Source organism: Neodiprion lecontei, chromosome 2 (genome assembly GCF_021901455.1).
Source record: "Neodiprion lecontei isolate iyNeoLeco1 chromosome 2, iyNeoLeco1.1, whole genome shotgun sequence".
In the NCBI taxonomy this organism is placed as follows: domain Eukaryota; kingdom Metazoa; phylum Arthropoda; class Insecta; order Hymenoptera; family Diprionidae; genus Neodiprion; species Neodiprion lecontei.
The window spans coordinates 37,529,615-37,581,467 of record NC_060261.1 but is presented as its reverse complement, the minus strand read 5'-3'; the positions used below and the strand labels follow the sequence as shown (position 1 = coordinate 37,581,467).

The 51,853-nt window shown below is 42.1% G+C and overlaps 3 protein-coding genes across 6 annotated transcripts in view; all 3 read left to right on the top strand.

Moving 5' to 3' along the window:
• Window positions 1-6,449: 6,449 nt before the first annotated feature.
• Window positions 6,450-27,321, top strand: LOC107216464 (beta-1,3-galactosyltransferase 5). Of its 2 annotated transcripts, XM_046730034.1 has the most exons (4): window positions 6,450-6,974; window positions 9,002-9,125; window positions 23,709-24,293; window positions 24,654-27,321. In XM_046730034.1, exons 3-4 carry the CDS (start codon window positions 23,738-23,740, stop codon window positions 25,145-25,147), a joined length of 1,050 nt encoding a protein of 349 aa, XP_046585990.1. In that variant the 5' UTR covers window positions 6,450-6,974; window positions 9,002-9,125; window positions 23,709-23,737; the 3' UTR covers window positions 25,148-27,321. The 2 variants fall into 2 exon arrangements, with proteins under 2 accessions (XP_046585990.1, XP_015509143.2); XM_015653657.2 differs by lacking the exon at window positions 9,002-9,125 and having other exon boundaries at window positions 6,451-6,974.
• A 7,983-nt stretch (window positions 27,322-35,304) lies between these two features.
• LOC107216473 (beta-1,3-galactosyltransferase 5) lies at window positions 35,305-40,534 on the top strand. 2 transcript variants are annotated; one of them, XM_046730033.1, is made up of 3 exons: window positions 35,305-35,993; window positions 38,811-39,385; window positions 39,672-40,534. In XM_046730033.1, the coding sequence occupies exons 1-3, from the start codon at window positions 35,800-35,802 to the stop codon at window positions 40,163-40,165; spliced, it is 1,263 nt and encodes a 420-aa protein (XP_046585989.1). In that variant the 5' UTR covers window positions 35,305-35,799; the 3' UTR covers window positions 40,166-40,534. The 2 variants fall into 2 exon arrangements, with proteins under 2 accessions (XP_046585989.1, XP_015509155.2); XM_015653669.2 differs by having other exon boundaries at window positions 35,309-35,998.
• A 7,351-nt stretch (window positions 40,535-47,885) lies between these two features.
• LOC107216468 (band 7 protein AGAP004871) overlaps window positions 47,886-51,853 on the top strand; it is a 17,478-nt gene continuing 13,510 nt past the window's right edge. The window contains exon 1 of one of the 2 annotated variants that reach the window (XM_015653664.2): window positions 47,886-48,029. Coding sequence is in view for 1 of the 2 variants with exons in the window: in XM_046731032.1 (XP_046586988.1) it covers window positions 48,095-48,109 (15 nt within the window). In the remaining variant the exon portion in view is untranslated. Of the gene's footprint in view, window positions 48,030-48,079; window positions 48,110-51,853 lie in introns of those variants that run through there. The other variant, XM_046731032.1, reaches the window with a different exon arrangement.

Here is a 51,853-nt window from a genome sequence, read left to right as displayed (position 1 = left end):
CTAAATTACCCGCAGCCGTCTGAGGGTGGAACGGCGTAAAGTGTGGCTGGACTTTGATTACTTGCATGCGACGCGACGGTTGTGCAAAAATCGTTTCGGTGTGTAAGCGTTTCAGTTCTGCCGAACACCTACTGAATCACGATTTCCAATTATTCGGCTAATTCGTCCTTTTTTTTTGTCTTCTTCTGACCAATTTTCGAAGGCAAAAAAGAGGTTTCAACTTTCGACAAATTTCACCGACTATTACAATTGTGGATAATATATGCTTACTTTTATCTCACACTAATTAATCTCTGAAATGATACGCGCGAATCGTAGACGGGATTGAGAACTAATTAGCAATCCAGCGAGGTGAGAGCAGAATTTGGCTTCATTCCACTGTCACTACGTAACGACTACCCGGTACCCAACACATACATGCTCAGCACAGATACACACACACACAATTATAGGCGTGGCTTTATCTACATTGGAACGGCAATTACGTCAAGTTCAAGGTCATAGTAATAAGAGCTCGTGAGAATCAGAATCGCAATGATGAGAGGAGAAGTGATATCTATATGTATACCTTCATATGTTATCTCAATTGCGAGTTCGGCATTTCTTGCATGCCATAAGTATCCATACCACTCCAATGGCCTTTCACCTCTAACCGCTGGCCTCTCTTGCGGCTAGTCTAGACTTTGGCTTTAAGATCACAAGATTATAAGTAGTCTCATATCTTTTATTGGCAAGGTTTCTTGGATTAGAACCAATGTGAAATTTCTTCTTGTGTTCTCATGAGAGTGTGTCCGTTGAGATGGTAAAATTCATGCGAAGCGCAATAAATTTTGTTCGAGTTTCAATATGTTATTATACGACGTACACTGTTCAACGGTTAAAATGCTGCTTGATCATTTTCGAGATATCTTTCGCTACGATCTGAAAGTATTTTAATTATTGTAAGTAAAGGAAATTACGCTCTTTGGTTCCGTGTCACTTGATGCTGCAGTGGATATTAATTGTCGATTTGACGATTCTTTTTAGCACGCTTCAGGAACATATCGAATTGCTTCTCAATACAATTTCCTTACGGTACGGCATTTCCAATTTGTTCTCTGACTTGTTTGCACGGTTGGAATTGTTGTACCTTTCTCTCGATAGATCGATGAAATTCTAAACTTTTGAGTATCCCCTCTGAACGTGATGAAACGCTTGATTCGACCTCGCTTGCTAGCGTTTAACTCCACGTGAAACATGAGTCACGTGAACCGTGTCAATTGACTTTATTCTCTTCAGCTGTAATTGATAGTGCCCAATTGTTTGCGAACCAATAGAAATTCCCAGGCTCGAAACTCACTGCGCGATGCATCACAGATTTCGCCCCATTAATCCCGACTCCATAACACAACGAGGAGTTCAACTGCATATTGAAACCCTTCAATTACCACGAGGCTAATTCTCTGCATTGATAAATGTTGATTTACCTAATATACTTACTTGTAAATTGAACATCTGTTAACTTCTCGAAGAATTGAGATTAAAGATGAGGAATTCTGTTCGGTACTTTTGGAAGTATATTTTAAGTTTATCCATTTTCGTAACACACGATTCGTAAATTTGATCAGGTAAGTAAGAACTAATTGTCGCCTCTTCTAACATGTCATGTAATGTCCGTAACTTGATGAATACGTTTATGAAGAATTTAAGTAATTACACTAATTTGTGAGGCTACAGTTTCAGATTGCGCTCGGAATTGTGTTGCGTTTACACATCCGTGTTGCCATATGTCGCCATTGGTTTGGTGGACGTTGGTAAACTCGAAACGAGATTACCAACCGCAATGCGTCAGCTGGCCCGTGGGCCGTACGTAAATTTCCTGCTTCACATTTGTTTGCTGGTGTAGCTTTATCTGCGGTCTGATTAGTTTCCACGAGCTCCGTGTGTCTTCGTAGATATGTCATAACGGAACGACGGAAATACTATTCTGAAGAAGAAAGGAGATATCAAAAGACGATTGGATTGAGGCAGGCAGCTTTTATTGACCAATGGCTCGTTGATTAAACGCGTACAACATGCAAACCTAAAAAAACGGACCCAATTTCCTCGTTTTGGAACCCATTCAAGTTGCGACGTTAAAAAGTTGTGGTATTCTGATTCCTGAAATAATATTCTGCAATTGGTCCAGCCTTTTTTCTGGTGCAAATACAATATTCCTGTATCACTCTAGGCAATCAGGATTCAGTGTCGCGGCTGTCGGAACGGAGATGAAAGCAGCGGAGAAAATCAGCTCCGTAACAAGCCTGAGAACATTAGTCACCCCCTGGAATCTTGCCCTTCTTTCCGGGGGCTGCGGCACTTGAGTCATACCACGTGGTCTGCAGGGGCGGCGCCGAGTCTGAGTTATTCGACAAAGTCGAGCTTGCAGGCTGTAAAAAACGACAGTGCACTGGCGTTGCCAACCTATCGGACGAATATTTCTTCAAATGGCGCCAAAACAATTCTTTAGATCTCTTATTTATATGGCACCAGAATAATTCTATAGACGTCTTAATGCCGCCACAACAACTGTTCGTATTTCTCATTTTCAAGAGTAATGTTCGACGGTACAGAAACTCAAGAAATACAGGGATACATAGTATACTTCATTTTTTCGCGTCATAACATGGACAATTTTCCTAGAAATATATAATGATAATTAATGAACGAGGTAACACGGACAGATTTATATCCTGCAATCTCAATTATAACCATAAAGATATAAGGAAATTTTACTTACATAATATGTTTTTATTTTTAACATTTAGGACCACCAACTTGTCAAACAAGTGTGTTTCAAAATTGCAGATGCTATCTAATTGGTGGATATTTTCTCAGGAACCTCACAACTGGTTGACTGTTAGTCTGTTGTTTCTATTTCACATACTACATATATTTAGATATTTCATTATCAGTCTTGAGATTCCGGCCTAAATGGCAGTATCTCTTAACAAGAAAACAAGTTTTCATTTTTCTTTGAACGGGCTCTAATTTCTTTGGATTTAAAGAAATTCCTTCGACGCTGGCAAGCCTGCTGTGCCCAGAAGTACCGCAAGCATAGACGCGAAGCGCGAAAATGGAATGGGATGAAGAGATTACCCGCAATCTCGAGACTCGAAGAGACAATGACGCGCGAGGAAGGATCAAGTTCATTGGCACGACGCCAGTCGAAAGCACCTTTGTTAAAACCTATAATACCCATGCACACACCGTTTTCCGTCTAACAACTTCCTTCCCATTCCTAAAGCCTCGCCCCTCCTTTTGGCAAGCACCGCACTGATCTCCCGTCGACGGGTTCGAAGTGGCGGGCTCTTGAAGACGAACCAAGGGCAATACGGTTGCAAATTGGGAATTATCAGTCATTAAAGAAGTCGAAGACGACCTCGTTCTTTTCTTTTTTCCAGACTTTGCAAATTACCAAATGTTCTCTTGTTTTTCGTACATTTCTTATCAATAACCGCAGTCAATTTCTTGTTGCATTTCGGTGCTGACCCGTCTTATCGCAGTTCAAACACTCGGACCGAAGGAATGACGGATCTGTACCCGGCGGATTAAAAAATGTATTTTTACATTTGTGAGACTCGATTCCGAGTGAAGTACTCGGGTGGTTCATTCATAAGAAACGCGTTTTCCAATTTCCAATTCAAAACGAATTAGTTTATACCGGCTTTGTAATGTGAAACGGAGATGTGGGGGGGATAGTTTTTCCACGTGAGATTCCCGGTGAGTGTAGATTCCGTGAGTTTCCGTAGGTCTGAGGCACCGTCACCGGCTTCCACTCACCTGCAGACACGATATTATAATACCATTAATATCGAGACCGACGGGCCTCACAAATTCCATAAATTGTTCTCGGCACTATACGAAGAGTAGAGGATCGTTACACGGGTTTAACTATGCAGGAAGACGGCGTGATCGTGAGCCTCGCCGTTAGGGTATAGGTACGAGAGTACGTAGGTAACGTAGGTATACGGGATAAGTAACGACGCGTATGGGTCGACTTTAAAACGTGATTAGGGCGCTGTTACGACCAGGCTAATGTGCGCGCTCGCGTCTTACACTCGAGTGGTCGTGCTAATAATTTTTCCTCCCCATCTCCCGGAGCTCCTGCAGGACGCTTTACGTCAGTCTCACGTAACCCTGCAGAACAGACCATATCTCAAGGAACCGCTCGTCGCGAGTAGGAGCCAACAGCTTCGAGTTCATAATTCAAATTGTGAAATGAGAGCGCGCGCGTCTCTGAACTTGAAACTTGAAACTTGAAAGTTGCACGTTTCGCAGAGACACGTAATTAATCCTGCACGTCTATGAGGACGCAGGGCGTGAAAAGGGAAAAGCTCGAGTTCGGCCCGCAAGTACCATCATTTTTCATCTCGTTCGCTTCTTTGTTTAACGGTGAATAGAAAAAATTCTGAAATAATCGTTAGCAACCGGATCGCGTCCCGCAGATCTTCCATCTCTCTTTTCCGCTCTATTTCCCAGCGTAGATTAGCGAGTAGGAATTTAAAGGTGCGTAGTTTAAAATCCGCGTATTGTACATGCGATTTATTCGATGCGAAATTTCATCGGTATCCAATTTGCACTGATTTCGTCAGCGAAAATTTCTCCGAATAATTTTTCTTTCCTCTGAATTTTAAGCAACTCCTGCAAAATGTTTATACAGTGTGCGGTAATAAATAGGTATATATACCAACGGGTATATGTACACGTCGGAGTAGATAAGAAGATTATTAAAAGCACCGAGCGTCCGAAATACCCCGGGGAATTGTGGAAAGAGGAGGAGGAGGAGGAGGAAAAGGACGAGGCGGGGCACCAGTACGGGAAAGGATCTCATTGCGAAGCGAGGATTATAATACGTACCTGCGTACTTTCACGGTAACGGGATTTGCGTGGGCATTTCTCTTCAGGGCGAAAAACTAGACGGAGTTTAGTCCTTACCCTTAATTTTCAGTGCTGTTTAGCCGAAGCTCGAGTGTATATCGCCTCGAGTGCAACGAGATTCTCAGTATCGGTACCTATAATTGGTAATAAAATCTTATCCAGATCAGTAGCGTTTTTAGCGAACGATTTTCTCTCGACGAATGCCGGAAGCGCGGCATCGATTCTATGGGTATAGCATCGTTGCTTCACGTGAATCGTAAAAACTGTAAACACCACCTTCTCTATATGTGCAATAGCGGTGTACCTATCGTATATGCGCCTAGGTATGCATAAGGTTGTGCATGCTACGCGAGCACGGTAAATTGTGTTTGTTTTAGCGACGCCTTCCACGTTCCGTGTCTTGGGACGCCGGAGGAGGAAGAATTTTTGTTTGCCTTCCCTCGCCCATCGCTTGACGAGGCATTTTTAACTCTGCCCCACTTGGGCCTCTGACGAGAGAGATGCTTTTCGGTTCACACTCACTTATCTCACCCACGTGGCAGCATATTTTAACTCAGGTCAGTTAAACTTTGAAGCATGCACTCGACGTACAATTTAAGTAAAGTTACGTCGAACCTGATAAACGGTAATATGTTCATTTTTAACCATAGGAAAGTGTTACTTGTAAAAAGTTGTATATGATTGTACGCAAACATCTCGTTGACAGTGGGAGAAAATACAAATCTATGGATATTGGTTTCGAAGGCTGAATTATTAATATTGCTGGAGTAATTATCACCACCGTGAAAAAATTAGTGCACTATTCATAATAGAATGCGTGTATAATATTTTAGTAACAATTTTCAAACAATTTTTGTACAAATGTTTGGCACTTGAAATCAAGCGAAAAGCATTTGGCTGCACGTGTGGTGTGCATTCTTATTTTTGGTAATCTTGCATAATAAGTTTTACAGTAGTTAAAAATCTTGAAATCAATACCATTGACATCATTTCTGGAAAATTGAAAGAAAATCACTCGGACTAATTGCGCGTAAGACACATACGAAATAATTGTAGAAGCAGCCACCGAAGTCAAAAACTGCGAATGGGAGTTAAAACATACATAAAGATAAGAGAAATACAAGCGTCAAAAACATTAAATTTGCTAAAACACGACAATCTATGTTACGCATTATCGGTCAGCACGCATAAAGGCACCGTACGATACAAAAGGCAAACCTAGAACCGCCCGAATACCGACGATTCTACCGTAATATGTTGTGCTGTTATTCTCATTCATTCCTACGGTATTTCAAATTTCAAATTTCAAATTCCTACAGTCCGCCCTTTTTAGATTTTGAAACTCCGCACGAGAAGCAGATCCGATCAACCCCCGGCGAAAAAGTCCATCGACAATCGGCACTCAGGAACCTCCGTCGAATTCTACTCGTACAAAGAGCGATCGCGCTCGATTGCGCGTCGATGCGTAGGTGCAGGAATAGAAGAAGGCAGGCGGCGATCGTGTCTGGGCGGTAGTCGAAAGGCTCGCGGCTTTGCCGCTAGTGTCGCGCGTCGTCCGCGAGGCGTCGGGGGCGTCGGGGGCGTCGGGACGCCGGGGCGTCAGTCAGTCGTTGCCCGCGTAAGGCTGGATCCGCGCGTCCCTCCCGTTGCGGTCGGTTGTCGGTGCCCCGTGTCGAGTCGCGTTCGCGTGTTTCTGACAGCTAAATATCAGGCGGTCGAGGAGGAGAGAGCGTCGCGACGCCGAGACCCGGGAGCCTTGAGCTGACGATAGGCTGAGCTCATAGCTGGCGAAGTAAACGGTGCCAGTGTAAGGAAAAGTGCGGAGAGAGCCTCGTGGTCGCGAGTGCAATCAATAAGTGAGAGAAGACCGACCGACCGGCGAGAGCGAAGAGAAGAGAAGAGAAGAGAAGAGAAGAGAAGAGACGAGACGAGACGAGACGAGAGGAGAGGAGAGGAGAGGAGAGGAGAGCAAAGCAGAGCAGAGGAGAGGAGAAGAGAAGAGAGCTGCTCCTCCTCGGCGCTACAGCATCCGCACGTTGAATACGCCCGTCCTCGAGTTCACCGAGCACGGCCAGGTAACCGCCGCCCTACCTGCCTGCCTGGCCTTCCTTCCTTCCCAGTTTCCACCTTTCCTCTCCTCTCCTCTCCACGGCCGACACGCTCATCGTACTGTATCTCTCTGTCTTTCTTTTTTCCCTCCGTCTCTCTCCCGCTCGATTTCAACGAGCACGCCGCGACTTTCGAGCAGATGCTAAGGTTCCGGCAAACCTTCTTTCCCTACGCCGGTTTACAACCGGCTTTCCACCGTCGTTCCTCGTCTCGTAAATCCGAGGAAAAGAGACCGTGTCCTCAGCCGTGACCTTATCTCATCCGTAATCCTGAATACCGTGCCTTTTTCCCGAGTATAACTTTGTACGGTGCGTCCGTGGATATACCTACCTGTGAGCAGGTAACAGCAATTGCGGAATTCCCGTTACTCGGAATTCGGTGATTGTAACTGCGATTCAGCGGAGCATAGGTTGTATTCCTGATGTGAAACTCGGAGGCTGGAATTCAGGGCCTTGGCAATACCTTCCTGGAAGAACGACGCTTCGAACGACGAAATTTTTGCTAACTGGGCACGTTAAAGGATAAATTGATAACAAAAGATCCGGAAATTTACGAAACTCGAGTCGAGGCACTGCACGATGACGATCTTAGTCGTCGATGTTCGTTGTGCGTGAAATTGTGAAACCATTTTCACCGTAAATTTACGCTCGATTAAATTCGTTTATTGGGTTCGAAATGTTCTGCTTTCTGAGTGATTAAACGCCGTTTAGATAACGACACTATGCACCGTGTTCTGGTCCTGATAATTGGTTATCTACGCGTCGGATGTCGTCCAAGAATATAAGGATATTGTCTGTGCCATCGCTGACAATGGTACAAAAAGTTACGACCAAAAAGTAATCCCAGTTATTCGGTTCAAAATGCAAGATCTGATAGCTGCGTTCATAGTCGCAATATTGAATATTCTTTCCATCGACGAAGAAGATCGATTTGTAATAGTTTAGCTTACAAGAAATATTGGTGGACTAATATTCACTGATATAATTTACTTCGTCGTGTAGGTGGATACAGAAAAAGATTGAGGGAATAAACCGGACAAGAATTACTTTCAAAAGAGTTGAAAAGCGTTGTTACGGTTATTAAAGTGTTCGTTGAAGCGGAAATTAAATCGGATTAACTGCACATTTAAAAAGTCGTTGCGATTGTGTACCCAGAAAAGCTCTAGTGCACATAATTATTATAATATTTAGTAGGACGATCGACGATTCAAAAGTTGTTCGTATGTAAAACAATTTTCAAAAATTGCACCGTTGGCACACCAGGCATGTTGCATGTGCAACAGCTCAAGTGTAGCTATCAAACGATTTTGATTATGTGCAGAAATTTGAGCTTGCAAACAATAGAGCTGGAATAAATATTTACGTTAATTATTAGATGCATATAGCGGTTCACGTGTTAATGAGACGCCCGAGAGATTTTATTTTTGATCGTTTTTAATTGGCTCTCGTTTGAATTTTATAGAGTTGATCGTTACGCTGATTACAGTAAATATTACACGCATACGCGACACACTTACTTAGTTTGATGAAACGGTCTTCCCCAATTCGATTATGTATGAACTTGATACGTGAGAAAAAGCGGATTACGCGCTTCTCACTATTTAATGCTTACTGTATTCAATTTAATTTAATTAAATGCGCAATTTAATGACGCCAGTTTTCTTATCTGTTCAAATTATAAGGAGGAATTTATTTCGCTAGACCTTTTGTCAGGAAAAATAAAAATAAACGAATAAAAATTCGCCCACAAAAGATATACCGTGGTCAGCCGGGTGATGTGAAAGAAATTATTCTCAAGGCAACAAAATCACCAACGATTCGGCAAAAACTAGTTATTCTGACCTTTAGAACACGGGTCTGGCGATGTATGACTCGTCTATATCACGACGATTCACAAAGCATATTCTAAAATTTTGTTACCTACGTGGTCCCACACGGTAGAAAATAATACCTAATCATCAATTTTCAAATAATTAATCACTTGACTGATTTAGATTAAATGGGCGGCTGAAAAATCTTCACATTCCCCCGGACGAGAGTTGAACGTGCGCTGTATGAAACTTTTCAAACTTCCAACATTTCCCGGTGTCAAAATGGCATTTGGCCAAAAAGTTTGAGGTAATTAATAACTTTTATACGACCGTTATGGCAACTCCAGAGAAAATTTAATGCACGACTTTTCGTTCTGTCTATCTGTTATAAACACGCTTTTCAATAATTCCGGAGATGTTTCTTGCCTGGAATTAAAGTTTTTGAAGGTGGAAATGATAAAAAATATTGTACACATTTACGAGGACCTTTCAACAGTCGAATTTAAATAATTATTCTGCACTTTGGCTTAGGTATAGTTTATAAATTAGAAGAAGATTTGACCATAAAATACGTGAACGTGAATCTTGACTTTGGTCGTTGATCTTGTCGACTTGTATAGCTCTTGAATTTACACAGCGACACTCACAATTGCTGATAATGAATAATGCACAGTTCATGGTTGAGTAGATAGCGAGCCAGTGCTAACACGTTCAATTTGTGCAAAACTAACGAAGAGACGATAAAAATTGTTATGCGCGAAGCGTTTCGCCTCACAGATCCGAATTGCGTTTTCTACTCGGCATATCTTGGTTGCTTCGAATAGCACACCTGTACACCTTCCTTGTGCATATCGTCTACATCCGTAGATTTGCGAATCCGCAATGCGCTGCCGCTCTGCAATTGCGTACCAAAAATTACGAGAGTAGAATTGGAATTCTATTCCGATTCCCGTCCGAACAGCCACATCCGCACGAATCACTCGATGCAGTTTCGCTGATCTGTTTATCGAAGCGCGGATCATTGATCCGCGGACAAACACAGCTACTTCACTTTAAAACCACGCAACCGTGAATCCGTGGTTTTATCAGTTAATTAATTCGTCACGACAGGCTGAACTAAGGAACGGATCTACTTTCTTGGAGATTTCTCACGAGACTGAAATCAGTAACGTCGACGTAACGAAACATAAGGGTTTAAAAACGTATTATTGTGCAGCTTTAGTAGGATGACTCTCAAGGAGTTGGCTTTGCAAAACGTGAGCAACTTTTTTTTTTATGGTTAACTACATTTCAGACAACCCTAAAGTAGCGAAGTAACGATTTTTCGGAACATGCGTCGTTGCAGTAACGTTACTAACTTCGACCTCGTGATTCTGCAGCAGTTCTTCCACGATGAATTTACAACAGTAATGATGTTTTCACCACACGATTTCTACGCAATGTAAAATCCAGGGGCGGGGGGGAGGGGGGGAACTCGCCACGTTATACGCCAGATGTTATACGGACTAAAATTCTTTGTGTAGCAAATTCCACAGTAGCATTTTTAAATCTGAGGGGTGACTCCATCCATATATATATATTACTGTAATTATCACTCGTCGGACAGACATCCGTTTCTGCAAACTCTTCCCCAGCCTCGGATATCTTGTTGAAACGCGTGTCCCTCGCCATGCAAATTGGCGGACAAAAATTTATCACCAAATCAATACGTTGTACACTTGCACTGCCCGCATCGCACGATATCTATCAGATTATATTCGCGATCACTGTTCCTTTTTCTGTCAGCCGATCGGCAAGAATCGGATGTGTTGGAGCTTCGCCATACGAGATTTAGATTTAGAAAAGAAATTAGTCGTCGAACCAGTACGTCCTCCGTCGGTTGAAATGCGGCCTGCAGGGTACGTTTCCCTGTTCCCTGTTCCGCGCATTCATCCCCTGCAGTGAATTGTGCCTTGAATTCGAGCAGATCTGCACTGCAGGGGCTGGAATTTCGGGTGGGTGCAGAGAACCGATATAAACGAATATTCGGATTCGTCGTCGTCTGGGGGTTGGATCCGTTATAAATTGTAACGGCGGAACCGAACCGCACGTATAATAATTCCGTCTGGGAAACACGTGTGCGACCCTTAGTGTTATATGCGCCGGCCGGCACCCTTCGTCAGATTCGAACCTCGCCCAGCCACCCTTGCAGACAGTCTGCAGTCGCCCCGGACTCCAGAGCCCTTGAAACTTCCACAGCGGAACCGAACATCAGCAGCCCTGTTCGACCCTGCGATACTACGTCAGGTCCGTACATATAATTATTACGCAGCAACTTGCGGGATTTTTGAAATATTCGTTCACGGCTTCGTTTCGCCATTTTCCACACTTTGTTCGCGATATTTTATCGCACCGATCTTGCCAGTTAATTTTTGATAACTATCGCATTTACGGTCTTCGAAATCCTCTTATCGTTAGAATTGATCCTACAGTTATCGCAGAATATCGTTGGGAAACTGCGGTGTAGAAGAAGAAAAATAAAAATAAAATTGGCTTAGGAGTAATTCATCACATATTGATGATACGTGTACGTTAAATTTGATCTTCCGAAACGTCATAAATCATTTTGGTCGATTTTATATCAGTATTGATTCTTTCGAGAGTCGAAACCCGACAACGGTGCTGGGTTTCTTCGAATTCGTTATTCAACCAAATTCCATATGATATCAACTGGAAACAATTTACGTAACAATTTTTAAAGTGTTTGAAACCGATGAAAATCTCTCGACGAAACGTGCTCTGAATACAAATTGAAAAGGGCCATTTTTCATCCTATCCGCAATTTTCTTTTTTCACATCTTTCGGCAATGGTAAATCGTAAACTCGTATTACTTCCTGCGTGAGTGAATTGTACTCTGTCGAGCCAAAAATGACCCTTGGAATTTTGATGAGTTGTCAAATTTCGAGTCAGAAGTATACCTGGGTATAATGTAGGTACACGTATATGGGTGTGTACCGCTGTATAGCAACATTTGGTGACCACATGGCGCTCTTTGCCAAGCTATAGCTGTTGGTTCTCCCAAACGGAAGGGTATTATACCTATGAACGAGTGCAAAAATTACGTATGCACAGGCACGCATATCGCGTTCATACGCTCCCAAGGCGCAGAAACTGTATGCAATACGGAAAATTTCGGTCAGGAGCGTTCAGCTGCCACGGGGATACTTGAAATGATTGATTAATTGATTTAAGGAAGAAAATCGCGGGACGCAAGACGTCGGCCGTAAAAGTGGCTTCCCTAAGTAAGATAAACTTAATTCAATTCTCGTCTATAGTTCGTAGCTACTTGTGTATAATATACGTGTATAATAAGCCTTGACAGCGCGGCATAGCTTGAATTCGTGAATATCGGTGAAAGTTCTTGATCGTTTGCTTGGCCTATAGGCTCGGTAATAGTCTAAATGTAATTCAGTCCCGAATAAATTTTCGTTCCAGAATAATTATCCTGAAATTTTATACGATTCGAACGAAATTGAACTCTGCTGTTCTTGTACGACAAGGTACAATATTATTGCAGTCATTTGTATAAAATTGTAAATTTGGTATCGAATTATCTTGCAGATACATGTGTATCATGTGATTTAAAATCAATTCGACACGCAACGAACCGCCCCGTCAGGAGTCTGAATAATCAGAAACTGCAACGAAGCAAATTCAGGCTTTGCATGGGTGAAAAATACTTTTGGAAAATTATTCTTATCGCTCGCGACTCGGACTCGGTTCAAATGTCGCGAAATATTCGGCGTGAATAAATACGCAGGTTGGAAAGTGTGTACAATACCTACATACGAAGATTATTCCACGTGCAGTGACGTATAATGTAATCAAGAGAAGTTGGCGAATTGCAGTTTAATCCCTCGCTGACGAGCATTGAACTCTCGAACACGCGACCAACACCCTCATCTCAATTAGTATTCACGCTCGCTGTGGCACAAGCTAGTTTATTTTAATACCAGTTGAACGAGTGTTTAATCCCTCTGCCAGATATCAGCGACTACTTCGAGCCGCAATACTCTCCGCGTATTCGTATACCTGGTGCAGCGGCGCAACTAGGTACCTTCGGTCAAATTTATAACTTTGTTTTCGGTGCTCGGGGGCCATTTTCTTGTGAAACTGTAATTGCTCGGCGTAATTAATTTCATTCTTTCCAATTTATACGGCAAACCATAAAGTGTATACCAGTTGCCTGACTCAATGTATTCCGATGTCCAATTTTATTCCCGATTGATTGAATTGCGATTTCGAAAGGTTAAATACCTCGATTACCCCGCGCGGACTTTCCCTCGTGGCAGTCACGTAAAACAATTTTTTTCCAATAACGGTAAATCTCCTTTTCATTCGTCCGCGATCCGTTCGTTTCAAAAGCGAGATTCCCAAACTTTCCCACGTTTCATATCCAATTGCAGTTGAAATGACAAATTCCAAAAGTTGGACTTTCTACCTCATTCCGTTATCGGCCCTACGCGTCACCCTCACTCGTCGCGCAGTTTACGTTATACATGTATCCCCATGGCTCTTACGCATAGCACTCCGCACTTCTCATACCGTATAACTTTGCGACAATTCATAATAATCTCACAATCAGCGGTTCCTATAGCTAAAGCAACGGTTACGCGTCCGCGAAGTTTAACAAGCCTCGAAGCACGCAGGAAAACACAAACGCACACATTCAGGCACGTGGGTCAGACCGTGTAGAGCCAGACAGATGTTACAGTTTTTGTTAAGAGTCTACCGATATATCTCCCCCGTTGTAGAGGCAGCTGCGATAAATTTTGACGCAAGAAAACGAACGAGGAGGACTCCGCTAGATTTTCCTGCAAATCTCAATACTTTATTGGAAAACTCGGCTGGCGCACCTGGAGTTTGGCTATCGCTCACACCCACGCGCTTATTCTTCGAATTAGAGGTGTTTATTTTCCTCGCCTTTCCCCTTCCACTTCGCTGCAGCCTTAGGGTGTCCCATTCCTTTCTATTACCCGTGACTCTCTCCATTTCCCAGCCTCTATTTCGCAGGAGCGCGTCGCCGTGGTTTTTCCAACTTTACGGTGGTCCAGTCCCGGTGACGAATGGATCAACCCTTCGGACACCCTTGCCGCGGACTTCGTCCCTGTCGGAAGTAGGATTGAAAACCTTTCCTCCTCGACTTTGGTAGAAAAACCTCGGATCCGGCCACTTTCCAGACATTCGATTGTTGAACTCGCGGTGGATTCATCCTGAACGCGATAACGGAACGGAAGACTGTCTGCAGAAATTCAACTCTCGCGAATCCTCGTTATCATTCGTGCAGACTCGATTATCCGACCGACTCATCGGAGATAATTATTACACACTTGTACTTACAGCTGCGTAAAAAGTCATCGACAAATGCGTCTTAGACTTAAGACCTTGCGTTGATGTGTTATTATAGATACCAAGTACCTACACTCGAATGTCCTACTCATTGTCAGAGCTGCAATGTTACGTTTATCGCAGGTATGGGTATATGCGTTGGCATCGTTATACATTTTTAAAGGTACGTTATACGCGGGTCTATAAAATTTTTTTTGCGAGCCAACGCCCAATCGGCGTTTTCATTTTCCCTACTAAAGGACCCGTGCATGAATTTAATTCGCCAATTTTATAGACGGGTAGCTATTGTTGACGTAAAATGGAGAACGATAAAACTAAGTGGCAAGAAGCGCGATGAAAATCATACAAATTTTTGCCAATTTGAAGACGCAGGCCATTTATAGGCATTGTGACGCGAATTTTTACCCTGGGATGATAACTTTGCGAAAAATTAGGCGATCGGAAATTTCTACGGGTTATGAAATTAATAAATGTTTTTCCAGCGAAGTTTGTTGCGCTTGACGATATAATAGGAAAATATTTTAGGGTATAAGTTATTTCATTTAATGTTTAGCAGGAATAATTATGTTATCTCCAGCAATTGTAGGAGTTGAATCAACGTTATACTTCGCAAAGTTATATAGCACAACAAATGCAGCTTTTTTTATTTCTTTTTATGCAATATCTATCTATACGCCTACTTCTACGTCTAACCAGTTCTCGATTTACGCGCCTTTTACATTTATGCCCGTTCTACAGCGGCTTCTGAACGCGTTTCTCAATTTCCTCCGGTTGTTATATCGAGATCAGGTTAACGCGATTCAACGTGTTAACACTCGGGATCCATAATTCATGAATCCTTTTGTCTCCTTCGTGCACGCAGAGCTAACGCGGATTTTACCACGCGCGTTCATCGTTAACTATATTACAGTGGTTCGTTTTAGCAACGAGAGAATAAATCGCAGACATTGTACCCAAAGTTGTGTAAAAATTTCTGGTATTCTTCAACCACCGCTTGTTAATTGCGCAATTATTGAAAATTCATTCTGCGTGGAGAAAATGGCAAACTCCACGTAATCACCGCTCGGGGCTTACAATAAGAGCAATAACAATCTGGCAGGTACGGAATGGCTCGCTCTTCGCGTTGACGAAGGCTGACCGAAATTAATTTAAAATTCAATTCAATTTTCCACCTGCTATACATATACGGCGAACGATAATTGCGACAAGAATTTCCAGGCACCGAACACCGCGTCATTTCGCATTCGCCGTTTCATGTAACGCACGTTTCACAGATTAAAATTGTGCAATGACAATGCTAAAATTAGACCATCTCTTTCATTCCTGGATAAAAATGAATCACCGTACTTGCACCTCCTCGTGTCGAACAGCAAATGATCAGCCCGAAATATGCCTACCTTTCCTCGTATGGATCACATTCATACCCGATAAATGAAATCGAATTAATCATCTCCACCATGCCACGTTTACGCTCTTCATAAAAATATATAGCCATTGCTAGAGTAATTTTACCATTAATATTGGCTCCAAACTCACGCGAACGTCTCTATATTCGTCTAACAATTGAAGTTGACAGTTGAAGACCTACCAGAACGTTCCACGTAAGTGTAACTCTCTGTATCTCTTTCCGTTTTTCAATATATTCGGATTTATTTGCTGCAGGAAAATTATCAGATTACATTCTAATCCATTCAGCCTGATCGATTATAGGTACGATCGAGCGGTTGGTGATGTACGTCTATCGTATATATACTCGCAAAAAAAAAGTATGTCAACACTTGTCGTGTCAGCAGTATTTTGCAGTATAGAATCTACAGCAAGTCTGGTAACATTTGCAAGTAACGATTGTGGTTAAATCTGTAATTTCTGGACTGTAAATTTCTATGATATCGCTGTTTAAATCTACACAGGAAAATGTTGCCGCAGGCGCAAAAGTTGACACACTCGACGTCATTTTCCCACGTTTCAATAACTCGCTTTTTTTGTTTGTCCGTTCGATACAAATTTCTTTTTCCTCATTTGTGTTAATTCTCGACAGCGGTACGGAACGACGATTATTATCGATCACTCGGTTCGTCGTCACTTGATTAAATTATCAGAAAAATTGACACGTATCTGCGGGTTCTCGCATCACTGAAACTGCCCTTCACCCTACGACCCTCATCCTAACCTCCGGTTAAGACCTGGTGGAATGCGGTGAGACGCAACGTTCCGCGGTCACGAAAAGCGCGGAAAAGGCAAGAAACTTTTTGCGGGGGGCTGAAATTTACGAGCTCGATCTGATAATTCGATGTAATCGGCGACGGCACGAGCTTTTGCAAGGTCCTGGGGCAGGCTTCGGGAGTTACCGCGGGCATTAAACGGGGATCGCATGCAAGATTTAGCTATGCTTAGTCCGTTGTCAAGCGATTGAACGCTACTTAACGTTAAATGTCGCGGATAATAAATCAGTCCGCTTCCGGGTTCCGCGTTTCGTTACAGCCTGCCGGACAGCGAGTGAAAGTCGAGGACGATGAACCGAGATTACGTGTCTGATTTACGGATTAACCGAAAGTCTGTTTTCTTCCTCTCATTCGCTCTTTATTCGCGATCGAGCGGATTTTCACTTCCGATGGGAATCTGAGGAGGAGCTGCGGTTTTTTACGATACCTGTTTGGTTTGGTAGCTGAAATATGTAGATGACCGAAACTGTATATCATGCTTTTCTCTCCTTCTCTTCCGTTTCTGCGTTTTATTAGCTTAGCGACAGTTTCCAGTTTTCAGAACTCCAGTTTTCGCAATCCCCTACTGCATTTCCCTCCGTACTCCGCGAGAGGTTTCGTTCCTCCGCAGGGGTGCAAAAATTGGCGAAATTTATTCCCTTTTGTGGTAATAAAGAGAAATTGAATCATTTCTCGAGTGCCCGAATCCCCGCGAGCCGGACGAGGGGTGAATGAGAATCGACCCTTTCGCAATTACCAAACCTTGCGTAAATCGTTACCCTTACGACTGTAAGTATCGAGGGGAAAAAAAAACTAGTCAAAATTGAGCAGCCGATGGATCTATCCTGTAAAACCGTCTCGGATCGTTTTTCCTTCGCAATTCCAAAAACCGAAACTGCTGCTGGCTTATCTTTTCAAGTCGTCAGTCAAATCGTAATGAGGTTTCAAACGGGTCCATTATACATGTACTCTGAAATAATTTTGTCTTTGTTGATGCAAGCCGAGCTTTTCACCCTCCTGTTTTGGACGCCTTGCAGAAATTGTGTAATACAAACTTGCGAGAGGTGAATTTATGGGACGGACGGTCTACGCTTGACTTTGGATTAAGAACCTGTAATAAATTGCCGAAGGAAATCTGAGCGATATAGCCGTTCACTCTGACACTCTGTTTTCGTGTTTCGAAGTACTCGCGCGTTAGTCGTTTTACGACAGCGGTGTGCCGACGCAATTCCATTCCATTGAGTAGGCATATCTCTTGAACGAGATTCTTTTTATTCTCACCCTCAGCGCTTCTTACTCGTACTCTTACTCGATCAAATCTCGAACCAAGGTTTTAAACTGAGATTCGCGTGCAACTGGCAGAGGGAAACGGGCTGCAAACTTTCCAGATCGTTAAAACAAGAGCGAGCTTCTCCCGTAGATTCTTTTTGTTAAAAACTTTGCCCGGAAAAATTACAGCAGGATATAAAGTTTCACGACGCGCAAACTCGCCTCTCGGTCATTAAAGCCAGTCTCACAAATGCCTCTGTCCTTTCTTCGCTCTTAGTTTTCTTCGACGTTGCCATTTATTTTTTCTCTATAAAATGCAATCGATCCATTTTTCATTTTAGTTTCTTACTCCAGAATAATCAGCTGGTTTCCATCAGGCTTCTCTCCGCATACCCTGCATCTGACTAAACATTGCAGCATGTTGCGTTGCCTACCTTTCATCGTGTTGCCTGCTATCGCTTTTACTTTTATCAGCGCTCGTAGATGTCGGTTATGCATATTTCAAAATTATCAACGAAGTCATACGTACTTATACTATACTTTATCTATCAAGCTATTTCCAGTGATTACAAAAAAAGAATTATAAACGACTGATCTTCGTTCATACAATCCTAATCAACAATTTGTCAATGACGGAGAAAAAAGTTTTGATAAAATTGCAGTACGTAATTTTAATGCATAGGTACATAATTTTTATACGAAAGAATCGAAGGAAAAGTTTAATTTTGCTCAGTTTGTATTTCTTCACTGTTTCCAGATATTCGTTTCGCCGTGATTGAGGAAACTTTATTAAGCGTTCGAAATAAATTATTCAACAAGTTCATTTTCAAACGAATCATTCTCTGCGTCTGATGCCAATTCTAGCTTGCACTGCGAACAATTATCTAAAATCAGGAGCCTCTTGCTTCTTTCTAGGTATTCTCTTCATTATCCATCAGCAACGGAGCGTTCATTCGTTCCGTAAATCTTCACGCCGAGAGTTTTCCAACTTAGTCGAAAGTTCATACCAAAGGGAACGAAGTTGAAAGCGCTAGGATTGAGTTTCTGATATTTGTAACGTATATATGTATATATATATATAATATATAATACATAATATATAGCGCGGCTTTGGTCGTTGTATAGCAGAAACTCGGAGAGTATAATATTTCAAGTGCTGAGATTTAGCAGTGATGATTTAGCCCGGTATAGGTCGTAGGTACCTGGAAGAGATTTGATCTCTCATCGCTGTACAACTTTGCACTATGTTGAGTAACGCGAGAAGCGAGTACTGCTGCAGCCACGTTTTGCCGCGATGATCGAATGAGCATCCGAGAACTCGGGACATCCGATGCCTAAATATTTTTCGCCAATGCGAAAGCAATCCGCTGAATTAATACGATCCTCGATCGATTATGCCGTTTGTCACAATCCACATCCATCATCCATGCGGTCTCAACCTTTTTGCAGGAATTTTGCAAAGCGCGGAACGTAAACGAAGCAATTGGTGATGCCTGTTTTTCTTCCGAATTACGAACCCGTGTATGAATGAATGATCGATACGTCCAGTAACAGGGTATTTGGCATCGTTTGTTGCTCGTTGACTCTAGCCTTCAACCTCTCAGGTATTATTTATCGATCACCGTTGTTCGCTTTTGCCACGGTACCTCATACGGCCGCAATCCACGTATAACTACGTAGGTATTATTATAGTTAAAGGTTTGCGTCACGAGGACAGACGACGGGATCGGAGGAGGAGTGAATGGGCTTGGGTTCGGGGTGCGAAGTTAAGAGCTTGGGAGACTTGAATGAGAAAAAAAAAGAAAAGGAAGGGAAAAGAACGTCTGTACGACGAAGCTGAGATCCTTATGTCGAAATTCGCATTGCAAAACGAATTTAAATTTGCGCCGCTGTATTCAGCATATAAAAATATTTGTACATTTACGTCTCGTTTAAATGTGACTCGCTCTTCGCGCTCGCCCCTGTAATTGCTCAACAGATAATACAAATATGTAAAAGCTGCGTATGAATCCCTCAAAAACTCGCGTCATTTCGAGCACGGCACACCTGCTGTAAAATCGTCTGCCGTATCAGCCTGGGGTATTAAAAATGTCTCGCTGCGCTGGTTAGATATACAAGCCGTCGCGTCGCTGTGTGATTTGACTGTTAAATCATGCCGGATGTATATATGTATGTATATGACGTACAAGGTACCTTGGCTTATACTCAGGCTGAAATGAATAATTCGTGGGCGAAAAATTATTTTACATTTTCCGCCTCGGCGATGTTGAAAGTTCTCCTCGTTGTCGCTGCACTTGTTCCGACTACATGAAATGAAATTTTTAAATAAGACCTGCATGCGGCAGGTAGCAACGATATTAATTTATTAACGCCTGACGATGCTGCTGCAACTGTACACCGTTGAAAAAGATTACTCGTGGAAATTGACTAACGATTTTTTTTTTCCGGATTAAATTTATGGTACGATAATAACCCATAGGTTCAATAATTTTAAATCGCAGATATTCGTATTTTTTTAGCATGCGATAACGTTAGTACGGATGAATCCCGTTGTCCGTAAATCTTCTAACAGGTCAAAGAAGTTGATTGTAACTCCGATGAGATTTCGCGTCAGATTCTGCAACGCTTTTCCGCAACTTTATTTAGCGAGTCATCGTAATTCACGAGAACTCACTTGTGCTAATGAAATGACTCGCCCGTAGATGGTCGACGTGTACGACCTCATCGACGTTATATCTTCAGCGCTAGAGTGTTACAATCATATTGATTTTGGTATGAGTACGGATCTTCACGTTGTTTCAGGTGCAAGTTGAATATTCTACGTAAAATAATGTGCCTGCATGGTAGATCGTGCCGAATTCGCTTTACCTCACAGCAATCTCCAAAATTGTACCTCGCGGATCAGATTTCTCAGATTCTGAATGCGACCGACTATATATGTACGGAAATCTGATTTTTGATTCTGTATTAATCAAATTTTTTCTTAATATTGAAGAAATTTCTGCTTACTGACAAAAAATTCCATTCTGCCGCAGAAGCTCGATGATTTTACTTTTGAAAATACGTAAATCATGGTTTTGGGAGCCAAATTTTATCCTCGTTTCCTGCTTCGATGAGTCAAGTATCGACGTGTCATCAAGCGTCCTTGATTAAAGAGACTCGCACGTCACAGAAGCGTGAAAGTATGCTGGGACTTTCGAAAATGCGAAATTGGCGAAGCAGCTGTACCGACCATTAAACGGAGTGAACTCCTAATTTTTAAAAAATTCGCCACCGATAGTTTCAATTATTTTTTCAAATCGTGCATACAAGCATCTCATGTAATATTAGATATCGCAGTATAACGTTATGTATTAGAAGAAATAATTTTTATATGGCTCTGCGAAGTGCGATCAAGTACGAGTCATGTTCGCGATTTGGGCTAAATCCAGCACAGCGGATGACTCGGCTGTCTCAGAAATCGTGTTTGCAAAAAATTCTGCAGGCCACAACCCTTTCAGGTCCCGCGGGATACCTTGCTGAAAATGTTTTTCTTCTCTCGGTGAGAGGCTTCAAGTGGGCTTCATGTTTTTTCCCTGATCAATACCTCTGCGGTGACGCAAATCCCTGGAAAGATTTTCTCTAACGTTCTCGGAATCTTCCGATTTGAGGAATCTACCGCTACCCCCCAACCTTGCAGGATTTATCTTAAAATTGCGTCGTAAGTCATGTGCGGACTACTATACCTTATTATCTATAGAAATATATTGTATTCCCGACTTTAGCTTGTCATTTATCGCAATGACGCATATGATTACAGTTAATGAAAAATCTGGATGAGTCGAGAAATGTTAAAAATTGTTAAGTGCGATCAAGGAAATATCAAGGTATTTTGTTACATTGGTTGGGAGAAAAAAATTTTAGTTTCATTCTACAAATATGAATTTTACCTATCTCAGTTCTTCAATTTCACGGTGAAGAAGTTTGAAAGTGTAATGTTTGAAAAATTGTATCAAAGACAAAAGTAATTGTCGAAGTTTGAAAGTTGCGAATATTCTGCAGTTTCAGATCATATACGCTTCGGAAATAAATCTTTTCAGTGATGGATGTACTGTGATTATGTGTTAGAATATCGGGTTCTGGTCGAGAATAAATAGCGAGTCTTCATTCGCAAAAGTCATGGATTTTTTTCGGAAACTCTTATTATGTTCACATCGTGAAACCGGATCATCGACAAGGTCGATCGTTTCTGTTGCCAGTGTGGAATGTGTGGCTGGAATAAACTTGACATTCAATTGGAGAAAGGTACGATATTATTATCACCTTTGACAATGAGACTATTCGTTATAATCATGAGCTGCCAGTCGTGAAAATTGTTTCGTCGATTTGTTTTCTGTCTATACAACAAAATGTATTTCCGCCCTTTCTTGACTGACGATTGATTGACGCGAATCGTTTTCAATCATTAGTTTTCTCTCGATCGGTTCCGGTACGAGGTATCTATTATTAACTCTTTATCTTCTTGGTGAAATACGATGTCGAATGTGTGGGTTCCAGGCACTAATCTCTCAATTAGGAAACTTATAAGTCCACGTGATCCACGTGCAGTGTTTATTTGCAATTTACAACTTTTGATTTTAAAAGGTATTTCAATCTCCCGCAGGCCGGAGGTGGAAGTTGACTTGTTATCTGCACTGCCTGTCATACAAACGTACAATATGGCTGATATTATCTTTTACATAAACAGACATTCATCGCGTGACCGTGACTGAATTGGGTTTTTCCCCGATGCTATCTGGGTTGCAAATACGTTGTGCATATTCTTTGACGTACGTAATTGGAACAATCAAACGCGTATAATCTATGAGAGTGAATTTTCATTACTCGTTTATCACCATTGGAGTTTCAGTCATGTAAGATTTCGAACGCAGGGTTCTTCGTTGTGCGAGTGATGATGAATGTAGGACTATGCGTTGCAGGTACACTTATGCGAAGAGTAATACTCGGGGCCGAAATTTCATTTCATCAGTATTTACAATCAAGTATATTATTTTGGAATCCAACGAGATGCTTGGTAGTTTGACAAGAAACTCTGCAGGCATACGCGCAAAGGCATGCCTTATAACCTTCCCAGGGAGGCACCTTATACCTGGCATACTTGCTTGCATACGTGCTTTCTAAATTTATTATAGAGCTGGTGAATCCACGACATAGACGCGGGTATAAGACGGGTACACGTGTAAGACAGAGACAGGAATCTAGAGGCCTTTGAGGGTAGAGTTGCGTCCTTCAAGGGTCGGAGGAAATTGAATTTCATGGACCTGAGTAAGTACCCGCGGATACATCGGACGCGCCGAGATCCGACTTTCTGGTTAAAAATTTCTCATCGGTCGAACTCGATTTCCAGATCGCGGATCACTTACACGTCCTCGCGTTCCCACTGCGGCACTTTGATTCTCTGCAAGAGACTATAAACTATTGCAGTATAATAGCAGTAGCAGTAGCCGTAATACCCGCTGACGGTCAATCGGCTAATTGAATGATTTGAATGCTGTCTGAATAAAACACGTCATGCGTCGTGGTGACCGCCGCATATTACGATCAGTGTGCTCGTATTTATGTATAATAATACCTCGTGTCCACATTGGCCTATTAGCGAAGCAATTCTCGTCTCGGTTACGTATAATGTCGAGTTGTTTCGAAGAGACACACCCTTCAGTGTGTCCCACGGATGTGCTATAAATAAATGTAATTTCCACAGCTCGTTCGTAACACACCTTGTCCAAACACCAAGATTGACCGAGCCGTAATTGATCACTCCACGTCTCACAGGACTACCGCTTCTTTCGTGTACGAAAGATGAGCGGATCCTGCGGGCCTGTTCTTACCTTGATTATAAAGATGTACGATGGTAGTAAGAATAACCGATGCCGGCGTTTACCGATTTGCGCCATGGAACTACAGGAATACTGCGAAACTTTAATTTTCTCCCAACTGAACCCGTTCTCACGTACTTGGTTTACTGAATACTTTCTCTATTTGCGGATTTCAGGATCTCTGAGATGACAGGGCCTCACTAGCATGCTGGATAAGCGGCGGCTCCACGCTCCAGGGTCGCCGCCATGCACCCTTCTGTTTGTGGTCGCCCTCACGATAACCGGATGTTTATCCTTCTGGTTACTGAACGGGTGTCCGGGTCCTCCGATTCCGGTACCCATCGTGGCTACGTCGCCAGCATACGAGCTGATACTGCCTCGAAACACATCGGCACCAGCCAGGCCCTATTCCCTTGCCGAGCTACCGTCCGATGACGAAACGAGCTTGATTGATCTAAGGAACTTCCGGTTCCTCATCAACCATGATCCATGCAACAAGACCCAGCCCCTCTTGCTGATGCTCATACATTCTGCCCCGGCCAACCTCCCCAAGAGAATGGTGATCCGCGAAACCTGGGGACAAAAGCGATTCGGGGCCGTGGTGCTTTTCCTCGTCGGCACCATGCCTGGTATGCAAGGGAAAATCGAGGAGGAGGATAGGATCTACGGGGACATTGTTCAGGGGAATTTTCAGGACGCCTATAGGAACATGACCTACAAACACGTGATGGCGCTAAAGTGGGCCGCTTATCACTGTCCAGGTGAGAATTGGGGCTTCCTTTATACGCTTCTGTGTATGTTTACGAAAAGTTGATCATTTTTTCCTGCACACAACCTGTTGCTGTCGCGTGGCTCTTCATTTAATTTTTATATTTTGCACGTCACACTGACACGCGGATATGGGAAAATTTTTTATCTCGAGTATGGTTTGTAGTGTGTCGTTATTTGAAATTAAAAGAAAGGTGTGTCGAATCGACTCCCCCTCTTACGGCGTTGACAACATTTACCGACATCGGCGTTTTAGTTAAAGTTTGATTAACGTGTAGGTCGATTTTTCTCACCTTCGATGAGGTGGGCCAATGAACCTTAAAGTGACTTTTGGTTAACCTTTTGTGTCGCAGGTGCCAAATACGTGCTGAAGCTTGACGACGACGTCTTCGTTCACACCCCGGCGCTACTGGAGTTCCTGGCCCACGATCTGTCGCCGTGGGGCGCGAGGCGGCTGATCCTCTGCAACTCGATGGCGATGGCTATGGTGAAGCGTTCCTGGCGATCTAAGTGGAGAGTCTCGCCGCTCGAGTATCCCGGGAAAACTTATCCCGTGTACTGCGCCGGTTGGGCGATAATGTACTCGCCGGACAGCGTATTTCTACTCTACAGGGAGGCGCAGAAGAGCTCCTACTTCTGGATAGACGACGTCCACATAACCGGTACCCTGGCGAAGAAGATCAACCTGACCCACACGCCGTTGAACTCGCTGATTCTGACTCAGGAGAGGATGCAGGCCTTCATCGACACCCCGTATTTACCGGGTGATTTTCTCTTCGGTCCGGCGAACATGGCCGAGGGTGACATCAGGGCGCTTTGGAAGGCCGTGGCCTTGACTCTGGCCTAGTTAGACGTGCCGGGCTGCCGGTGCGGCAGCCAAAAACTTTGCCAAAATATAAGCGGAAATTGATGTATATATATTCTGTATGTTATTGATATACGAATTTCGTTCGCGCGCGATGTCTGCTTCGATTCGTTGGCATCTGTAAATCGTTTTTGGGAAATATGCGCAGGTTGTTAATTTGCTGAAACGTTTTTTAAAATTACAACCCGCAGATGGTTTCTATGTGAGAGTCTTTCAAGCGATCGAATCGGGTCTGCTGGTTATTGAAATCTTACTCCGTAACGGACACAAATATCCGCGGGCTAGTTTCTCGGACCTATGGAAATGAAAAGGTAAACACGGGGTGGGAGGTTCGATAGTTGATTAACATCTTATCGTCGAATCATCGTCGGTGTTCGGTACTTGTGTAGGTAATTAAAGTTTATCACAATTCAGATAAAATGGTAAGGCGTGTAGCCGGTATCTGCGATCGAGCAATTACCTCGTTTCTAATTAAAGGAAGGAAGGAAAGATAGAAAGAGCTACGAGCTTCCCGGCCCCCTATCGCTAGTATAATTACCCGTTATTAGCTAATTACGTTTTTTCTGTTCAATTCGTAGTATTACCACCATCTACCGTTGAAGCGTCGTGTAATTTTTCACCAATCAACAAGTTCGAGTAGAACATACGGTGCGCTCGAGGTGGACTAATTTCGCGGTATCATAATCAAACGCATTACGTACAACCGTCGTGTGAACATAGTTGAAACTCGGAAAAAAATTTTTTTTGAAAAGTCTGAGCCAGGAAGAATAATTGTTTTGAGACGTGTATGAAAGATTGAAGTAACATCGCGTCACTTGCGAGTAGATCTTGTCACTCAAGGCACCAAAAACAACTTTGCCCTGTCTCTTGGTGCACAGTCCCTTCGTGCAAGCCGTTGTACGAGTGCACATTGACACGTCTCGCGGTATATTTGAGCCTTATCGTTGGTCAACGACCAGCATTCCCTCGGTAGTAAGACAAATCCATTAATTGGTTTTTCGGTATAATTATATTGTCGTAGTAGACGTTATCCTTAGACGACGGCACGGACTGACGATACTTACAGTCGGCACAGGCCGATGCGATGTCGTGGCTCGCCTTTCGAGTTTCTTGAAGAACGTAAATAATCACCGCCTTAAGCCTACTGTACATGTATAATATGCATACACTTACATGTATGTTTTATCGTAGCTCCGAGGTGACTGGGTAAGGAAGAGTGGATTTTTTTCCCCTAAATTCAGACCCATTCAATTTAATCGATATAATTTATAACGTCGATAGGATCATATAGAAGAATGCATAAATTATGTCGCCTGACAAATTGTTATTTCTGGTAAAGCGTCGAACGGCCACACGTCACGTGTGTCGTCGTAAGGTTATTACTAGTGAAATTGTACGTTCGATGGAAATATTATTGCCTGCAGGGGAGAGACCAACGTATAGATAATCAAATTAAACTAACGAATTTTCTTGCTTGATAAAATTTAAAAAAACAATTAAAATAAAAATAGAAATAAAAAATAAGCACGCGAATAATAAGTCAGAATTAATCAATTCGATACCTATAATTTTCAACTGCAGGGCAAATCGATCCACGCTGTTGCGACTATCGGCACAATTATCCAACTGTAATATTTATACCGCATATGGATTATACCGCGTGATAATTCGTATAGTAGCTAGATGATGTTCGATCTTATACATATAATAGACAAACCATCGTGCGGGCGTTTGAAGATTAAACAACTGAAAGTTTTAATTCAGGGAGCTTATTAATCAGGCGACCAATAATAAATCAAGTACCTTATCTGTGTAATGTGTTGTCGTATGTATGTACCGCGTAAGTTTAAATTACGACGAATATTATATATTTATGTGTGTGTGTGTGTATATATATATACATATACATATATATGTATATGTATATATATATATATACATATCCATGTATGTATATACATGTATACCGAACTGTATATGTATATTACATAAAACTACGTGACAAGTATTCGGAATCGCGAGGGTAAAGTCGCGATCGACCGCAGACGCGCCTAAAAAGTCTAGATTGTTAGAATAACGGATCAAAAGGCTGTTAGGAAAAAAAAAAAGAATAAAAATTTCTAGGGAAGAAAGTAATGTGCGTTTTATGCGAATTGGAAACTTCGCAAAGAGTTTAGGATAGTGATTTAGATATGGAAATAAATTACAAAAAATTATCTTACGATTTTTTCAACTCTGATATTAGCTTATACATATATAACGAACGTGACGATTTTTAGTCACGGATTCGGAGTAACTCTATGACATGTGTACGCTGATTTTTATTGCCGTACGTGAGACTGTTATTATTCGTTATCTTTTTCTTTACGTGCTTTACTTTTATTTCTTTATGTTAATATTATCCGCGGTGATAATTTTAAATACTTCGAGTTTCGTTGAAGCACGTTGTATCCACCTACGTCCGCATAATACTCAACCCGAGTGGTTCTTTCTTAATGAAATCATAATATACACGCGCGGCGTATATTCGTACTCATGTATTACGATAGACTGAATACTGTACCGAGAATCTCGAATCATGAAAATAATGTTTTCCACCCACGCGAATCTTGGACCTGCTCTTGTGGAATTTCACCTTTACAGTCTGTCTGCAGGCGCCAAGAGGGTTGGGGAGTTGCCAAGAGAACATTTGGTTTCAGCCAGGCTAGCCTCTTTGATGGCTGCGTAGAATCGATGGAGACAGGCAGAGGTCAGAGAAAATAGCGGACTGTGTGAAGTAAGGCGAAAGAATTTTTGAATGACGAAACTTTGCGAGTAGTACGCTCCTTGAGTATCCGCGATACCAAGGCGCGAATTTTCGCGTATCTTGCCGAGTACTCGTTGGGCTGTAAATCGTGTGGAAAAGGAGCGCCTCATGAGAACGTCTAAGAGGAGCTGGGGAGATGTTGTTGGATACGAAATGGATTTCTCTCTGACCTTTCGAGCGAAACTTTTTCCTCCTCGTCGTTACATTCGCGTGGGTGTTTGTCTCCGTGGGGGAGAATTTGTTGTTCTTCTTTTTCTTTTTTATTTTCCTCTCGGTTCGCCTGCTCGAAAGGATATATATTTTTTTATTGCTTACTCGAAATTTTATAAATACGCTCGAAGACTAATCTGATACTCAAAGTTTATTTTCAATTGAGTATATAATCATGTAGTGTATGCATAAAAGTCCGATCAATACTTTCGTTCGAAGGATTTTTTACTGGCCAGAGAACGAAACTGCGTGAAAAAAGGTCGAGCCATGCTTGCATATAAGCGGTGGACGATGAAATTATGGAAAAATGATATTCGAAATCTATGTAAATACCGCGAAGATCCGAATATTCAGCTGTACTGCAGCTGCGCAAATAATATGTGTATCATGGAATTTCGTATTTGACGACACACGTGATGTAGTCATTGTTGAATGAATTTAAAACTGAGGAAAGATATGACGTAGGTACTTAGATAAATATACAATTATGTAAATCTAGAAGAGAAGAATGAAAAGAAAAAAAAAAGAAAAAAAGAAAACGATTAATGACCTAATGAACAAACGTGATTATGCAATTATTGTTCGTAAACAGAAGAATACAAGTATTTAATATACTCAACCCGTGTTTTTATTCCATTGCATTCCAATTCACATAATGCGTACATGATAGAATCGGAGCACCTTTGTGGGATGATTAAAAAAAATTACATCTCTGTCCGACGTTTCTACTTATCTGTTATTCAAGTCTCTGTTTCGATCGGGCTTTGCATCGTGTTATCTGTGAGAAAGGTGGGCGGTAAAACCTTGACGTAGGTGGTTTCCGACAAGCGGGCTCGATCGAAGACTCCTCGATCTTTTTTCGACCATCCTTCAATATCGACCCCACCCGTATATCCTCGAATGGCTCGGGTGCGAAACGGTCTCAGAGACGGATGTTTCCCGTGGCGTGAATACGTCATCTTTGACAACCATTGCCGTTGCCGTTGCGCAGTGTAACGAATCTGACGTAAGTACACCTGCAACTGCCTGCAACTGTGAACCAACAACGAACTTAGCCTTTGGTCGTTTCCTTTTGAACAGGAGACTTCACGAATGTTCATAAATTGCCCCACAACATTCCAACGCTTATAGTCGGCGTGATTATTTATTCGAACGCAATGCAGCCATGTCCATCAGCTTTCATATCGGACACTTTGCCTTCTGATACGGCACAGATTACACGGCACAGCCCGGGCAACGTCATCATTCGGATAGTGCGGGTAATAACTTTGCGCCGCGAGAGACACCCGCTATTTCCAACCGAGGGTCTGTTCCGGTTCTTCCTGCGAAGAGATTGCCCACACTGGCAATAGGTACACACCTACACACCTGTGACACCAGACGGCAGAGTAACGGCTCGTGTTCCGCACGCACTTCCTGAATGTGTCATTCTCAAGCGTATTCATGCATTTGCCGACCGGCGAGCCTGCCAACCATCAATCCAACCCTGAGTCAACGTGTGTACAATGCCTGGCTTCCGTTATAGACGATAAAATTGCGTATCATCGTACTATTATACGGCCGGAAATTTTTTACGACACCGGGGCTTTGCCTTGTACGCGTCAAATCCTGACCACAGGTGTGCTTTTTGAAAGTCAATTTCCCATTTCGATTTTTTCGTTTCTTTCTTTTCGAAAGCACAAAGCTGTTACGTCGTACTTGTGCCAGAAGATACTCCACCGAATCTCGGGAACGTTGTTACAGCTGTAAGAGTTCGTTGATCGTTAAACTAATTTGAGAAAGTGTTCAGTCGCGTTGCGAAAGAATGAATGGTATAACGAAACGAAGAGACGAAGTATGACAATGCGGTCGGTTTTACGCCGTGTGGCGGTACTCGTTGTGACAATTACGATCTGAAATCACCATAATAAGCGTGTGAGCAGTTTGCGGCCGCTGTCGTATTGCACTTGAGAAACTGGTGGCAGTTTGCGGAGGGCTTCGGATCATCGACATCCTGCTGGAAATTTCAACCCCCGAAAACCAGGTACGTAGATGTGCGTAGCGAGTGGGACTCGTTGAGGCGTTGCAATTGTGCTAAAACATTCGCAGTTCATAAACATCCATTCGAGTTGACGAATGGATTTCCGCTGTTTGTAGAGCGTGTTAAAAGTTATCGGCTCTGGTACGTCGCGGGGCGTTGAGGGATGTACTTGCGTCACTCTTTGACGGCAACGATTTACAAAAGCATTATCACCCACTGACCGCGGAATCGCGTACGCGGAGAATTTCGAAACGAGTTCTGCATCGGTTGTAGTAACAGTTGCGTAAATCCAATTTACAGAAAAAGTTACCGTGTAATTGCTGTGAAATTTTCTGCCCAGCGGTGAAAAGCCTTAGTCACTGGCTAACGGAAACTGGACTTTAAACGGATGGAAAATAACTCGTGCTTTACCGGAGACCCTTCAACCCCGTTTGACCCGGGATGCCGGTGTGTTAGCACACGTCGCGCAATCATTTGAATATTCATGGAATGTTGGCTGTGGGTTTCGGTCTGGATTAGGGACAGAATTGGTATCGCCGTGTCCGCCGCAAACACGCGCACGCATACTCGTTTCAAGTATCCTTCATACGTAACGTAACAGCGCGTTTTGTGCAGCGACGAGCCGGTGTTTCAATCGGGAATTGGAACGATTTTGTGGGTAAGTATACTCACGAGTGGATGGCCAACTCAAGGTTCAAGGTCAAAGATGAAGGATTACCGAGGACAGGACAGGAGATCCTTCGTATCAAACTGAGCCCGGGACCAGATTCACACGTTCTATTGATTTATTCAGTTACCCGTCATCAGGATTCGAAAAAACTTTTACGAATTATACCTGAACGCGAGATATGTTTCGTGAAAACTTTGTTGAGGGTTACCCAACTCAGGTGTATGTACCATCGAAATGACAATGGTCGTTGATTAATACCCCGCGGCGGACTTGGCTCTGATTGCATCTTTGATTAAAACTACGAGGGGTCTGTTATCAGCTCTCTGGCTATAAAAGCGTTATATCGTTACTAAGTTTAGGCACTAAGAGACGAACAGCGGACGGTACGAATCTACGAATAGAACTCGTGTTTCCAAATTACTTAAACTAAATAGATCGAGTTGTGCACTTACGGAAGTGACGCGGAAACTTTGGTCCTTGCTGATTAAACTCGCGCACTACACTGCGCTTCGAGCTCGTCAGTTATGCAAGAAATTAGCGAGGAATAAAAAGGGGAGGAAAAGTTTTACCGGAGCGTGAACCGTAACATCGTTAGCGTGGATGAATTTCTCATCATCATTTCCCGTTCAACTAATTGTCAGTGCACAAATCTATAAAATGCAAGTTGAACGCGTTATTGAGACTCCGGTACAGTAGAGGTAACGGCTCAACGATTGTTAACGCCTTATAGAGTGGAGGCGAGTGCTTTTTGGCTGTAAATTTCTTTTCTTGTACTTAGCGAAGACATTGCAGTATTTATCCGACAGCGCGTTATCTGCAATGTTTTTACACTTGTGCTATGGTGTAGGACCTTCGCGGTTTTCCGCGTTTCGCTAAAATTTTACCGACGACGACATAAAATTACCAATACATCGTACATGAAGAAGAATTGTCAAAGTTTAATTTAAAAACGACGAAATAATAAAAACCTTATTAATTGCTCGAGGTAAATGAGTGAAGGGATATTTATGAACTCGGCAGAATACACAAGTAGAATCAGATTCAGTGGAAACTTATGAAGAACCGCGAAAGATTTGAATATTTATTCAAATTTCATTCCGTGATGACAATTGAGGGAATATAATTCGCCTGCTCAATTATACCAAAAACCGAGTATCTTGAGCCGAAGGAAAATCTTCGAGGTTTTGCGCAATGAAGCGGAAATCTGTTCTTCAGAATAAGTGAGTAAACTATTTTTTCAAACTAACAGCAACGTGAAACCGTGCAGTTTTTCTTTACGTAAATGGTAAAAACGAAATGGAAAAAACGGACGCTACTTCTTGTTATCAAAAATTGCGCGACTGTTATCTATACGACTAGGGTTAACAGACAAAGCTCCGCGCTGATCACACCAGCATATTTATAATCAACCGCAGCAAGAGCTCATCCTCGCCAAGGGGTGGCTCGACAAGGTGCGCCGTACAAGCAAATAAATGGGTTTAAATAATCCAGATTCTATTACAGGCGAAGAGGGTGCGGTCGGAGATGACGTGACTCTGCACACTACACGGTGTGGTGAACGCCCGACTGGATGTATATGAGAGCTTGGAGCTGAGGTAAGCTCGAATTTCTGAAATGCGCCGAATTTCTTGGTACAGAATTTGCGTTGGTTTGAGAAGTTTTTCGTCTCCCCTTGACGAAATTCGTTCATCATTGGATCACCTGCAATTAATTCGCAACAGTATTGATGAAAGGAAATATTTCGTTTTCTTTATAAAAAATGGATTGATAGCTATCAATTTAGTTACCGGGTGGTTGAGAAATCCCTTCCACCAGAATCGCAAACATTTGATTTGATTGTTTATTCGCACGGAAAGTCGGGGTGGTTGATTGAGAGCAAACTCTTTGGTTGCTTGTACATTCGCCAATTCTTTTGATTCGCTGAACTGACCGAATGTAGCTCAAAACTCTATGATGAAAATCCGTTCCCTCTTTCCTTTATTTAACATTCTCACAAAATCAATGATCAACGCGGCGCTGAGACAAGCTGCTGGTAAAAATCACGTAGTGACGAACAATGTCGGTTTTTTTTCTGAATTTTTTGCGTAACGGCACTGGAGGATCTCAGAGGGAGCTTGGCATGCGAAGCCGCTCTGAAAAGCGATAAAATAAATTGCGAGGTGATTTTACTGGGTACATCAGCGTTTGTTTCCAGATTATATAAGATGGAGAATTCGAACGACTCTTGAATATATGAATTTTGTATTCCAGTTGTAAACTGGGGCCGAAATATAAGCGTCGAGAACACAAGTTCAGCTAGCAATTTATTGCTGAATAGGAAGACTGCTTCGTCTAGAATTTGATCGATCATTCAATCGCGTAACCGAACATTTCCTTAATCGTGCAGTGTTCGAATTGTCGGTCAGAGTATATATTTTCCGTCATGAAAGTCCCGACCTGGTTTCTCCTTCGAGAAATGGGAATATCTCGAACAGTTGTGTATACGATCTAATAATAGCTGATATACCGGGTGTAACGCTTTGGGATGTTCGGAATCTTAGGCACTGACGTCATCGTTGACCCAGGCGCAAAGGCCGTGGCATATGCATACAGAGGTTCGGCGTTGCGTCTCGATGCGGAATTCTGTGGCTGCATTTCAGAAGGGCGCAACTGAGCGCTTAAAGGTAGAACTTGTGCCCTGTATCCACCGAATTCAATTATCAAACGCCGGTGATCCATGTCTCGCTGAAAATATTGTATGTGCCTAGTCCGATTCTAGTGTGTTCTGGGTTATTGAATGCTAATCGCGATTCACTTCAACAGGCATGGATATAACGCGAGAATATTCCCGCTTGAATTTATACAATGGTAATTTTACTATGCCTGTATCGGGTGGTCGAGAATCGTTTCTACGAATCATTGCGAATAAGTAAATGTTATTTATGTAAGACTATGACCAATGTTTGGCTTGATCGCGGTTATCTGTATGCTTAAGTGATATGTTACGTTTATTTTTACTCTTCTTTCAACGTTATCGATGTATTCGGTTAAAAATTCAAACGATAAATACTGTTACTGCTCGAAATTCCTTGGTTGCTGACTGGTTTAATTAAGTATTATTTTCATGCAGCACACGCTACAACCAAGTAACAGAATGGCGCGTCTAGACCATCACATTGTGTTTCAGTTGTACGACAGCAAACAATATGATTGAAATAGTTCACGGACGGAACTGAGAATAAAAATGTTTTTAGAGTATTCGGGCATAGCGTACAGTAGTAGAAGCGCCTTGACACGCATCCGTCGAAAGATCGTTGAAATTGTTAACCGCAAATGCGCAAATTTTATTTCCCCTTTCTTTTATTTTTTTCTTCATCAATTTGAAAATAACACTTTCCTTGTTATTCGAAAGGACTGGTCGCCGTCACGTAATCCAAATGTAAGTACGAAGATATCAAATCGTACAAAATTTCATACGGACTCTGGCAAAGAATCGGTGTAACAAATTTTTGCATATAAACATCTGGCGTCCATTGTTCGAACTCCAGGATCAGAAGTTTAATTAACGTAACGTAGGGCTCTGTATATCATCACGCGTATCATACTCTGTACTGGAACGCATCACAGTTTCATAAACGGTACATACGTAATACCATAGGAGCCATGTGCGGTTATGTAGAACGGGCGAAAAGTCATATCACGGTTTTTTTACGATTAGGTACGTGATCTTGGAAGTGTATATTTCAAACGAAACGATCCAGCCCCCTGGTCCAAAGTTATAAATAACTTGCGAAATGTGGCAGATTTTTGTTAATTCGCACACTTATTATACCGTTAGGCATGTAATTTAGTCGTGCGATGAACCACCATAGATATTCAACCAATTCATCAAAGATACGTTATTTGAATCCGATGTTTTCAGCCTAGTTGGTGACTAATTTTCTTTATGCCAAATTTATCATTCACTTCACCCAAGGCACGTTTCATCAACGTGTTGTTTATCGCTGATTCCGAACGCGTGTCTCAATCGCCTTTACTCGCTGTCAGCAACGCGATAACGCAATTCAAACAATGCTTTATCACTTGGAATCCAGTATTCATAAGTTCCTTTTCCCGAGGTAACATTGTAACGAAGAGGACCTTTAAGCCTGAATCACCCGGACCGTCAGACTGCTCTGGACCGATCAAGACGCGAACTTCGCAGTTGACCTTCAAATCCGCGCGTGCAGATCTGCGAATTCGGCCTCTCATGTTCAGGGTCAATTTTTCGTTCTGGCACCCGAACGAACCAAACGAACGGCTGTAGCGGGAACAGCCGATTCGTAAGTCGCAACGTATCTCGGGATTGGAGCCTGTCTGATTGTGAGCACCCACTGCGACGTAAATAAGTGGGGAATAAGAGTCGTCGATGCGATGCATCGGTCGTACGGCGATAGAATCCGAAGGAGGAAAACGAACGCGCTGAAATAGTCGTCGCTATAGGTCAGAGCGGCCGGAGCGAATTGCCGAAATCTTTTTCTCGCTTCGCGGAATCCTAATCCTTCGATATTCTCTCGGCTACAGTGGGATGCGTTCAGACACGGCGAATGCTAAAGATAGTGTAACGCGCTCTGTCTGTCTCTCGCTTTCGTTTATCGCACTCTCTTTTTTACCGATCGCGAGTGGGAGTGTCCACGTGCTGTTTTTGCACGAAGCGTAGAAGTTGCCTGACCGTCAGTGAGCCAGTTTCGCAGCTCAGCCGGCGCCGTCAAATCTTCTTCGCGATACTCTGCCATTCAAGTGCGATGATTACTGGTCGTGTTCGGTTTGCAAATGAATGCTGAACATCACCGTCGGATTTTAATGTTGTTTTACTCCTTTGGATGGCGTGACAATCGGTAGAAAGAATTGTTTCTCCGGAATTTACGCTCGCTTGACATTAGCGGAAGTGTTAATCAGTGCATTCAGATATGAGAAAAAAAAGGTCGGGATATTGTGGTTCGTGCAGCTCGCGGGCAGTTGTTCGATTCTTCCACGTTCGCTGCGGGTCATTATGTTTTTCCTCGTTCCAGTGTGCGGAAATGTTTTTTGTGCTAATGAATCGTCTCGAGTTTAACACATTCACCATCAATTCTGCTACGGCCAAATTCATTCTTCCAGAAAAGTAAGGTAAGATATTATCGTAGATTTATAGGTATAGTTACAGATTTACTACTACTTGTGGAAAGTTTCAAATACCGGAAATATGAATTATCTATTCGGTTTTATTTCGATGTACGGGTGTCAGAGTTAATGAAGCTACTACAGACCTCAATGTCACCAGAAAACTTTAATTTTAAAACTGGTGTGCGGACATTTAAAAAAATAGGTTTCCTGTTATAAAGCTCGTGAGGTTTCATTTCTTGACTTCACACCGGTTTACCTCCTAAACACCAATTTCTCGCAGGATTAAAATATGATAATCGTTGGTTCATTTTCAACCCTCAATATGTTTTCGGCCGTCACCGTTTGCATTAGAAGCTTTCCGATCGATTTACCCGATAATCTCCGTCTTATAATTTTTCGTGCTCCCCACTTAAGTCTGAGGTAAAAATAAGTTTGAGTTGAAAAATTGAACAGGTTCCAAAAAGTGTTGCGCTTACATATTTAGTTTTCAAATTTTATTCGTGTCGCTGATATTCACGTTCGAGTTTGGAAGTTCGCAGTTCAAAATGTAGACGCAGTTTTCAAAACGTCATACGATGACCGTAAGACTCGATTGCCGATGATTTTTTAGGTAACGGGTTTCGAAATTGTACCGAAAAAAATCAAGGGGGTGAGATACCTTTATCGGTTATGAAAAATCGTAAACTTTTTTCTGTTCATAAAATGATAGCTAAACATATTAAGAATTCTATATCGAATACCCAGTTCGAAATTACAAGTACTTTCGATGTTATTGTGAATGATCGTCAAAAGTGTTCCGGCCGACAGCGGAGCATGCCCCGTTCTATAATCCGTCTTTTTCACAATCGGATCTGTTATGTTTTGTAGCAAAGCACTGGCGGAGCGTGGGTTTCAGTCGCCCGGGGCGTAAGCCAAATTCGCCAGCCCCTTGTTTAGGTATTTAAATCCAAAACGACCCGAAATTTACAGAAATTCTAAAGAACTTTTCGGCAAGAATAAATTCGTTATTGTGCATTTTACAGGATGCAAATAAAGAAGTCGTGTACGTATGATTTATGATATAATAAACACGTAGAATTATGGCAACCGGTTAGTACAGACGGTTTTGCCAGTCGCTGGAGCGAGCGAGATGACTAAAAAAAATAATATGAAATATTACTCCAAGCTGCGCTACTGAAGCAAAGCGGATGTTTTGAAAGAAGGATTCGTGAAAAAGTTCTCGGAAGGACTGATTATACTTTTTCAGTGACCGTTTTCGTCACCCGAGGGTCGCAATGAAATTTTAAGCCCGCTTTCCTTAAAACTCCACTTTCAGAACTGGTTTTTTTTCTGGCGTCACAGATAGCTAAAAAACGAAACAACTGATATCGACAAAATTGGATGCAGATTTTCCGTACTCTACTGTCTAAAATACGAACCTAAATGTTTTCAAAATCGAACAAAGGAAAGCATTTTTTTACTGTCACATACATCCACTTGTGAAATTCTCTTAACTATTTTATTACACACGACATTTTTTATTCCTGTTATTTTGCCAAGGTACAAACAGGTATCTTTAAATAATACTGACAATATAACTTCATGGAGATAAATATTTCATCAATAATTTATTTTTCGTGATCGTTCATTGTTAGTTTTTTTTATATTTAATTAAATGAACATTCACACATACATCTACGGAGACAAAATCCAAACAGTCCCTCTTGGAAAAGCATTAAATGTTTTATTTTTATCAGTTATGTTAAGCGGAGAATGTGACGTTTTGATTGTTCTTGTTTTCGTTACGAAGAAAGAAATATGAGAACGAAATTGTCGATCAATTCAACTTTCATTGTTTATTGTTGATTCGATGCGAGATCAGATGAAAATTGACCACGATGATCGAAGATGGTCATCGATGTCTCCCTCGTGGTGACTGATATTCGTCGATTAAATGTGGTCTTGTATCTTCTGCGTAGTATCAAAGGTCGATGACTTTTTTTAATTTCATTTTCGTAGCTAACCACTTAAGGTCATGAAACCTTAAATATGTGGCCCCAAGCGCGCCGGTGCTGTAATTGCCAAAAATCGCGAAATACCGTCATAAAGTAATTAATGCTTTTTGGTGTCCCAGGTGAATATTTACTTTTGAAAGCATGGGTTTCAAGTATTTTTAAGGTCAATGAATCCGATTATGATAACGAATAAAAATTTACCGTGCATTCATAAATGCATTCAAATAGCGTCATAGAACAAACTATCACCTTTTTTCTTTCGGATGAATTTTACTTTTCATAAATATTTTGCGATCGGCCGTTTTCGAGATCATCGTGGAAGTTTGTCGAACAGACCAACGGACTGTTCCTTTTGCATGGCGATGAAAAGTGTCGCGATCAAACGGTTTCTCCGGCTAGTTTCAGAAGAAACAGTTCTCCTGCGTGACAACAAAATAATCAGTGGAAGATGTTTTCGAGCATTCTTTGTAAAAAATTCGAGTAAAAAATAAGCAGTGAAGTACAAAATATTGTAAGCGCAAAAATTTTTGGAGACCCGAAGCCTAATGTGTATAACGTACCTGTGTATATGTGCACGTGGAGACTTATTCTTCTCAAAGTTACGCATAATGTAAATTGGGAGTATCGTGTAACTAAATTTATTTAAGAATCGTTTCCTCGGCAAAAATAATATTGCAGATTTTTCTTGTATTCACCCTTCTACGCTGATCTTTGCACGAGTCGATAGGGAGAAAAAACTTATCGGTAAATTCTTATTTCCGGTAAATTTAGTTGTCCTGGTTACGCTGAATGCATAAAATTTCATCCTGAATGAATTTCAGCTCCGGTGTGATGACAGGGCATCGCTACAACCTTTGTATAAATGGAAGACCATCTTCCAAGAGGATATTTGTCACGGTCTGCTTCATAATGTGTCCGATCTGTACAATATTGTTACTGAACGTTCACACTCCTGACTTCAAACAGTATACTTCAAGTACGAATTTATCGCCGGCTTACTATTTGACAAACACTGTAAACTCGCCCTTGTCTACCAAGGATGATTTTCCCGTCACTCACCCGTCCAACGACGAAACAACGTTGATCAACTTGACGAACTTCCAGTTCACGATTAACCACGATCCCTGCAAGAACAGCCAGCCCTTGATAGTGGGTTTAATTCATTCCGCCCCAAAGAATTACGCGAAGAGAATGACTATCCGCGAGACGTGGGGAAACAAGGTTCACGGAATCACGGTACTTTTCTTCGTCGGTATGACGTCTGACTTGCAAAGCAAGCTGGAGGAAGAGGACAAGACTTACGGAGACATCGTTCAAGGGAATTTTGTGGACTCTTACAGAAACTTGACCTATAAACATGTGATGTTGCTCAAATGGGCCAAGTACCACTGTCCGAGTAAGTGAGGCTTTAAGGCTCACTCTCGCATCGACGCCATACTAAAAAGTTACAAATTTTCACAAAGCTTGCGCTTCGCAGAATACTTGTTATCACCCACGGCAGCTTGCCGGCATTGAGTGAAATATCATCGCGTTTACTGCAAACTCATTAACTGCTTCATTAGATAATTCACGTAAACAAATTCTATTCACTTGGGCTGAAATAGTTGGATCGCATAGTTGTTGTTTTTCGTTTTCGCCAATGTACAAGGATCTAAAGTAATTAGATGATTTTTATTTTTCAGACGTCAAATACGTGCTCAAGCTGGATGACGACGTCGTCGTTAATACACCCGCAATGCTTGGGTTCATGGCTCGCAACATGTCACTTTGGGGTACGAATCGAGTGATGCATTGCAGCCCGGCATCGTGCAGAACGCCGCAGCGCAAAGCTGGCTTGAAATGGATGGTCACGCAGGATGAATATCCTGAAAAAATGTACCCCGCATACTGTTTGGGCTGGGTGATAATATACACGATAGATACTGCCATTCTTTTGTACGAAGAGGCGCAGCGTACTCCTTACTTTTGGATAGACGACGTGCACGTAACCGGCATTGTCGCAAATAAGGTCAACTTAACTTATACGTTACTGAACTCGCAAATTCTGAGGCATAAAAGGCTCGCAGACTTCATCAAGTCTCCGAAGGCTACGGTTGACTTCCTGATCGCTGGACCGGAATTGAGCGAGGCTGATTCGAGGGCACTGTGGAAGGCGATCGTCTCCACTCTGACCTAGGTCCACGTGTTGTAGTGCTCCTGTAAACATTGACGAGGAGTTACAGTGATATTCAGCGTATATTGGTTTACAGTGACATTACCGGAAATGGAATCCGCCTGATCTAATATTAATCTGAAATTGAATTTCTTCTGTCTGTGATCGTGGCCTTAGGTTCAGAGGTACCAATTTTGATAGATAGATATAACCGCGCAGAGGTCGAAAGTAATAAAATTGTGCTGTGGTAAGTGACGAGAGAAATATTTCACCGTTTTAATTTGAAGTCTAAAATATTTAATTCAGTATCTTCGGTGTGAAGATGTTTGTATTATACTTAATTTCTCAGGTTTATATTCAAATACAAATCAGTGACAATTGTTTATACCCTAAGTAACACCGTAGCATTTCATCATTTAAAATATTGTACTTTTCAATTTCGAACATTATTGTGCTGCACTAGGCTTTATGCGCGTAGCGAAAGATCTACGACTGACCTATAACTTTGTAAATCCTTGACCAACAATCGACGAAACTCACCTCAATCACCCAGATATTGGTGAACTAGAATCGAAGTTTTTCCGGCTTACCCAACTCAAGGCTCGGATGTATCGTGGGTGTGACAATTGTTGCCAATCAATACTTTGGCGCGACTAGTAATTACGTCTGTGATCATAACGAAAATGAATCCCCCGTCACCTCCGTAACTGAAAGTTTGTTATGTATTTGAAAATCAACGGTAAATTGTGCCGGACCCTGAATAGAACTTGTACTTTGAATTTACAACTAAGATTAAGCAAATTCCGTTGTGTACCTTCCAAGTGCCGTGAAAGCTTTGTTTCTACCCGGTTAACTTACCTTGATCTGATTAACTTCGAGCACAATGCTATTTGAAGCCATAAATTATGCAAGAAAAACACGCAAAAAGAAGAAAAAATACTCAACTTCACCGGAGTGATTGTAACATCGTTAGCGTGGATGAGTTACTCATCATTTTTTCGCGTTGGGCTACCTTGGGCACGAACGTACAAGGTGAGGATTGAACGTGTTATTGAGACTAGTGAGGTAGAATGCCTCAAGAGGTCGGCAACTGGGATGTTTAACTTATTCGCTCGACCGTTGATTCGTCCAAAGCTTGTTCTTCGTCCCAAAGTACATCGTGCTACCAAGCTGTGCTAAATCCAATAAAAATACTGAATGTGGGAGGCGAATAAGGTGGAAGAGTAAGGTAAGTAAGATAAGACTTCTGCAGAATCTGTGTACGTATTTTATCAGTCCGCTTCGCATCATTATCAATCTCAAAACCGTAACAAGACAAATTATCTGGAACAATTGCACTATATTTGAAATATTTTTTTCCGCAGCTACGTGCTCGCTCATAAATCGCGGATGCAGCTGTGTGGAGTTTTTTAATCAACGAGTGATAAGTTGGTGTAAATTGTTTCATAGAATGCGTTTCACTTCTATCAAGTTGAATCCAGTGTGCTGTGTAATGCGTCATGGGAAACTTATAATTACTTATCGTCAGAGGTCAGATCATTACTCAGAACTGAGATATCGTGCGATTCGTTTTACTCGGAAATTCGTAAATTTCGGTGCTACAGAGAGCATTAAAATGTCAACAAACTTTAGAGAACGTCATCGAGTTCGTGATCATGTCGCTTTGAACCAATCCCGGGAAAAAATTATGGTATTACTAACTGGCCATTAGAGTGTCAGGTTATCACAGCGAATATTCCGTTAAACACTCGGGAGCCTTATCTGAACTTTAATAGAAATACTGGGTTGTAATATCAACTGCTATCTGGTTAATACACTGGTATCAAACAGGTTTAATATATGTACGTCAGTCAATTTTCTGGACGTGCTTTTTGAATGAGTAAATAACAGTGATAAAACGGTAATAATAAGAGATTCTTGCTTGGCTTCAACCACCGAGAAAAATCTATCGACAAAGTCGCATTTTCGATGAAAACAGCTCTTTCTATCAGATTGAACGACCAGCTCCTTTTTTTTTTTCTATCCAAATTCTAGGATCCATCGCTACGATGCGACGACATGTTCGCCCACCGTCATGGATATTTATTCTCGCCGTCACTCTAGCAATATCCGTGCGTTCTTTTCTCGGGTCACTTAACAGATGCTTGCATCCCTTGAGACCGGTGCTTGTCATAGATTCGCAACCGAGTTACAAGACGGTGTCATCCGAAAAGACGTCCTCGTCTGGTATCGACCTCCCGCCCACTGACGAGACGACCTTGATCGTCTCGAAGAACTTCCGATTCACCATGACCTATGGTCTCTGCAAGTGCGCCATCTCTTGTTACCGACGTTGATCCATTTTGCCCCGGCAAACCCTGCTGGCAGAATTGTCATTCGAGAGACACGGGGACGGAAGAAATTTGAAGTAATCGTACTTTTCTACACTGGAACTTGTCCCAAACTCCAGAGTAAGCTTCAGCTTCAGGAAGAGGACAATATTCCCGGCGACACGATTCAGGGAAGCTTTCGGGACGCTTACAGGAACTTGACCTACAAACACGTAATAGCGCTCAAATGGGCCAAGTATCACTGTCCAGGTAGTAAAGGCTTCTTGATTTATTTGCCGGTGTGATTGCGAAAGATGATCCTCGATAACGTCGTAAGAATTACTCACGCCAGCCGAAGCTGCAAATCTAACTTTCCATTTTTTGCCATCGTAGCAATTAGAGTAAATTTGATTGAATATTCTTACTGATTCGTACCACCATGTGGTGGAGTATTTAGAATAAGTATTTTTATTTCAGTGACCTAAGTAACCGTGGGCACGGTTACGAACGGTTTTTTAAAGTTCTATTTATAGTATGGTAACAAAAGAATAAAAAAAAAGTAACGATATTTCAATGTATTTTCCTCTGAATACTTGAAATTTTTACCACTTGTAAGTGTAGAGTTTTACTTTCTTATCTCCCTAGCGTAAGCCAATGAAATTGAAAGTAACGTGTTTCATCTCGACGCCGCAGGTGCCAAGTACGTCCTGAAGCTTGTCGACGAAGCCATCGCCCGAACGGTCGCGGTGCTCGCAATTCTGAACTCCCAACGAATTCACCGAAGAGAGCCACTGGATTCTGACTAGTCTTCGAGTTCTGCTGTCAATTTTCTGATTGTCGGACACAACGAGTGGTTCAGGCTGACATTGGGGCGCTGTGGACAGCGGTCGCCTTGACTCTAGCTTACAATTGGTCTGACATGCCGGTGAAAGAGTTACATACACGACAGCATTCACCACAAAGGGAAAGATATGTGTATGGGATCATTCGTTCTTAATTGAGCGTGAGAATCCGCGTGTACAAGAAATAGTGCCTTGACGTCGGGCAGGCTATCTGTAATTAGTCTGGGCAAAACGTGGCAACTCCGGGCACGTGAAACTAGATGCAATTTGTACTCGTTAAATTACTATTATTCCTGTACGACAATATACACGTATTCCTTTGACTGGAGCTTTTTTAACGGTAATTTTTGTCTCAAAATTGATTCTTAGTGCATTCTTCTGCCGTCGTTTGATGTTGCGTTGAATTCATGTAGCGTGAACTGTACTGAAACCATAATTTTTAAATACAATGATTGAAAAATTATTTTACAATCTTTACAAGCTGATTTTATTCTTTAGAACTTATCTCACAGTCACAGCACAATTTTGCTGCACTGTTAGTAATGAACAGTGCCAACGATTAGACTGAGCGTAAAACACAAAAGTAGTCATTAATTCTTTTATGGTATTAGTAGATAAAAATAATTCATTTTCTCATTATATGTGCAGGCATTTGTTACATCACCTACAAAATGGAAGAAACAATTCACCGTGGCCACTGAGATAAATACTCCGGTTGCAAGTCGTAGGTGTGCAGATACGTGCGTAAGTTGATTTCCAAAATTTCGTAACAAATGAATTACCGAATGCAACTGCTGTCTTAAAATTGTAGAACATTGCTCTTTGCGAATATAGTGGACAAGATATTACGGATTACAGAAGCTCAACTCTGAACGAAAGAAGAAGAACCTCAAACTTCACTGCAGACGCTAAACTCCGCTGGACCCGAGACGCTGTTACATTGGCAAACGTCACGTAACCATGTGAATATTCATGGGACGTTGATTGTGGGTATAGGTCTGGATTTCGGACGGACTTCGTGCCGTTGTGTGACCATCGCAAATCCGCGGGTCCGTTTCTGTGGATTCAGTGCGTGCAGCGTGAGGAGGGTCAGACCCAAGTCGTGGAACTGTTTTCTAATGCACGCGTAAAAAGTTAAGATTCAAGGTTAAACCGCGGAGGTTAAGAGTTAGGGGAATCCTTTCATACCAGGCTTGATCTGGTCGGCTATTCGGCTAACACAAGAAAAAGATTCCTGTGACGAAAAAAGGTCATGGGCGAATTTCACATGCTTTATCGCTCGCCTGTGATCGTTATCTCTCGTGTGTATTAAACGTTATTGCGATTATAATATCTACGGTAATTATTCTCGGTCTGTTACCGTTTTCTCGAGGGAGGTAGAACTTCGCACTCACAAACATGTGTTTCAGGTGTAATTAACGATAAGCGGGGATCAGAACTTTGCTCGCTTACTCATCTCAGGGCTTGGGCGGTACGTGAAAGTGACTCTAGTCGCTGATTAATACGTCGAAAAGCCTGCAGTATTTGTTGCGTTTCTGCTAACAACTGTAGAACTAATTTCTCAAAACTCTAACTGCGCAGATGTAACTTAAAAACACAGTGTAAACCGTTCTGCAGTTCGTGGGAGAGAATTATTTTCAAATTAATCGTGATGCATGTTTTGCGCCTTGGCGTTGTTTTTCCGGGTCTCGACGGGACTTTTCTTCAGCGTACCGTCGCGTCGTTCGCAAACGTCAAATGTGAAATGAATCGATAAGTAAAAAATAAATTTATTCGATTTCAATTAAGTGGCTGCACCGTGTCATTTGCGTGGGGGTGAGTCACGGTCAGTGTAATTGCGAGTTGATTACGGGATGATTACGAGGTTGTACGCGTTATTCAAACTGCGTTATGTGGTAGTAGGATAGCTTGAAGCTCGTTAACGCCGTGACGGTTCTTTTGTTTTTTTTCCTTTTATTTCTTTTTTTTTTTTACATTTTTGCAACGTGCGATCCTTGCCGACAACTTCCCGCGTCGTCGGTAAAATTTTTACACCAGCACTGCAAAGTGTAGTGATCGTCGGTGTGTGCATCTCGTTAAAACTTTCCGAATCACTAGAAAAAGTGAAAAGGAAAGAAAATTAATGAAAAGAAGAGTGGGGGAATAAAAAGGAAGAAACAATAGAAAACTCTGGTTCTATTTTAAGTATAGTATTAATGAAGGCTCAAGAGTGAAAAAATGTCTGAGGGAATCGTTGAATAGGTACGTCTCGCTAAGCCGACTCGGTACCAAATTAATGGTTGATATAGCACACGCTCATTTGTATATTAATCAGGTTTATTCTCAGTAATCAGTATTATAATGCTCAATCGGATGCTACGAAATAGAATTCATTCGCGAAATCATATTACACTGGAATGATTTGTAATTGATAAAAATATTATGTGTTTGGAACCTTTACCTTAAATGAAATTTTGTGAATTGAAAAATCGAAATAACATGTATATCACCGCCTTCGTGAGTAAATTCATAATATGCATTTGGCACGAGGTTAAGTGCTGTTTAATTATTACGTCAAAATTTTTCTGCGCTAAAAGTGTTTTGGCGGCATATACATAGTAAGATTAGCAACGCATCTACTTAGCAGTTTAACTAACAATAAGCTCGACAATTTGTACATGAAATCGCTGAGCGGTACCGTGAACTTGTGTCGGTAGAGCGTCGAATTTCTTCATTATCCAAATTTACGTTACGCGTAAGTCGTAAAAAGAGTCGTAGACGCGAGGTAAACTGAGTTCCAACGGCAGGTGGAGGGGATGAAGGGGAATTCGTCCGGCGAGTAAAAACTAGAGCTCGACAAGAGTGACTTGAATTTCGTGTCACGTTTTGCTTCAATACGAAAATAAAAGTGAAGAAATTAGGATGAACAAAACGGTAAGTGGTGTGAAAAATTTCCCTTCGAGCCATCCGATGTCGAACGCAGTAAGAAAGCAGAAGCCTCATGCGGACAACGTCCAAGCAAATTAAGGAGAGTGATTTAGTTCTTCGGCATAAAAGCTCGGCCACGCGAACACGGCATATTGTGTCCATTTCTTGAATTAGGTGGCGGGTGGGATCGAGGTGTGCCGTGCAAGCACGTAAATGACCTTTAATAATGTAGACTCTATTACAGGGAAAGAGGGTGCGGCTGGAGACTTCGTGACCCTGTATGTATACAGCGCTCGGGAACTGCCTAAGCTCTTTGTGGAACTTTAAAGCGGGGTGAACCGAAGCTCCACGAATTTACCGAATGTTTTTATTCAAAAATTAACCGCGTATTCGGGAAGCTGTATAATTTAAGCCAGAAAGAACTTGCATTCGAACGAGAAGTGAACTACGTTCTGGCTTACATAAAAGTTTGCTCGTTTCAAATCATGCCTATCTTCCCGAATGTAAGTTTTCAGCAGGCTCAAACGAGGCCGTGATAAAGCTTGCCGTACCTACCACCTGATCAGGGTCCGACGAGAAATATACGCGTCGTTCTAAAATGCCCTGATCAGGCTGAGTTTAGACACGATGAGAACTGGCGTTTATCAGGGCAGGTTGAGGGCACTACCTGATCAGACTCGAGCGCCGATTGTTCAGATATATTGATTTTTGAACTAATTGGACATCCTTTCCTGATCCCCTAAAGCACATCCGATTATGTCTCCAACGTGCACGCATAGTTGGACCAGAAATTGATTGCTGATCAGGGATAAACCAACCCGACTGGAGAATTTGATCAGCCGTTTGATCTTGTCGGCGCAGCCCTCGAGAAACTGACCGTAAATTTCCCCAATGGTGCAGGTATTTAGCCGGCTGCTCCCCAGGGGTTGTTTTCGACAAAAGAAGGTCCTCGCCCGCTCCGCCTGACAAGAAATGGTGAAATCCGAAAGGCCTGTGTACGCGGCGTAATAATAGCCGTCCGAAAGGGTACGACGCAACGAGAGTCACGGAGCTTCAGCCACTGACGTCACTCGTCGACACGAGGCGGAGAGGAGAAGGCCAGAGGCCTTGGCATCGCGACCAACGCAGAATCGTCAGACCGGCGCCAGCGAGGTCCACGACTCGTAAATGCCGAGAAACGTATCCGACGGGGATGAAATCCCCGGCGTGGCAGCAATTTTACGAGCTTTCAAACCGCCCTCGTTGCGTGGTCCGCGTTATGGATTATTTCCCCCAACGCCCCTGTACGCGTCTTAATACGATCCCGGCATGAATCGCCGTGGATCTTTTACCCTCGTTTTTATACGAAAAGCTCTTTGTCGTCCCGTTGAACGGCGGAAGCCACTCTGAAATCAAATTTCTGACGCGATGATGCCGCGCGTTTCTTTCATCCTGCACCCTCTGCACGTCGAAGCCTCTGTATACGCGCCATCCACGGCGTATAACGCTTGGCGTCTCTTGTCAGCTAGTGAGCCCAAGGTATAGAGACTGTAGACTTCTGCCTAGGTCGTACCTATCTCGTATCAATCGCGAACAAAACTTGAGGCAAAACTCTGGCTGATCGATCCGGCCTAGCAACAAACAGCTTTGTGTTGTCAACGCTCGCGCCTCTTGTATTGCCTTTGACGCCGAACAATTCGCACCGTCGTTACTTCTACACGCGTATACGTTGTCGGAATTAGGTACGCGTGACAATTTTTTTTTTTTTTTTTCAACACAGTGTCGAGGCGAGAATTAGCCTCGAACAGTTCGTTTGTGTCGCTTCAACTTCAGCTTGGCCGATATCAAAAGGTATGTTTTTCAGCCGCCTCGTAACAAGCGATCAGTGAACTGGGAGAGCTAATTTCAATCGAAAAATGGTCAATTTTAAGGTAATTAGTATCACCGTATTTGTTTACCGGTGTATAGAATAAGTTGCTCAGTTTTGGTCTCAAAATAGAATCGAACGTGACTTTTAAATATTCATGAGCAAGTTTACGAATCGCTAAGACTGTGAGCAAACTCTATTTGCAATATTCATGTTGTGCAGACTAATGAAGACGTTTAAGTTTTCTTATTTTATTTCGGTGCTTAGCCAAAATATGCGAATGAATTGCTAAAGCGTCTGAACAAGTGAAAAACAGGTTTCTATTGAGCCTCGTTGATGAGACAAGGATTTGGAAACGAAATAAAATCGTTATAAATTAATTTCTAGCTAATGATTTTGATTTCCAGAACTGAACTCCCTAGGAAGTATTACAGTTGAGCAATCGAATTCATGGAATCTTCATAAAATGTTTAAATTACTTTAACAAGGCGCTAGTGTAAGGCCACGCAATCGTTCCTATTTGGAAGAGGTCGAATCGATTCGTGCGTGCCCAATGTAGAGCTCGATTATACCGTAGCTGAAATTCTCGAGCTCGCAGCAGTTTGCGCTACGTTCACCAGGTCGCAGTAGCTTCCAGCTATCATCGCGAGCTCTGCAGAATCGGGAAAGGTAAGCTCTCGGGGTACAAAAATAGCTCAAGATTTTTCGGAGATCGTGAAAAACTTCTTTTCAATCAGCTTGGGTACAAGAGAAAAAATAAATATATACATATATATATGAGTGAAAATGAAGTCGGCACAGAGACTCAGTAGAGTCTCAGGTCTTAAGCGAGCGCATTTCATCCAGAAGAAACTAAGCTTCAATGTTAATCATGGTGATCTTGATTATTTCGACGTCCGTCTCTCTACCCATAAAACTTTTTCTACAGACATTCGCTCGCATCGAAATTAGTTTCCATGTCATTAGGCAACTCCTGATACCTTACAACATAAACACATTAGAAATATAACCCATGGTATACATATGTGCACTTGAAGCTGGGTTTCGCAGGTGAGGCAAAAGAAGCGACGAAGAGAGTCGGGACTTGTAGCATTAATACCCGAGTCTAGATGAAAGCGTGTTCAATCGCTTTTTTTCCGCTCAAATCTGCAATTGGGCCCTGAGGTACAGCATCCGTCGCAGACTGATTCTGTCGTTCGTGGTAAAGCATTCGTCTGTTCAGATGAATGGTGAAAGTTTGCACGGAAGCGATGAAGGTTGAACGTTTGTCCTACAAGACAATAAAAATAATTGTTGTTATATTTTGACCGTTATCAGAATATATGCTTGTATAAAAAAAGCTTTTGGTTCAAGACACCCGTGGTATGAAACTCATCCTAACATCTCTGGCGGGCTTTGAAGGATTTGGTACCCGGCGTTTGTTCGTGGTGTAATGAATCGGATGTGATCACTTTCGACCCAAGATTTGATTCAGGCATAGACAACATCTCAGTGTTCTTATACGAAATCAACAAAACGATGAAATTTGCAATAAAAAAAGGAACATAATTTTCATACGTTAAAAATTTGTATTTCACAGTCATATCTGTTAATTTTTGGACAAAATTTCCAGTCGTTGCTGCTCAGCGAGAGTCGGAAGAATCGTATCGCTTGAAAAAAATTATGTAACATCATCACGCGATAAAAATTTCCACAAACAAACACGTATTCAAGTCTTCCAGTGTCTGCCAGCTTAATTACTTTGTGCAATCAGTTTCCACACACCGCCGATTCTTGAGTTAGCTTGGTGTTAGTTTTGATACGTACATATATAGCATCGTTGCTCGGGGAAATCCAGTTATACTCGATGCTTATGTTCTCAGAATTGACGCGAATGTTGCCGAATTAGGTAAGACGTGATAGACGTGAACGAGATTTAAAAAACGCCACGTATAGTGCAGGTATATAGCATATTTTGATGACGTGGTAATTCATACCTTGTCGACGAGGTGCCACGTGTCTTTGGGCCGACAAGTAAGCCACGGTCACAGAATGGTGTAGAGGTCAGAATTACCCGTTGCCCCAACTGCCATTTTCTCATATGTAATATTAACCCTTCCGAGAACTACATAAGCACTCATATCTTATATGTACAATCCTGACATGTTTCACGGTGCGTGACGAATGTTGGATAGCTTATACAGTGTTTTTCAACGTTCTTGAATTCGCGATTCCTTTGCAAGTGATAAAAATCTGGCGGCCCCCCAAGTCCATAATAAAACTAGGTATGTCAGTGACTTCGAAAACGACGCGTTTAATTTCCAATGGTAAACACAAAAACTAAGAAGAGAAGTAAGCGTCTTTGCGTCTAAAAAATACAACCACGATTCGAAAATTTATTAAAAAATAAACAGCCACAGCTTTTTCACTGAATATGTTGTATTTTCATTGCAACGTAAGACCTACAACCCTTGCTTTTTACTTTTACCTGGATTGCGGCACAGGTTGAAACAGAGCTTTTTACGAATGGCATTTTCGGTTAAAATTCAATCCACTATCCACCTGCCATTAAATTATTGCGGTAAATAATTAACCTACGATCGTTTATTCTCTACAACCAGTCTTGAAGCATTCGATCCGTATCCCGATCGTGACATGTTTGTTTGCCGTCCTGATCTAGAGAATCGCTCGCGATCGGTTGCCGAGTATTTTTTATGAAAAATCGTTTATTCAGACCCGTCAATGTGGCAATCGGCGCACTTTTACTGCTGTACTAAAAATAGAAATGCTGGAAATAATAGCCTCACCATGGAAACTTGTCGTGACGGCGCTGGATATTCACCCCTTCATAATATATCGGGGAGTCGATCTCGACACCCGACCTCGTTCGTAAAAGTCAAATCGATATCTACATTGTCAGGATATAAGGTGCAGAAGCGATACAGGAATAAATGCAATCGCGATACGAGATGTTGTACGGAAGTGGGCGGGTTACGTTTGATTTTCGATTATCATAGGTTTTTCAAACCCTCCGTCCATCCAGAAGCACAACTGTTCCGCTACAACTCGAAAACGCTACGTATCAATTATTCAACATGTTATTGTCAATGCGTATTTATACGCCACCCTGAAATTAATGCTATTCTAAATAATTGTCGTATTGTCGCATCCGGTTAGTTATTATCTGATAACGAAGAGTAGGAGGAAATGGGGTCTGAAATATATATTTGTTTTTCTTTGTAAGTAGATATAGATGTTTAATATAAAAATTGGTTGTCACAGTCTGCCAGCATACATCATTGATCGTTGGATCTTTGTTCGCACTTCACGTAGGATTTCTTCGCACATCGGGTTTCCATCACACAAGTTTCATACGACAATTTCTCATCAATCATTTGTACGTGGAAAAATTTCGAACCGCATCCCCGCTTACGTACAAAAATATTAGAATAGGTATCTATTTCCCGTTTGAAAATGAATCTACTTTCCAAATACAAAACTTTTTAAAACCTTGTTTACGAAGATTCGGCACGTGATGCGTGTAAAAATTACCATGTATCAATGTCTTCATACAAATGCGCTGCAGCTATATTCTCATAATGTTGAGAGTTTTCCAAAAAAAAAAGTAATCATAATTCCGGCGAACCTTTGAAATCGTCGAAATTTCATCCCGGCTAGAATTTCGTGGGAAAATTGATTCTACATCTGTTCGAGGGGTGTCGATCGAAACCGGAAGTGATTTCGGCTGAATAGAAAAACAAAGTACTGCGACAGAGCAGTCCTACAGATTATCGCGCCGGGCCATCCGATAAGTAATATTCGAGATATT

Coding starts and splice junctions, on each gene's coding strand:
- LOC107216473 (XM_046730033.1), top strand. CDS start 35,800: ATGAGAAAAAAAAGGTCGGGATATTGTGGTTCGTGCAGCTCGCGGGCA. Junction 35,994..38,810: donor AAATTCATTCTTCCAGAAAA/GTAAGGTAAGAT, acceptor AATGAATTTCAG/CTCCGGTGTGATGACAGGGC. Junction 39,386..39,671: donor GGCCAAGTACCACTGTCCGA/GTAAGTGAGGCT, acceptor TTTATTTTTCAG/ACGTCAAATACGTGCTCAAG.
- LOC107216464 (XM_046730034.1), top strand. CDS start 23,738: ATGCTGGATAAGCGGCGGCTCCACGCTCCAGGGTCGCCGCCATGCACC. Junction 24,294..24,653: donor GGCCGCTTATCACTGTCCAG/GTGAGAATTGGG, acceptor TTTGTGTCGCAG/GTGCCAAATACGTGCTGAAG.